This window comes from Zea mays, chromosome 2, assembly GCF_902167145.1.
Source record: "Zea mays cultivar B73 chromosome 2, Zm-B73-REFERENCE-NAM-5.0, whole genome shotgun sequence".
Classification (NCBI taxonomy): domain Eukaryota; kingdom Viridiplantae; phylum Streptophyta; class Magnoliopsida; order Poales; family Poaceae; genus Zea; species Zea mays.
This window is the reverse complement of record NC_050097.1, coordinates 41,649,443-41,721,531: the sequence shown is the minus strand read 5'-3', so window position 1 is coordinate 41,721,531 and position 72,089 is coordinate 41,649,443. Positions and strand designations below refer to the sequence as shown.

General features: G+C 44.6%; 2 protein-coding genes and 2 pseudogenes across 2 annotated transcripts in view; 1 reads left to right on the top strand and 3 right to left on the bottom strand.

Annotated features, from left to right (window-relative positions):
- Window positions 1-16,339: 16,339 nt before the first annotated feature.
- Window positions 16,340-23,423, top strand: LOC100381510 (Kinesin KP1). Its single transcript, NM_001361437.1, has 17 exons — window positions 16,340-16,580; window positions 17,121-17,284; window positions 17,386-17,529; window positions 17,893-18,219; window positions 18,341-18,409; window positions 19,002-19,193; window positions 19,531-19,612; window positions 19,694-19,783; window positions 19,872-20,051; window positions 20,166-20,272; window positions 20,497-20,675; window positions 21,065-21,229; window positions 21,513-21,766; window positions 21,846-22,009; window positions 22,094-22,273; window positions 22,432-23,015; window positions 23,127-23,423. The coding sequence occupies exons 1-17, from the start codon at window positions 16,517-16,519 to the stop codon at window positions 23,281-23,283; spliced, it is 3,102 nt and encodes a 1,033-aa protein (NP_001348366.1). The 5' UTR covers window positions 16,340-16,516; the 3' UTR covers window positions 23,284-23,423.
- Window positions 23,424-54,384: 30,961 nt separating this feature from the next.
- LOC103648581 (nuclear envelope-associated protein 2-like) lies at window positions 54,385-65,907 on the bottom strand (annotated as a pseudogene).
- A 3,245-nt stretch (window positions 65,908-69,152) lies between these two features.
- On the bottom strand, window positions 69,153-70,088 carry LOC103648580 (uncharacterized; annotated as a pseudogene).
- A 1,631-nt stretch (window positions 70,089-71,719) lies between these two features.
- LOC103646341 (uncharacterized) overlaps window positions 71,720-72,089 on the bottom strand; it is a 1,132-nt gene continuing 762 nt past the window's right edge. Inside the window, exon 2 of the mRNA XM_008671074.4 lies at window positions 71,720-72,089. This exon is cut by the window's right edge and continues 463 nt beyond it. Coding sequence (XP_008669296.1) covers window positions 72,088-72,089 — 2 coding nt within the window. The 3' untranslated portion in view covers window positions 71,720-72,087.

Sequence of the window (72,089 nt, the reverse complement as noted above, 5' to 3'; positions counted from 1 at the left end):
CACCCGGGCTACAATCAGGTCGCATGAGGGAACAACCAGGTCGGCCAAGGCATCACGAAAGGCATTAAGACCTCAGAGGAGTCAAACCACTCCTCCGAGGCCTCGGGGGCTACACCCGGCGGGTGCGCTCGCGCGCACCCACCGGAACAAAGTATAACCGAGAAAGGCCGATCCCCTCGCAAAAAGTGCGGCAAAGCCTCCAAGCGAATACCAACACCCCCTTTGAGGCTAGGGGGCTATGTCGGGTTCCGTAATTAGGGGTACCCCCAACACTCCTAAACACGACTTGTAACCACCATCAGCGCAAGCTGCAGAGACTGATGGGCGCGATTGAGGTCAAGGCTTCGTCTACCCAAGGGGCGCGATCTCGCCTCGCCTGAGCCCAGCCTCGGGCGGGAACTGTAGTCCCGGACGAAGTTACGTCTCGCCCGAGGGCCTCCTCAGACAATGGACGCACCCTCGACACGCCCGAGGCCCAACTCAGGCGAGCTTCGTCGAGAAGCAACCTTGGCCAAATCGCCTCTCCAACCGACAGTATCGCAGGCACATTCAATGCGAGGATCGCCTGACACCTTATCCTGACATGCGTGCCTCAGTCGGCAAGGTCGAAGTGACCGCAGTCACTTCACCCTTTCGCTGACCAACCTGACAGAAAACAGCGCTGCTCGCTCCGCTCCGACTGCTGTGCCACCCACCAGGGTGAGGCTGACAACAGCCAAGTTCAGCCTCAGGCGCAACAGGAAACTCTGCCTCGCCCGACCTTAGGCCTCGGTCTCGGGAGGAGGTCTCCGCCTCGCCCGACCCCAGGGCTCGGCCTCAACCTCGGCCTCGGAAGGTGGTCTCCGCCTCGCCCGACCCCAGGGCTCGACCTCAACCTCGGCCTCGGAAGGTGGTCTCCGCCTCGCCCGACCTCAGGGCTCGGCCTCAACCTCGGCCTCGGGAGGAATCGCGTCCTCGCCCGACCCCGGGCTCGGCCTCAGGAGAAGTCTCCGCCTCGCTCGACCATGGGCTCGGACCGACCGCGCCACAGGGGATACATCATTATCCTACCCCTAGCTAGCTCAGGCTACGAGGAAACAAGACCGGCGTCCCATCTGGCTCGCCCCGGTAACAAGTCATGATGGCTCCCCACGTGCGTCCATGACGATGGTGGTTCTCAGCCCCCTAAGGAAGCAAGGAGACGTCAGCAAGATCCCTGTAGCACCGACAGCTCTGCTTCTACAGGGCTCAGGCACTTCTCCGATGGCCACGTTACCGCGTATACAGGGCTTTAGCACCTCTCCGACAGTCCGACAGCCACGTTGGCATGTACACATGGCTCAGGCACCTCGCTGCCAGACACGTTAGGGCATTGCTACACCCCTTATTGTACACCTGGACCCTCTCCTTGCATCTATAAAAGGGAGGTCCAGGGCCTTCTTGTGAGAGGGAGGAAGGTCGCGTGGGGGAACGAGCTAACGAACAGGCTCACTCTCTCTCTCTCGCGAACGCTTGTAACCCCTACTACAAGCACACCCCCCTGGTGCGGGATAACACGAGCCGCGTTTTCCCCCTTGTGTTCCATCTTGTGCCAACCCATCTGGGCTGGGACGCGCAGCGACAAATTTACTCGTCGGTCCAGGGACCCCCCGGGGTCGAAACGCCGACAGTAATATCAACTTCAAATTTCTCTGCAAAAGAAATGTCCTCAATGACTTATTATAATCTTCGGTGACATCTGAGATGCATAAGCCAATGGTTTAATACCTTGAATGAATCAACAAGCTTCCAGGTGACAAAATAGATAGAAGACTTGTCTGGTATCACTCGAGATTGAATTCGATCGGTGTTAAAAGTTCAATAAAAATAGCGTACCAAGATTACGATTATTTATGCCGATGAGCTGTAGTACGCCATCAATCCCTAAAACCTAGCTGGCCCATTTCTCTTTCGTCATGGACCTTCAGTAACATAGTCCAGTTGCATCACTAACTCAAATGACTTAACAATCAAGACAAGAGAAAAAAGGGGTGGCTGTTGAATCAACGTAAAAAGATATCACCCTTAGTTCGAAATTATAGATCGTTACACAACTGCTATATATCGAGATATATGATATGTCTAGATAAATAATAAAAGTGGTGTATTTAGAAAAGTCAAAACAACTTATAACTCGAAACGGAGGGAGTATCCTCAAATTTTTTTTATAATGGAAACAAAAATGTTCCAACCTTTTACAGTCTCATGCATACAGCCTTATAATCTGGAAAATAACAAACATTCACAATAAAACAAAAGAAAACATCCTCATAGAGAACACATCGACGAGTCAAACACCCTCTAATCTAGTGCTGGATCTCCATTCATAGCTTACAAAAATATCCATAGTCACCACCTCTAAGGCTTGACATACTGCAAAAACCTCTTGCTGAGTGTTCCTATGAATTTCTTCCGAAAAAAACATGCATAATTGATTATTTTGATTTAAAAGTAAAGACACAATCATTGTGACAAAAGGCGTGGACCAAAATATTGCAGCCACTCCAATTAAGAGATTTTTTTGTCTATATGCGGTATTCTTGTTAGCAACACAATTGCCCTTTATATGATTAATATTGTTTGGTCTCTCTATATTTAGAGCAAAGTAAACAATTCTTCAGATATTTCTAGCAAGGCAACAATCAAATAAAAGATGTTGAACAGTCTCATTTTGATTACAAAAACTGTATTTCATACTACCTTTCCACCCGTAATTACCTAAGTTGTTTGCAGTGAAAATAACTCCCCTACACAAACATTACATGAAAACTTTAATTTTTAAAGGAAGTTTAAGTTTCCAAAGCAGCATATTACGAGTTGAAGGGGTATTGTTGGTGCCTTTTTTGGGGCGCCAATCACTCAATACGAACCGGCGGCGGTGCTCTCTGGTCAGGCGCGAACGGTCCGCGGCACAGGGCCAGACGGTCCGCGACCTGGCGCGAGGCTAGGGTTCCCTGCTTGACGGCCGGACAGTCCGCGCCCTAGGGCCGGACGGTTCGCGACCTGGCGACGGGGTCGTCTTTCTCCTCCTTGCTGGAATCTAGATCTCGTCCCCTTGGGGGAAAAGACCTTAAGGTGCTTTGGGTTGATAGGTCACCCGGGGCGTCCCCGGACGACGTGGAGCCGCCTAGGAATTAAGAGATCAATTCGAGGAAGAGGTCTTGGATGGACAACTAGATCTTGCCCCCCGGGAGGGGTGAGATCCTAGGGTTGTCTTGGGATCGGCAGGCCACCCAAGACGAATCTAGACGACGTAGAGTCGAATAGGGATGGAGGTGGATATGTGGAAGACTACAACTAGAACTATGCTACATCTACTCCTAGGGCAGGAAAAGTAAATAAGGTAATTGTTTCGATTGGAATGTGTTCGGGGGTTCTCAATCGGCCGTACCCCTTTATATTTATAGGGGAGGAGGTCTGGACCTTTTCCTAAGAGATAGCCAACAAACTCCCACGTGATTAGATGCATAACCACGCACGAGATAAGGATAAACATCCGAGTTAATTTAATCTCGGGACACACGGACCGTCCGGGCCCATGGGCCGGACCGTCCGCTCATTTTGGTGTCCAACATATGCCCCCCTGCCTTTTGGTGGAGGTTGGCGAACCAAAAGCATCAGCGAAAACTTCGGAAACAATTGACCTCATGAGGTTTTGTTCCCGAAGTAAGGACTCAGCTCGATGCAAGTCATCGGCTCTTGCGATCAGATAATATAAATACTTGATGGGACTTTAATGCACAGAGGCCGTTTCGGATCGCATCCTCTTCGGCCATGTCTACCTGATCAACCTGTCAATAGGTAAAAACTTGTGGTGCCCCCCAGCCCAAATAAGCAAACGAATTAGGCCAGTAGTACGAATTCATCGCCGTACCACCCCACACATGAGCAGGACAACACATCGGCGATGGATAGAACGGGACGCACCATGCTATCCCTGGAGGAGGATGACAAGGCGATCTTGGTTGTGCTACCCTTTGGGTCCGTTTAGTCGGCTTTTGCTTTCGCACAGGTCGCCCTTTTGACTTCGTTTGTTTTATTGGCCGGTTGTGTGGAACGGCCTTCTTCATATATTTGGCAAGCAACTGACCAAAAGTAGGGTCGACTCTACTGAGTCGTCCAGACGTCTTAGTAGTGTTTTGTTTCCTAACACTTGTGTTGGAACGTTGTGGTCCGATGGTCTGAAGTTGCTGCTTCTGACCATCTGCGGATCGTTCGACCATGATAGCCGGACTGTCCGCGCCTGTCTCGGACTGTTCGACCTTAGTACCCGGATCGTCCGACGTACGCAGGACAGGTGACCGTGATCGGGTGTCCGATCATGCTTGCCCCCCGGTGCCTCCGATCTTTCTTTTGTCCGGAGCCTTCAGAGTAACCATTATGCGTGACATATTTGGTGTGCGAGGATCACCAATGACGATATTTTTATTTTTACTTTTATCGGCCGCACAAGGCCGAATTATGGCCTTTTTGCTCGTTGGCTCTAATGTGGTGACTGAAACATGTGGCCTGTCAATTTTCACCTCTTTTTGAAACCTCAACCGGCCTTCGTTTATAGCCGATTGTATTTGCCGACGGAAGACAGCACAATCATTGATGTTATGGAGAAAGGAGCCATGCCATTTGCAATAAACACGCCCTTTTAATTGTTCAACCGGAGGAATTACATGTGACAATTTAATATTACCATGTTTAAGCAACTCATCAAATATTTTATCACATTTAGTAATATTAAATGTGAACTTAACCTTTTCCTTTTGTGTCGAGTGCGGGTGAGAGCGAACAGAAGGTTTGGCCTTAGTCGGCCAAACAAGCTTAGGGACGTGTGACTTTTTTTTTGTTCTTGGGGCTTGGGTGGCCGGTTATATTTATGCTGGCCTTCCGCACTAGGCGGATCACAGGTGACTTCTGGTGCTCCAGATGGTCCGACCTGCGCAGTCGGACGGTCTGTGGATGGATCGGATGGTCTGGTACTATCCTCGGACTGTCCGGTCACGTCAGGCAACACCTGTGACCCTGAAAGGGAAATGTGCCCTTGGGCCATTTCTAAGTATTTTGGTGATTGAGTGCAAACACAAGGGCCTAAATGTGAATTTATGTACATGGATGAACAAGGTGAAAATCATGAAGTAAAGGTATGTTTCTAAGCCTTAGTACATTGGTTTTAAGTACTAATATATTTGTCTAAGTGTTAGAAACAGAAAGAAGAAGAATAGAGAAAAGGAGAAGGGACTTGGCTGTGTGCTGCCAAGACCCAGCTCGGTCTGGAGCACCGGACTGTCCGGTGTGCACCGGACAGTGTCCGGTGCGCCAGGCTGGCGCGACTCGAACTGGCCGCTCTCGGGAAATTGGCCGGCGGCGTACGGCTAAAATTCACCGGACTGTCCGGTGTGCACCGGACTGTCCGGTGAGCCAACGGTCGGCCAGGGCCAACGGTCGGCCGCGCAATCCGCGCGGGACACGTGGCCGAGCCAACAGTCGGAAGACGGCACCGGACTGTCCGGTGTGCACCGGACATGTCCGGTGCGCCAACAGCGCCAGATCTGCCAACGGTCTGCAACGGTCGTCTTCGCCGTTTAAGGAAACAAATCGGGCACCGGACAGTGTCCGGTGTGCACCGGACTGTCCGGTGCCCCCGACGACAGAAGGCAAGGATGGCCTTCCGGATTTGCTCTCAACGGCTCCTAGCTGCCTTGGGGCTATAAAAGGAGCCCCTAGGCGCATGGAGGAGACACACAAGCAACCTTTGAGCATTCTTGATCATCCACACTAAGTCTCTGCGCATTCGTTTGTGTTTCTAAGTGATTCGAGCTCTGTTCTAAGTGAGAACTCTGAGATAGTCTTGTGAGCTCGATTCTTGGCCGTGTGTGTGCGCTTTTGCTGTGGATTTGTGTGTGTTGCTTCCCTCCCTTACTCTGTGTTTCATTTGTGATCATATACTTGTAAGGGCAAGAGACTCCAATTTGTGGAGATTCCTTGCAAACGGGATAGTGAAAGGAAAACAAAACACCATGGTATTCAAGTGGGTCTTTGGACCGCTTGAGAGGGGTTGATTGCAACCCTCGTCCGTTGGGACGCCACAACGTGGAGTAGGCAAGCGTTGGTCTTGGCCGAACCACGGGATAAAACCACTGTGTCACTCTGTGCTTGATTCTCTTGTGGTACTGTGTTTTGTTGAGACTGTTGAGACTTCACCTTAGCCACTTGGCAATAATCGTGCTAACACTTAACAAGTTTTTGTGGCTTAAGTTTGAAGTTTTTACAGGATCACCTATTCACCCCCCCCTCTAGGTGCTCTCAATTGGTATCAGAGCCGTTCTCTTCACAAAGGGACTAACCGCCCGAAGAGATGGATCCTAAGGGGAAGGGTATAGTGATCAACGACAAAGAGAAGGAATCCTTCGTCAACGAGCCGAAGGACGATAAGCCTACCGACTCCGGCTCGGGCCAAAGACGGAAGGAAGGGAAGAAGAAGAAGACCAGGCGCATCAAGGAGATCGTCTACTACGACAGCGACGAGTCTACTTCTTCCCAAAAGGACGAGGACCACAACGACTACGAGAGAAGAAAACCGGTTAATTCGAACTTTTCTTTTGATTACTCTCGTATTCCGCAAAGTTCACATTCTCATTTGCTCTCCATTCCACTCGGCAAGCCCCCACACTTTGATGGAGAGGACTACGGATTTTGGAGCCACAAAATGCGTAGTCACCTATTCTCTCTCCATCCTAGTATATGGGAGATTGTAGAGAGTGGAATGCATTTTGATAGTTCGGATAGTCCCATGTTCATTAATGAACAAATTCATAAGAATGCACAAGCTACTACTGTTCTTCTAGCTTCCTTGTGCAGGAATGAATACCATAAGGTGAGCGGCTTGGATAACGCCAAGCAAATCTGGGACACCCTCAAAATTTCTCATGAGGGGAACGACGTCACCTTACTCACCAAGATGGAGTTGGTGGAGGGCGAGCTTGGACGGTTCGCAATGATAAGGGGCGAGGAGCCAACGCAAACATACAATCGGCTCAAGACCCTTATCAACAAGATAAGAAGCTACGGGAGCACGCGATGGACGGACCACGACGTCGTCCGCCTAACGCTAAGGTCATTTACCGTTCTTGATCCTCACTTGGTGAACAATATACGTGAAAATCCCAGGTACACCAAGATGTCGCCCGAAGAAGTTCTTGGGAAATTTGTTAGCGGGCGAATGATGATCAAGGAGGCGAGATATGTGGACGACGCCTTGAATGGTCCGATCAACGAGCCGCAACCTCTCGCTCTCAAGGCAACACGAAGCAAGGAGGCGCTACCTAGCAAGGTGGCACAAATTGAGGCGGCCGGACTCAACGATGAAGAGATGGCTCTCATCATCAAGAGATTCAAGACGGCGCTAAATGGTCGCAAGGGGCAGCCAAGCAAGACCAAGACCAAGGGGAAGCGCTCATGCTTCAAATGCGGTAAGCTTGGTCATTTTATCGCTAACTGTCCCGATAATGAAAGTGACCAGGAAAAGGGGAACAAAAGAGAAAAGAAGAAGCAATACAAGAAGGCAAAGGGCGAGGCGCATCTAGGAAAGGAGTGGGACTCGGATTGCTCCTCCTCCGACTCCGACAACGAAGGACTCGCCGCCACTGCCTTCAACAAATCGGCTCTCTTCCCCAACGAGCGTCTCACATGTCTTATGGCAAGGGAGAAGAAGGTGAGTACTCAAGACTCCACTTATGCTTCTTCTAGTGATAGTGAGTCTAGTGATGATGACATAGATTATTCATGCTTGTTCAAGGGCTTAGATAGATCTAAGATAGATAAAATCAATGAATTGATTGATGCATTGAATGAAAAGGATAGGCTTTTAGAAAAGCAGGAGGATTTATTGTATGATGAACATGATAAATTTGTAGAGGCACAAAAATCCTATGCTTTAGAAGTTAAGAGAAATGAAATGCTTTCTTTTGAACTATCTACTTGTCATGAAACCATTTCTACTTTGAAAGGTGTCAACAATGATTTAAATGCTAAATTAGAAGTAGCAAACAAATCCAATTCTTGTGTAGAACATGTTGAAATTTGTACTAGGTGTAAAGACTTTGACATTAATGCTTGTAGTGAACACCTAGTTTCAATTTCCAAGCTTAATGATGAACTGGCTAGTCTTAATGCTCAACTTAAGACTAGCAAGAATGATTTCGATAAGCTAAAATTTGCAAGGGATGCCTACACAATTGGTAGACACCCCTCAATTAAGGATGGACTTGGCTTCAAGAGAGAAGCTAAGAACTTAACAAGCCATAAGGCTCCCATTCCCGCCAAGGAGAAAGGGAAGGCCCCTATGGCTACTAGTGCTAAAAGGAACCATGCATTTTTGTATCATGATAGAAGACAAACTAGAAATGTAAGTCATGATGCTTATGATTCATATGTTTATGATTCTCATACCATGTTTGCTCCTAGTTCCTCTTATGTGTATGATAGAAATGTTACTAGGAGAAATGTTGTTCCTAAAAGAAATGCTATTCATCATGTGCCTAGAAGGAATGTTATTCATGCTCCTAGGAAAATAGCAAATGAACCTTCCACAATTTATTATGCTTTAAATGCTTCCTTTGCTATTTGTAGAAAGGATAAGAAAATTGTTGCTAGGAAGTTAGGGGCAAAATGCAAGGGAGACAAAACTTGCATTTGGGTCCCTAAGGATATTTGCACTAACCTTGTAGGACCCAACATGAGTTGGGTACCTAAGACCCAAGCCTAAATTTGCCTTGCAGGTTTATGCATCCGGGGGTTCAAGCTGGATTATTGATAGCGGATGCACAAACCATATGACGGGGGAGAAGAAGATGTTCACCTCCTACGTCAAGAATAAGGATTCTCAAGATTCAATCATATTCGGTGATGGGAATCAAGGCAAGGTAAAAGGGTTAGGTAAAATTGCAATTTCTAATGAGCACTCTATCTCTAATGTGTTTTTAGTAGAGTCACTAGGATATAATTTACTATCTGTTAGTCAATTGTGCAATATGGGATATAACTGTCTGTTTACAAATATAGATGTGTCTGTCTTTAGAAGAAGTGATGGTTCACTAGCTTTTAAGGGTGTATTAGACGGCAAACTTTATTTAGTTGATTTTGCAAAAGAAGAGGCCGGTCTAGATGCATGCTTAATGGCTAAGACTTGCATGGGCTGGCTGTGGCATCGCCGCTTAGCACATGTGGGGATGAAGAACCTTCACAAGCTTCTAAAGGGAGAACACGTGATAGGTCTAACCAATGTTCAATTCGAAAAAGATAGACCTTGTGCAGCTTGTCAAGCAGGGAAACAGGTGGGAGGAGCACATCACAGCAAGAATGTGATGACCACTTCAAGACCCCTGGAGCTGCTGCATATGGACCTCTTCGGACCCGTCGCCTATCTAAGCATAGGGGGAAGTAAGTATGGTCTAGTTATTGTTGATGACTTTTCCCGCTTCACTTGGGTGTTCTTTTTGCAGGATAAGTCTGAAACCCAAGGGACCCTCAAGCGCTTCCTCAGGAGGGCTCAAAATGAGTTTGAGCTCAAAGTGAAGAAGATAAGGAGCGACAACGGGTCCGAATTCAAGAACCTTCAAGTGGAGGAGTTCCTTGAAGAAGAAGGGATCAAGCACGAGTTCTCCGCTCCCTACACACCACAGCAAAATGGTGTGGTAGAGAGGAAGAATAGGACGCTCATTGACATGGCGAGGACGATGCTAGGAGAATTCAAGACCCCCGAGTGCTTTTGGACGGAAGCCGTGAACACTGCTTGCCATGCCATCAACAGGGTCTACCTTCATCGCCTCCTCAAGAAGACGTCGTATGAGCTTCTAACCGGTAACAAACCCAATGTATCTTACTTTCGTGTATTTGGGAGCAAGTGCTACATTCTAGTGAAGAAAGGTAGAAATTCTAAGTTTGCTCCCAAAGCTGTAGAAGGGTTTTTGTTAGGTTATGACTCAAATACAAAGGCGTATAGAGTCTTCAACAAATCATCGGGTTTGGTTGAAGTCTCTAGCGACGTTGTATTTGATGAGACTAATGGCTCTCCAAGAGAGCAAGTTGTTGATTGTGATGATGTAGATGAAGAAGATGTTCCGACGGCCGCTATACGGACCATGGCGATTGGAGAAGTACGGCCACAGGAACAAGATGAACGAGATCAACCTTCTTCCTCAACTATGGTGCATCCCCCAACCAAAGATGACGAACAGGTACCTCAAGTGGAGGCGCTTGATCAAGGGGGAGCACAAGATAATCAAGTGATGGAGGAAGAAGTGCAACCGGCACCTCCAACCCAAGTTCGAGCGATGATTCAAAGGGATCATCCCGTCGACCAAATTCTGGGTGACATTAGCAAGGGAGTAACTACTCGATCTCGATTAGTTAATTTTTGTGAGCATTACTCCTTTGTCTCTTCTATTGAGCCTTTCAGGGTAGAAGAGGCCTTGCTAGATCCGGACTGGGTGTTGGCCATGCAAGAGGAGTTAAACAATTTCAAGCGCAATGAAGTTTGGACACTGGTGCCTCGTCCGAAGCAAAATGTTGTGGGAACCAAGTGGGTGTTCCGCAACAAACAGGACGAGCACGGGGTGGTGACGAGAAACAAGGCTCGACTTGTGGCAAAAGGTTATGCCCAAGTCGCAGGTTTGGATTTTGAGGAGACTTTTGCTCCTGTGGCTAGGCTAGAGTCAATTCGAATCTTGCTAGCATATGCCGCTCACCATTCTTTCAGGTTGTTCCAAATGGATGTGAAGAGCGCTTTCCTCAACGGGCCAATCAAGGAGGAGGTGTACGTGGAGCAACCCCCTGGCTTCGAGGATGAACGGTACCCCGACCATGTGTGTAAGCTCTCTAAGGCGCTCTATGGACTTAAGCAAGCCCCAAGAGCATGGTATGAATGCCTTAGAGACTTTTTACTTGCTAATGCTTTCAAGGTTGGGAAGGCCGATCCAACTCTTTTCACTAAGACATGTGATGGTGATTTGTTTGTGTGCCAAATTTATGTTGATGACATAATATTTGGTTCTACTAACCAAAAGTCTTGTGAAGAGTTTAGCAGGGTGATGACGCAGAAATTCGAGATGTCGATGATGGGCGAGTTGAACTACTTCCTTGGGTTCCAAGTGAAGCAACTCAAGGACGGCACCTTCATCTCCCAAACGAAGTACACGCAAGATCTGCTAAAGCGGTTTGGGATGAAGGACGCCAAGCCCGCAAAGACTCCGATGGGGACCGACGGACACACCGACCTCAACAAAGGAGGTAAGTCCGTTGATCAAAAAGCATACCGGTCAATGATAGGTTCTTTGCTTTACTTATGTGCTAGTAGACCGGATATTATGCTTAGCGTATGCATGTGTGCTAGATTTCAATCCGATCCTAAGGAGTGTCACTTAGTGGCGGTGAAGCGAATTCTTAGATATTTGGTTGCTACGCCTTGCTTCGGGCTCTGGTATCCAAAGGGGTCTACCTTTGACTTAGTTGGATACTCAGACTCCGACTATGCTGGATGTAAGGTCGATAGGAAGAGTACATCGGGGACGTGCCAATTCTTAGGAAGGTCCCTGGTGTCATGGAACTCTAAGAAACAAACTTCCGTTGCCCTATCCACCGCTGAGGCCGAGTATGTTGCCGCAGGACAGTGTTGCGCGCAACTACTTTGGATGAGGCAAACCCTCAGGGACTTTGGCTACAATCTGAGCAAAGTCCCACTCCTATGTGATAATGAGAGTGCTATCCGCATGGCGGAAAATTCTGTTGAACACAGCCGCACAAAGCACATAGACATCCGGCATCACTTTTTGAGAGACCACCAGCAAAAGGGAGATATCGAAGTGTTTCATGTTAGCACCGAGAACCAGCTAGCCGATATCTTCACTAAGCCTCTAGATGAGAAGACCTTTTGCAGGTTGCGTAGTGAGCTAAATGTCTTAGATTCGCGGAACCTGGATTGAATTGTAGCATACATGTAGTTATGCTTTTGATCATGTTCCTTTTTGCATTATGTTGCTTATTATGGTGCTCAAGTTGTACAAACACTCCCTGGACCTCACAAGTCCGTTGCAAAGTGATGCACATGTGTAGGGGGAGATGTGTTACAACTTGACCCTTTGAGACTAACCATGTGCTTGAGTTTGATAATTTAGTCTCGAAGGAGGATTGAAAGGGAAAAGGTGGACTTGGACCATGAAAGACTTCCACTGCACTCCGATGAGAGGGTAACTAATTCCAAGTTCATCTCATGAAATCTTATTGCCATTTGCTCTTAATTGAAGACTTTGGTGAGGCAATGAGGTTAAAAGGCCAAGATTGATCCCGTTTTGGTGCTTGATGCCAAAGGGGGAGAAAATAAAGGCCAAAGCGATAAATGGATCAGCTACCACTTGAGAGATTTTGAAAATAGTAGAATAGAGTTTTTGTTTTGTCAAAAGCTTTTATTGTCTCTTATTGTCTCTATTTTCAAAAGTTGGCTTCTTGTGGGGAGAAGTGTTGATTATGGGAAAAAGGGGGAGTTTTTGAAATCCGTGGTCAAATTCTTTTGAAATGACTCTCTTTATGCTTCAATATGTGTGTTTGACTTATAGATAGAGATTTGAGTTTGATTTGCAAAAACAAACCAAGTGGTGGCAAAGGATGATCCATATATGCCAAAATTGAATCAAAACCAATTTGAGTTTTTATTTGAAGTGATTTTGCACTTGTTCCACTTGCTTTATGTTGTGTTGGCATAAATCACCAAAAAGGGGGAGATTGAAAGGGAAATGTGCCCTTGGGCCATTTCTAAGTATTTTGGTGATTGAGTGCAAACACAAGGGCCTAAATGTGAATTTATGTACATGGATGAACAAGGTGAAAATCATGAAGTAAAGGTATGTTTCTAAGCCTTAGTACATTGGTTTTAAGTACTAATATATTTGTCTAAGTGTTAGAAACAGAAAGAAGAAGAATAGAGAAAAGGAGAAGGGACTTGGCTGTGTGCTGCCAAGACCCAGCTCGGTCTGGAGCACCGGACTGTCCGGTGTGCACCGGACAGTGTCCGGTGCGCCAGGCTGGCGCGACTCGAACTGGCCGCTCTCGGGAAATTGGCCGGCGGCGTACGGCTAAAATTCACCGGACTGTCCGGTGTGCACCGGACTGTCCGGTGAGCCAACGGTCGGCCAGGGCCAACGGTCGGCCGCGCAATCCGCGCGGGACACGTGGCCGAGCCAACAGTCGGAAGACGGCACCGGACTGTCCGGTGTGCACCGGACATGTCCGGTGCGCCAACAGCGCCAGATCTGCCAACGGTCTGCAACGGTCGTCTTCGCCGTTTAAGGAAACAAATCGGGCACCGGACAGTGTCCGGTGTGCACCGGACTGTCCGGTGCCCCCGACGACAGAAGGCAAGGATGGCCTTCCGGATTTGCTCTCAACGGCTCCTAGCTGCCTTGGGGCTATAAAAGGAGCCCCTAGGCGCATGGAGGAGACACACAAGCAACCTTTGAGCATTCTTGATCATCCACACTAAGTCTCTGCGCATTCGTTTGTGTTTCTAAGTGATTCGAGCTCTGTTCTAAGTGAGAACTCTGAGATAGTCTTGTGAGCTCGATTCTTGGCCGTGTGTGTGCGCTTTTGCTGTGGATTTGTGTGTGTTGCTTCCCTCCCTTACTCTGTGTTTCATTTGTGATCATATACTTGTAAGGGCAAGAGACTCCAATTTGTGGAGATTCCTTGCAAACGGGATAGTGAAAGGAAAACAAAACACCGTGGTATTCAAGTGGGTCTTTGGACCGCTTGAGAGGGGTTGATTGCAACCCTCGTCCGTTGGGACGCCACAACGTGGAGTAGGCAAGCGTTGGTCTTGGCCGAACCACGGGATAAAACCACTGTGTCACTCTGTGCTTGATTCTCTTGTGGTACTGTGTTTTGTTGAGACTGTTGAGACTTCACCTTAGCCACTTGGCAATAATCGTGCTAACACTTAACAAGTTTTTGTGGCTTAAGTTTGAAGTTTTTACAGGATCACCTATTCACCCCCCCCCTCTAGGTGCTCTCAGACCCTTGTGGTGGGCTCTGTGCAACTCGGGACTGTCCGGCGTAGGGTGCCGGACGGTCTGACGGAGGACCGGACGGTCCGCTATTGTGTGCGGACGGTCCGGCCGCGCTCAGAGTTGACTCACCATTTAGCGAAGATGGTGGTGACGGTCGTCCTGGATATGAGTCCATCGGCATACCAGAGTATGGCTGGGGAAACCCATTTGTTACCGATGTGTTTGACGCAATTGTTTTGGCGCCTAATTTATGTGATAAAAAACTAGGCATGTGAGTTTTTCCTAATGCATGCGCCATCCTTTCTATATCCTCTGTGATACTTTTAATCCGATTATCAAAAGAAATTTTAATAGATGGAATATCATCGACTGACCTGGCATCACCTATTGTGGGGAGCTGTTGCAGCACTGATGACATGTAATCGGCGTCTATTTCCCTTGCTTGGACGGTCTTCTGGTGGCAATCCACCCTGAAGTGCGAGAGGAACCATTTATCCGCCACCTTGAGCACCTGATCTTTTTGTCGTTGGACCTCCTCGTCTATTTTCTTCATGTCATCTTTTAATCTTTTATGCTCAGCGGCCGATAAATTAGTCAGCCTTGTGCTGTTGTTTGGAGAAGCCCTGTTGAGATCTTTAGAATCAACCATATAAGCCTGATTTTGTAGATCTTCAACCTCGTTCCCCAGCGGAGTCGTCAAAAAGTATGTTGGTACCTTTTGAGGGGCGCCAATCACTCAATACGAACCGGCGGCGGTGCTCTCTGGTCAGGCGCGGACGGTCCGCGGCACAGGGCCAGATGGTCCGCGATCTGGCGCGAGGCTAGGGTTCCCTGCCTGACGGCCGGACAGTCCGCGCCCTAGGGCCGGACGGTCCGCGACCTGGCGACAGGGTCGTCTTCCTCCTCCTTGCTGGAATCTAGATCCCGTCCCCTTGGGGGAAAAGACCTTAAGGTGCTCTGGGTCGATAGGTCACCCGGGGCGTCCCCAGACGACGTGGAGCCGCCTAGGAATTAAGAGATCAATTCGAGGAAGAGGTCTTGGATGAACAACTAGATCTTGCCCCCCGGGAGGGGTGAGATCCTAGGGTTGTCTTGGGATCGGCAGACCACCCAAGACGGATCTAGACGACGTAGAGCCGAATAGGGATGGAGGTGGATATGTGGAAGACTACAAATAGAACTATGCTACATCTACTCCTAGGGCAGGAAAAGTAAATAAGGTAATTGTTTCGATTGGAATGTGTTCGGGGGTTCTCAATCGGCCGCACCCCTTTATATTTATAGGGGAGGAGGTCTGGACCTTTTCCTAAGAGATAGCCAACAAACTCCCACGTGATTAGATGGATAACCACGCACGAGATAAGGATAAACATCCGAGTTAATTTAATCTCGGGACACGTGGACCGTCCGGGTCCATGGGCCGGACCGTCCGCTCATTTTGATGTCCAACGGGTATATTTGTAGCAAGGTAACAATTGCTGCGGACAGTCTAAACAGCAGCGGCCGTGAATGATAGCAGCTGACCACTGAAACCAAAACTGCTACCATGCGTTCTGGAATTTCAAAAAATGGACCAAAGACAGGCTTGAGGACTGGACCAGGCATACAATAACCCCATTTTATTTTTTTAGTCACCCCAACCTACCAAAACATAAAGGGAGTAATTTGAAAGCAGAACATGCATGTATGTACCACGAATACCCCTTCACTATTCGAGGTTGCACTGCCAGCGCCACTAATCAGCTGCCAGTTACTGTGCACGCATTCTCATCTGCTGTCTGCTGCACCTGCACTCATTAAAAAAAAACGAAAGCCATATGCTGCCCCTGCCACATGCCGGATCTAACGAGTCGACCGTTAAATCCCCCTCCAAGCCGGGCCATACGTAAAATGATACTCCAAACTCCAGGGAGAAAAAAAAGGGAACGGGAAGTTGCAGTGCGCTTCATGCTATCTCCAGCGTTTGAACTTTGAATCCACGGGGCATAAATTACTCCGGCCCGCACGCACGTGACCGCTCGCCCTCTCGGCCCAGAGCTGTGGCCCAGAGCTGCGCCGTGTTCGTCCGCCCGCAGCGGGCGCGCCTTTCTTTCAGAGCGGCAGTAGGCAGTAGCAGCACGGCTTCAACTAGTTAAACTCGGCTTGTAAAAAAAACAAAGGCAGTTAGTTAGCGTTACCCCCCTGCGAGTTTGAAAAATATTTCCAGGCGGCCCCTGGCGAGTTCCCGTTAACTTAAGAGACCCCCACCCCCACCCCCACCGCCCCTCTCCCTCGGGGTCGGAGCTTTTCAAACGCCCCTGGCTCTGTGGACCGCTCGTCCCTGCCGTTGCGAGCGCGAGCGCCCGAGCTAGTGAGCTGCGTCTGCGTGCGAGATCCGCGAGGGGCGGGCGAGGACGGCGGAGTCGCCGGCGCGAGCGAATAAGGCGACCGGCTTGCGCGCGACGAGGGCGATGGCCCGCCCGGCTGCCGGAGCGCACGACGTGGGGATGGCGCTGCGCAAGGCCGAGGAAGCCGGTGAGTCAGTCACTCACAGCGCTCCCCGTCACCGATCGCGCACGCACGCGGTGTTCCATTGCCATTTGCTTACTTCTATCGTTCTGCTGCCTCGCCGTGTCGTGTCGTGTCGTGTCGCCTCGTCTGTCCGCGCTCTCGCGGCGCTGCCTCGCCGAGAATGCTGCTGCTGCTGCGGCGGTGCTCGAGAAGTTCGGTCACGCCATTTCCACGGCAGCTGCTACCTGCTAGCAAGTGGGTTAGTACTGCACGGGAGTGTAATTACTGTGCTACGCTGCTGATCGTACGCCTCTGCAATCCAAACACACTGCCGAAGCATTAATGTGTTGCGTTTAGTTTAAGCTAGTTAGTATATATATATACACGCTGCATTCACTTAACGCGCGACATTAGATCTCGTCGATGTGATCCGGAGTGGGTTGTGACAATACAGTACATATTTGAAAATCCCCCTTACCGTTAGTCACCCGGCTACTCCTACTCCGTCACAAATGCCGGAACGCGCGACCTCTCTGTCTGTCTGATCCGTTGTTGACAATGCAGCTGCGCGGAGGTGCGAGGCGGCGCGATGGCTGCGGCAGATGGAGCCCGCCGCAGCAGAGTCCCTGCCGGAGAGGCCTTCCGAGGAGGACTTCTGCGCGGCACTGCGCAACGGCCTCGTCCTCTGCAAGGTTCTCAACCGCGTCAATCCTGGCGCCGTCCCCAAGGTGCGTGTCAACGAAATTGTGGAGAGAAAGAAAACGTCACTACTTTCTTTCCGTGTGACAGTAACGAGTTTTTCTTTTCTTCTTCTGCCTCCCCACCGAAGGTCGTGGAGAATCCTGTCATCACGGTCCAGACGTTCGATGGGCCGGCACAGTCTGCGATACAGTACTTCGAGAACATGAGGAACTTCCTTGTCGCAGTTAGTGCGATGAACCTGTTGACGTTTGAAACCTCTGATATAGAGAAGGTAAATAGCTGAGTTGCATTGATCCCGTTTGTTGCTATACATGTGTCATGAAAGTCTTGCGTTATTGTGGGCTGTTTGATTTGCTCAATTGTGAGGCTTATTAGGGGTTAGCTGAATTGTTTTGTCCATTTGGAAGAAAATAGGTGTCCGTTTCTCTCATGAAAACTGTAGCTATTCTATTTTTTCTTACCTGAGTATTAATGTATACAGTGAAGTCATATCTAGGTTGAATCATTCAATCAAGAAAATCCCCATGATGTCTTTTGCTAGTTCATAGTAGATGCAGAATCCTATCTTGGCATTTCACCTTTCTGTTTAGATCAAACTTATGGCTTACCTCACTGGTCACTACATTGCTTACAGGGAGGTTCGTCAATGAAAGTTGTCGACTGCATACTCTGCCTCAAGGGATACCACGAGTGGAAGATCTCAGGTGGCATTGGTATATGGCGGTATGGTGGCATCGTGAAAATTGCATCCTCCAGTAAAAGGCCTGCTTCACATTTAAACAGAGGTGGAGGCTCAGACCAACAAATGCTGGAATTTGTGCATCTTCTCTCTGAGGTCTCTCTTGAGGAATCAAGAGTTGAAGAAGCCCAGCATTCTCTTTTTCAGCGCTTTGTTCTTCAAGTTGTACGAGCATTCCTTCTGGAATGGGGTGAAGCTGAAGATTTGCCTCTTGATGATATGGTAGGTGAGTTCTGCCTATTGTTGTCTTGTTGTGTCCCTCTTATTAGATGTCAGGATGATGCCAAACCTTGACCACAATGAAATTTGGAATTGAACTTTCATATGGTGGTGAATATTGCAGGTCATCGAAACAGTACTCGAACAAGCTTGTAAAGAATTTACCATTTTGCTTGCTTCTCACAGAAATCAGGTACTGTGTGTAATGTTGATAAAAGATGGAATATTTAATTTCTATTGCTTTGCATGTCTTTGTTATGATGGTGCAGCCCCATATGCACGTAATATTGACACATATTTCTTTCTCGAGAAAAAAGAGCTGTTAGAGCAACTCCAATAGTTCTCTAAAAGACTTCCTAAATCAATAATTTAGGTAGTTAACATAAAAACTATTCTCCAACAGTTCTCTAAATGAACTTTCTAAATTTAACAACTTGTCATCTAACCTCATTTTCTCTCTACATTTGGCAACCATTTAACAACTCCCTAAACAAAAATATTGACTGCATTATATAGTTTTTGTGACTTATTTTTTATGTGGATAGATACAAAACAAAATTACAACCTATATTTAGAGAACTATTGGAGAACTCACATTTTTTTACTCCAAAAGCCATTTAGCAACTTCTTAAATCTATGATTTAGAGAGCTAAAATTTACATAACTATTGGAGTTGCTCTTACAAAATCTAAAAATAGTCTTGTTACTGGTAGGCGGTAGCCATATAAACTGAAATATCCATGACAACAAATTATTACTTACTTTAAGGCATCCATTTCTAACAGGTGAGGTCACTTCTAAGGAAGATGATGAAGGATGACAATGGAACTCTTTCTAAAATGGATTTGATCGAAACTATTACAAAATGTCTTAAGGAGAATGGTGAGTGCATGTCCTCTTCATTGCGATTGCCTCGTGGCAGCCATGGACACTTGGATGATGTGGGATTACTTGAAAACCAACAAGAAGGACTGGAGGTAAAGACCATGCCAAAATTATATGTGCCAGTGAGCTTGTTGCCTGGCAATATGTCCAATGCAGAATCAGAATTATTAATTGTTCCCTTGTAGCATTAACAGCGATCTGATCTGCTGTCAGCTGCATGCTTCATTTACTAAAATTAATTCAAAGCAATTTCAAGTTTTACTTGTCAGAACCCGTTTTCTACTTCTCTAATTAAATGACTTCTGTTTGTAACTGAAAACCTAACCTTTTTTAATGACACAATTACTCAAGATATGATACTACACTGATTGGAAAGCCATGCGTGCATTGCACGTTACTAATTTAGTTTATTGAAATTTGAAAATTCAGAAGTTAAAGATGTCATTCAATGAAATGAAGCTTCAAGTTGAATCGACTCGTGCTGAGTGGGAGGAAGACTTGAGGAGGCTAGGTCGGTACTAGATTTGCAATTGAACTTAACATTTTAACCTTTAGTTCTGTCATCTCTGAAACCTACATTTTAAAAATGTAGAAAGCTACTTTGAGGCTCAGAATCATAATGCTTACCAAAAGTTGCTGGAGGAAAATCGTAAGCTCTATAATCAAGTACAAGATCTTAAAGGTAACATGCAGATTCGATTTATTAATTTCTTTTCACTAGTAGCAAATATATTTGGTTACTGACTATTCCAGAAAGTACATATTGTCAGGTAGCATTAGAGTTTACTGCAGAGTGAAACCTTTCCCAAAGGCACAATCTGATCAAAGGTCTACTGTTGATCATATTGGGGAAAACGGAGAAATCCTGATTGCGAATCCTCAAAAGCAAGGGAAGGATGGACGGAAAATATTCACATTCAACAAAATATTTGGACCTAGTACTTCACAATGTAGATAACCACTCTCTCATAATTCTCGTTGTCCTTTACTTGTAGAAAGTGTATTTGTTGTGCCTACTTCCAGTCTGCTTCATGCCTCTGACTTACGATTTTTTTTTGTAACAGCTGAAGTTTTTGCTGATACCCAACCATTAATTAGATCTGTCATGGATGGATATAATGTATGCATATTTGCATATGGTCAAACGGGATCTGGGAAAACTTACACAATGGTAATTCTTCACAGGAAAAGATTCTTAGAACTTCATTAGTATTTTTTCTTCAAAGGATGACATTTGTGCGAAAAGTTCAAATCAGGGACACAACAGTGTAACAAGAGAGTAGTTATTTTTGGGTAGAGAACTACAACATCGTTTTCCTAGAAAAATATTTGTTTCCATTGCATACCATCAAGTTTATTAAATTTCGTAATAAGCTATTTTTTTGTCCTATTCAGAGTGGTCCAGATGTAACAGCAGAGGAAACCTGGGGTGTAAACTACAGGTCGTTGAATGATCTGTTTGAAATTTCTCAAACAAGAGCAGATTCCATTACATATGATGTTAAAGTTCAGATGATTGAAATATACAATGAGCAAGTGAGGGATTTATTAATGACTGATGGTGCAAACAAAAGATATCCTTTTTCATGTTAATTTATATTACTATTTTTGATTTTGAATAAATATAATAGTACGAATCAAGTTGGCGTAGTGAAAATAGTACTCCCTCTGTTCTAAAATAGTATTCGTTTTAGAGTGTTAATGGATTCATATAATATTTGATGTATGTGTATTATATATGTGTCTAGATTCATTGCTATTCACTTAAATATGGACACAAAAAGAAGAGGCTAACACAAACAATAAAATGGGACATAGGGAGTAACTGATATGTATTTCATTATGAAAATCTCCTTATATCTAACACATCATGAAATACATTAATTTGCTTAACCTTCTTTTTTATTTGCTCAAAAGTTTGTTTTCATGCGTTTTCTTCTTTATTTCCTTAACCATGAAACACATTAGAGATACGCAATAATTCTCATGTAAATGGACTCAACATCCCAGATGCCAATATTGTGCCAGTCAAGTGCGCACAAGATGTTTTGGATCTGATGAAAGTTGGCCAGAGAAACCGAGCAGTTGGATCAACTGCTCTTAATGAACGAAGTAGCCGCTCACACAGGTATTCTTGAACTCATGCACCATACTTTGGTTCGGAATAAGGTCATATAATCAGTAGTATTTTTAAACTTATCTGTCTTTGAGTTAGAGATGCTCTCTCTTGATTTATCTTTTTTGGACAATGGAATGTAGCATCCGGCATCAGAACCCAATTCTAGAAATAAAAGGTCATTCAAAGAACACAAACTGCATTACCGCATTCTACAGTTTATGCATTCTCTTTGTTTATCTCACTGGTACACTTAGGGTCACTGTACTGTGGGTAACTGTATTGCTTTTTTTAGTGTGTTGACAGTTCATGTACAAGGAAAGGAGGTAATTTCAGGCTCAACTCTAAGAGGGTGTCTTCATCTAGTGGATCTCGCGGGAAGTGAGAGGGTAGACAAATCTGAAGCGACTGGAGAAAGACTAACTGAAGCCAAGCACATAAACAAATCTCTGTCAGCACTTGGTGATGTTATATCTGCACTTGCCCAAAAGAGTTCCCATGTTCCATATAGAAATAGCAAGTTAACACAAGTGCTGCAGGATGCCTTAGGTATTGTTAAAAGCCCTTGTATTGTTGGAGATGCTGTTGTCAATATACTGTTCTAACCACTTGTTTCCCTGCAATACAGGTGGTCAAGCAAAAACATTGATGTTTGTGCATGTGAACCCTGAAACAGACTCTTTTAGTGAAACAATGAGCACTCTCAAATTCGCTGAGCGTGTAGCTACAATAGAACTTGGTGCCGCCCGTGCAAACAAGGAAGCAGGCCAGGTCAAAGACCTAAAGGAAGAGGTATGACGTTGTTTTATGATAATTACCAAAGGCCAGGTTAAACTTTGATCTCATAACTCATAGTATAAGAATTATATTTGTCAGATCGCCAAGCTTAAATTGGCATTAGATGAAAAGGAAAATGAAGTGGCACAGTTTAAAGATCTTGCTAACCGTGTGACTTCTGAGATGAGAAATGCAAGAACAAGATCACCTTTAACCGCCAGCATGTCCTTGAAACCTGAAGTCAGTCAAGAATCCAGTGTAGACACCTGTACAAGTGAGGTACTTTTGTTTCTCTGAAAATGTTTACGTTTTGTTTTTCACTATGGTACTCTTACAGTTTCCTTGGAGTTGCAACACGATTGCTCACATCTTAAAAAGATACATATATCTCATGTATGCATCATCCTAAAGATGTGTATAACTTGGCTCACTGACAGATAAGAAGTTCATCATCTGGCAAGCAAAGAAGGTTCCGTTCACCGTTGTCAGTGAGAGAGCTAGACGATAAGTCACCTGTCATCAGCAGGGAACTGTACCTGAGTGCGCGAAAGTACAAGACTCCCTCTCCTCCGGTTAGAAGCTCACTCTCTGTCGAGAGAGGCAGCTTTGCCAAAATCGTGGAGAACACTGGAAGCATCGACTGCACACCGATATCCAAGGTCGAAGTGCCTCCAAAAGTGTGGTCCAGCAACTCGAAGACCACACCTTCATCTGTCCTGACAGCTCAGAGCCTACGGAAATTCCGGGACTCCGAGGAGAACAGAACCAAAATTCCGCCCGCTGTCCGGCAGAGCATGGCGAAGAACAGGTCTGAGAGTACGCCAAAGACTCACAATGAAGAGAAACCGGCGAACAGGCACCACTCGGGTACCAAAGCGAGGTCAGAGGCCAGGAACACGAGGGACTCGTCCGAAATCGAGAACGAGTTTGCGGGCGATGAACCTACTTTCCACTTCAACCGAACTGCGAAGAAGTTACCGACAAAGGTGATGTCAAGACAGTCCCAGAACATAGATGTCAGGTAAGGTTCCGCGGCTATTTCTGTTTCCCTCGTAGTTTACTACATCTTTTCACTATACTCTGTGTGGTTACTGTGGTATACTTGACAGTCCCAAATGCTCTTTCCTTGCAGTGTCAGGGCCTCTGTCCGGGGGGAGATGGAGCCTCTGACCGAAGGAAGGCAACGCCGGAACTGGAGCAAGCCGCCGCACGCCGAGAGGACCAATATGCCGTTGCCGGACATCCGGCGCAGTGTCTCCCTGCCGCGCGGGAAGAACCCTCTTGTGTGAATCTAGCTCGTTTCGCCAACCAGGCATTCTTTCATTGGTTGTTTGTTTCTTTATCCTGCGGTTCGATCCGAATGTAGGCTCTACGGCTGTGTAGAACACTTCATCCGGATGCATAACACAAAGTCTGTCGAGTTGCTTCCACCAGGCTCCCATGAAAACGCAAAGTTCACGCTCTTATACGCGATGTAAAAATGTATGGGTTAATGTTGCACTGCAGGCTGCAGCATCTCGTTCCAGTGGTGATTCCGTACCAATTTTGTTCTTATATTATTATATAGACCAACAAATATATTATTAATACATCACAAAATATATTTGTGCGTTGCAATAGGAGAAGAAATATCAAATATTAATAAGAAATGATGATAGAAATGATATGTATAGTAAGGTTGTCTTCTAGCAGATAGTATATGCACTACCGGAATCGCGTTCTTTGCCGAGTGTCTAAAACACTCGGCAAAGGCTATTTTACACTCGGCAAAGGCTTTGCCGAGTGTAACACTCGGCAAAGAACACTCGGCAAAGATTTCATCGGCAAAGGGTTCTTTGCCGAGGAAAAACACTCGGCAAATTAAGAATCGAAAAAATTAAAAAAAAACAAACTCTCCAACCCTACCCTATTACCTTACCCGTTGCCCAATCATTTTTCACTATTATTTTGAATCAAACTTATATGTTTTGTATAAATGGTGAGATTCGAACTCGCAACCTCTCTCTCGCGCATACCCTCCTATACCACTACACTACTACACCAATTATGTTTATATTACGATTTCCATTCCCCATGTACTATAACAAATCGAGAGTAATTTGATTTTTTAAGGCACTAAATGAGTTCATTTGAAAATGTGACCAACTATAAAGTTGCATAACTTTTTGAGATCTAAAAGTTTTATTTTAATAGTTTCTACATCCGAGACCGTTTATAAAATTTGAATTTTAAATTTAAAAACTTCACACGAAATTTTCAATGATAAGATGATTTCAAATCAAAAAATTGTCAACTACAAAGTTTCATTACATTTCAAGACCTACAACTTTTATTTTGGTGGTTTTTCCATCCGAGACAGTTTGAAAAATTCAAATTTCAAAATTCAAACATAGTTTTGCATAACAAGATGATTTCAAACTAAAACATTGTCAACTACAAAGTTTCATAACTCTTCAATACCTACAACTTTCATGTTGGTGGTTTTTCCTTTCGAAGTCGTTTTCAAAATTCAAATTTTAAATTTTTTAAATTCAGACGTAGTTTTCGTTGACAATATGACTTCAAATAAAAAAGTTGTCAACTATAAACTTCTATAACTTCTCAAGATCTACAAAGTTTATTTTGGTTGTTTGGTAATTTGTTTATCTCAGATGATGGTTCTAACAATATGCACAAATTCTATACGTCTCTCTCGTAGTTTCATAAACTACGAGAGAGATATAGGTTTTATGAACAAATTTATTTTTATTTTGTCATATGAAGAAATGTTCAATATATAAATTGTACATCATGATGAGTTATACAAATTTGTAGTTGAAAACTATTTCATTTGAATTAATTTACTACTTTAAAATGTGATTTTTAAATTGTCTTTGCCTAGTGTTGGAGAAAAAACACTCGGCAAAGAGCTCTTTGCCGAGTGTTGTATTTGTGACACTCGGCAAAGAGTCCTTTGTCGAGTGTCAAAAAAAGACACTCGGCAAAGAAACTCTTTGCCGAGTGTCAAAAATAAAACACTCGACAAAGAGCTTCTTCGCCGAGTGTTTTATTTTACCGAGGGTTTTTTGCGTGGCACTCGGCAAAGAGCTCTTTGCCGAGTGCCCGAAATAAAACACTCGGCAAAGAATATGGCACTTGGCAAAGAGCCAAATTCCGGTAGTGATGTAGTTGTGCAAAACACTGTAGAGGTTAATGTGGTGTGCACGGAGACATTCGCTGTAGCACGTAAATGTTTTGTTTCGAGACAATTTCTTAATTAACAATAGTAAAGTTTCTGGCTTATTTTTTGTGATGGGAATGAGGAGAATTTAAAGATTGTAGTGTTTTTCTCGAACAAGACCAGAGTATTATTGTAATTGCATTTTTCATACCGATCATCAATAAGACTAGTAAAGTCATAACTGCTCCAGGCGACACTTGGTTGAGAAGAATTCAGCAGAGAAAAAAAAAGATATGGTGGTTCAGAATTTAACAGCGTGTTTGGTTTGATGAATGTGAGTCTACCATCTTATCACTCCTTACTTTTTTTGTTTGGTTTATAAAAAAGAATGAGTTGATTCATCACCATTTCATTTCTTATAAGCTTATAATTAGTAATAATATGATGAATGGGTTCATTACACCAGATTTATGAAATGAACTCATGAGCTCATCTAAAATGGATAGATTCTTCAAACCAAGCACTCCCTAATAAGGTGTTTAGTTTGAGGAATAAGCTAGTTCATTATCTTCACGATCCTTACTTTTTAATTGATTTGTAGAATGAAATGAATTGATCATCACCACCTCATTTCTAATAGTTAGTTAGTACTAACACGAGGAATTGAGTTATTCCTGTAGAATAGTGTAATGGATTGTTGTATTGATAAAAGATGGGATACAATATATATAGAGACTCAACCCTAACCCTAATGGACCGGCAACCCAACAGTGGTGTCGGCCCACACACACTCACACACACAGTCTAACATCCCCCCGCAGTCGCAATGGGACACCACACACGATGAGACTGGAGTAGAGGCCGAAGGTAGGAGCCGACGGGTTGAAATCCCCCCGCAGTCGCAGCGTCGTGATGGTGCGAATATTGCGGCTGGAGTAGAGAACGGTGTGTGCTCCAAGAAGATGATAGCACATAGATGCCGAGGTAGCCGAAGTCGAGGTGGTCGCGGTCCGGAGAAACACAGCAGATGCCTGTTCTTTGGGAGGGGTCGACGTTCGAGCGTCAACGATCGGTAGGGCGACACAACAAAAGAGCACTGGCAGGCCGACCTTCCTGCTTCTTCGATCGACCAGACGTCAAGGAGCCCCGCCAGGGAGGCCGACGGCAGCGCACGCGTCTGCGCTGGTCATGGTGTCCGCGCCCGCGGTAGAATAGGAGAACGACGGATCCGGCCGGGAAGGCCACGGCAGCGATAGATCCAGCCGGGAAAATGCGATCGGACCAAAGGGACGGTGGATCGACCCGGGAAGGTCGCAACAACGAGGATCCGACCAGGAAGGCCACGGCAGCGACGGATCCAGTGAAGGCGATGAAGGGGGGTGGGCGGCGGGGTGGGTCCAGTTGAAAGTCGTCTAGAGGGGGTGAATAGGCGTAATCTGAAATTTACAACTTAAAACACAAACTACAAGCTGAGGTTAGCGTTAGAATTAAAGTCAAGTCCGAAAGAGAGGGAAAACAAATCAACCAAAAAATAAAGCAAGTAAACACGGTGATTTGTTTTACCGATGTTCGGTTCTAAAGAACCTATTCCCCGTTGAGGTGGTCACAAAGACCGGGTCTCTTTCAACCCTTTCCCTCTCTCAAACGGTCACTTAGACCGAGTGAGCTTTCTCCTTAATCAAACAGGTCACTTAGACCTCGCAAGGACCACCACACACTTAGGTGTCTCTTGCTTTGATTACAAGTTGCTTAAGAACAAGAAAGAGAAAGAAAGAAGCAATCCAAGAGGCAAGAGCTCAAATGAACACAAAATCTCTCTCTCGCAAGTCACTAAGTATTTGAGATGGGTTTAGGACTTGGAGAGGCTTTGATATTTTGAATTGTCTTGGAGTGAATGCTAGAGCTCTTTTAATGAATGTGATGGTCAAAAATCTTGGATACTTGGAGTTGTGGTGGTTGGGGGGTATTTATAGCCCTCAACCACCAAATGGCTGTTGGGGATGGTTGCTGTCGATGGGCGCACCAGACTATCCGGTGCGCTGCCACGTCACCCAACCATTAGGGTTCGGGAGCAGTCGACTGTTGGCGCTGTTGACTTCTTGTGGCACCAGACAGTCCGGTGCCACACCGGACAGCTCCTATTCATTGTCGGGTGCGCCACTGACTCTGCGCTCTAACTCTGCCGCACACTGTTCATTTGTTCTTCAGCTTTTGCAGTCAACCGTTGCGCGGAGTAGTCGTTGCTCCGCTGGTGCACCGGACAGTCCGGTGAATTATAGCGGAGTGCGCCCGAAGAAACCCGAGAGTGGCTGGTTCAGTCCTGTACGGACCTGGTGCACCGGACGGACACTGTCCGGTGGCACACCGGACAGTCCGGTGCGCCAGACCACAGCACACTTGGTTTCTTTCGCTCCTTTGAATTGGATCCCTAACTTGAATATTTATTTGTTTGTGTTTAACCTTTATGCACTTGTAGAACATGTATTCTAGAGCAAACTAGTTAGTCCAGGGCATTCAACCACCAAAATTAAGTGTAGGAAAAGGTTAACCCTATTTCCCTTTCAATCTCCCCCTTTTTGGTGATTGATGCCAACACAAACCAAAGCAAATATATAAAGTGCAGAAATAAACTAGTTTACATATGAACTAGGTTACTTGGAATTAAACCAATTGAAAGTCTTATTACATATGAATAAGATTGAATGGATTGCTTTCTTCTATTTAACATTTTGGGCCACATTTGCACCACTTGTTTTGTTTTTGCAAATCCTTTTGCAAAATATTTTCAAAATCTTTTGCTAATAGTCAAAGGTATATGAATAAGATTGCAAGAAGTATTTTCAAGATTTGAAATTTCTCCCCCTGTTTCAAAATGATTTTCCTTTGACTAAATAGAAGCTCCCCCTGAATGAAAATCTCCTCTTAGCTTTCAAGAGGGTTTTTAAATGGATACCAATTTGAAATCTTATTTTCATAATCATAGATACCAATTGATATCAATTTAAAAACAATCATTTGTGAAAACCAATTAAATCTTTTCATTTTGAAAATTTTGAAATGGTGGTGGTGCGGTTCTTTTTGCTTTGGGCTTAATATTTTCTCCCCCTTTGGCATTAATAGTCAAAAACGGAGACCTTTGGAGCCCTCTTAAATTTTCTCCCCCATTGATAAAATGAATATGAGTGAAAGATTATACCAATTGGAGAGTTTGTGGAATACCGACAAAGGGTAAGTAATACCGATGGAGTTGAGTGGAAGCGTTGTCTTTGCCGAGTACACCATTTCCCTTTCAATCTAAGACTAAGGATAGAAATATACTTGAAAACACATTAGTCTTAGCCTTGGCACAAGAATAATAAGAAATATGTATATGTACCAAATGAAAGAGATATGATCAAAGGTATATAAATGAGCTATGTGTGCAGTGTTTCAATCAAAATTCCGAGAATCAAGAATATTTAGCTCATTCCTAAGTTTGCTAAAGGTTTTATCGTCTAAAGGCTTGGTAAAGATATTGGCTAATTGTTCTTTGGTGTTAATATAAGCTATTTCGATAACCCCCCTTTGTTGGTGATCCCTCAGAAAGTGATACCGAATGTCTATGTGCTTAGTGCGGCTGTGTTCAACGGGATTATCCGCCATGCGGATTGCACTCTCATTATCACATAGGAGAGGGTGAAAGGGAAATGTTCCCTTGGGCCATTTCTAAAGTGTTTTGGTGATTAAGTGCCCAACACATATTCTCTAAGTGTTAATTTGTGCCAAAGATTGAAGAAGTGCAAATCATGTAACAAGGTACGTTTCTAGACTTAGTACATTGATTTGGGTACTAATGTATTATGTCTAAGTGATAGAAATAGGAGAAAATAGATTGGAAAAGAGTTGGCTGTGTACAGCCAACTGCTGCTCGGTCTAGGTGCACCGGACAGTGTCCGATGCGCCAGACGAGTCCAAGGTGAACCGGCCGCTCTCGGGACTCGACGGCGGCGTACGGCTATAATTCACCGGACTGTCCGGTGATGCACCAGACTGTCCGGTGAGTCGTCCGCGGCGAAGTCGTCGCTCTCAGGAAAAGTTCAACGGCGTACGACTAAAATTCACCAGACTGTCCGGTGGCGCACCGGACTGTCCGGTGAGCCAACAGTCGGCCGCGCAATCTTCACGCGACGCATGGCAGCGCCAACGATTGGCAGGGGGCATCGAACTGTCCGGTGAGCACCGGACAGTGTCCGGTGCGCCAACTGCCACGAGTCTGCAACGGTCGGGTGCACTAGAAAAGGAAAGAGATCGCGCACCGGACAGCTACAGTGACTGTCCGGTGGCGCACTAGACTGTCCGGTGCGCCACCCGACAGAAGGCAAGATTAGCTTTCCAAGATTGCCTCCAACGGCTCCTAGCTGCCTTGGGGCTATAAAAGGGATCCCTAAGCGCATGGAGAAGTCACCTAAGCTTACAAGAACGATCCTAAGACTCCATTCTCACGCATTCGATTCTTTGAGATAGTGACTTGAGCTCCATTTGAGTTGAGAACTCCTTGCGTTGTGTTTTGAGCTCGAGTTGTGACTTGTGTGTGTGATTGTGCTCTCGTTTTGAGTCTTGTGTGTGTTGCTCTCCCCTCCCTTACTTCTGTGCTTCTTTGTGATCATCAATTGTAAGGGCGAGAGGCTCCAAGTTGTGGAGATTCCTCGCAAACGGGAGAAAGTCTAAGAAAGAAGAACACCGTGGTATTCAAGTTGATCATTGGATCACTTGAAAGGGGTTGAGTGCAACCCTCGTCCATTGGGACGCCACAACGTGGAAGTAGGCAAGTGTTACTTGGCCGAACCACGGGATAAACTCGCGTGTCTCTTGTGATTGCTTTTCTGTGATTACTTGTGTGTTCGCAAGAGCTCGCTACTTAGCCGTACTAACACTTAACCAAGTTTTGTGGCTATTAGTATTTGATTTTTATAGGATCACCTATTCACCCTCCTCTAGGTGCTCTCAGAGGGACTTTGCTCAATTTGAAGCCATAGTCCCTAAGGGTTTGCCTCATCCAAAGTAATTGCGCACAACAATGGCCTGCGGCAATATACTCGGCTTCGGCGGTAGAAAGAGCTACGGAGTTTTGTTTCTTTAAAGCCCAAGACACCATGGATCTTTCCAGAAACTGACAAGTCCCTGATGTGCTCTTCCTATCAATTTTACACCCTGCCCAATCGACATCAGAATATCCTATTAAATCAAATGTGGATCCCTTGGGGTACCAAAGCCCAAACTTAGGAGTGTAAACTAAATATCTCATGATTCTCTTCACGGCCCTAAGGTGAATTTCCTTAGGATCGGCCTGAAATCTTGCACACATGCATACGGAAAGCATAATATCCGGTCGAGATGCACATAAATAGAGTAAAGATCCTATCATCGACTGGTATACCTTTTGATCTACGGATTTACCTCCCATGTCGAGGTCGAGATGCCCATTTGTTCCCATAGGTGTCTTGATGGGCTTAGCATCCTTCATTCCAAACTTGTTAAGTATGTCTTGAATGTATTTTGTTTGGCTGATGAAGGTGCCATCCTGGAGTTGCTTGATTTGAAATCCTAAGAAATACTTCAACTCCCCCATCATAGACATCTCAAATTTTTGTATCATGATCCTACTAAACTCTTCACAAGTTGATTTGTTAGTAGACCCAAATATAATATCATCAACATAAATTTGGCATACAAACAAATCATTTGCAACAATTTTAGTAAAGAGAGTAGGATCGACTTTACCGACTTTGAAGACATTAGTGATAAGAAAGTCTCGCAGACATTCATACCATGCTCTTGGGGCTTGCTTGAGCCCATAAAGCGCCTTTGAGAGCTTATAAACATGGTTAGGATACTCACTATCTTCAAAGCTGGGAGGTTGCTCAACATAGACCTCTTCCTTGACTGGTCCATTGAGGAAGGCACTTTTCACGTCCATTTGATGGAGCTTAAAGCCATGGTAAGTAGCATAGGCAAGTAATATACGAATTGACTCAAGCCTAGATACGGGTGCATAAGTTTCATCGAAATCCAAACCTTCGATTTGTGAATAACCTTTGGCCACAAGTCTGGCTTTGTTCCTTACCACCACACCATGTTCATCTTGCTTGTTGCGGAATACCCATTTGGTATCTACAACATTTTGATTAGGACATGGAACCAAATGTCATACCTCATTTCTCGTGAAGTTGTTGAGCTCCTCTTGCATAGCCACCACCCAATCTGAATCTCTTAATGCATCCTCTACCCTGTAAGGCTAAATAGAGGAAACAAAAGAGTAATGTTCACAAAAATGTGCAACCCGAGATCTATGGTTACCCCCTTATGGATGTCACCGAGGATGGAGTTGACGGGGTGATCTCATTGAATTGATTGGTGGACTCTTGGGTGTGGTGGTCTTTGACCCTGAATTTCTAGCTCATCTTCCTTGTATTGATTATTTCATCTCCCCCTTGATCATTGACCTCTTCTTGGGATGGCTCATCCTCTTGATCTTCATTATCTTGAGCATGATCCTTTTCTTGAGTTGGTGGAGATGCTTGATTTGAAGATGATGGTTGATCTTGTGCTTGTGGAGGCTCTTCGGATTCCTTAGGACGCACATCCCTAATGGACATGTTCCTTAGCGCCACACACGAAGCCTCTTCATCGTCTAGCTCATCAAGATCAACTTGCTCCACTTGGGAGCCATTAGTCTCATCAAACACAATGTCACAAGAAACTTCAACTAGTCCAGTGGACTTGTTAAAGACACTATATGCCCTTGTGTTTGGGTCATAACCAAGTAAAAAGCCTTCTACAGCCTTAGGAGCAAATTTAGATTTTCTACCTCTTTTAATAAGAATAAAACATTTGCTTCCAAAGACTCTAAAATATGAAACATTGGGCTTTTCACTAGTGAGGAGTTCGTATGATGTCTTCTTGAGGATTCGGTGAAGATACAACCGGTTGATGGAGTAGCAAGCAGTGTTGATTGCTTCCACCCAAAACCGGTCCAGAGTCTTGTACTCATCAAGCATGGTTCTTGCCATGTCCACTAGAGTTCTATTCTTCCTCTCCACTACACCATTTTGTTGAGGTGTGTAGGGAGAAGAGAACTCATGCTTGATGCCCTCCTCAAGAAATCCTTCAATTTATGAATTCTTGAACTCCGTCCCATTGTCGCTTCTTATCTTTTTTTATCCTCAATCCAAACTCATTTTGAGCCCGTCTCAAGAATCCCTTTAAGGTCTCTTGGGTTTGTGATTTTTCCTACAAAAAGAACACCCAAGTGAAGCGAGAATAGTCATCCATAATAACTAGACAGTACTTACTCCCGTCAATGCTTATGTAAGCGATCGGGCCAAATAGGTCCATGTGGAGTAGCTCGAGCGGCCTGTCCGTAGTCATGATGTTCTTGTGTGGATGGTGAGTGCCAACTTGCTTTCCTGCTTGGCATGCGCTACAAACCCTTTCTCAAAATGAACATTGGTTAGTCCTAAAATGTGCTCTCCCTTTAGAAGCTTATGAAGATTCTTCATCCCAACATGGGAAAGTCGGCGATGCCAGAGCCAACCCATATTAGTCTTAGCAATTAAGCAAGTGTCAAGTTCAGCTTTGTTATCATGAAAATCAACTAAATATAGCTGACCCACTAACACTCCCTTAAATGTTATTGAATCATCACTTCTTCTAAAGACAGTAACACCTAACTCAGTAAAAAGACAGTTGTAACCCATTTTGCATAATTGAGAAACAGAAAGCAAGTTGTAATCTAAAGAATCTACAAGAAAAACATTGGAAATAGAATGGTCAAGAGATATAGCAATTTTACCAAATCCTTTGACCAAACCTTGATTTCCATCCCCGAATGTGATAGCTTGTTGGGGATCTTCGTTTTTCTCGTAGGAGGAGAACATTCTTTTCTCCCATGTCATGTGGTTTGTGCATCTGCTATCAATTATCCAGCTTGAGCCCTCGGATGCATAAACTTGCAAAACAATTTAGGCCTTGTTTTTAGGTACCCAAATAGTCTTGGGTCCTTTGACGTTAGATACAAGCACCTTGGGTACCCAAACACAAGTCTTTGAACCCTTGTGTTTGCCCCCAACATATTTGGCAACAACTTTGACTGATTTATTAGTTAAAACATAAGATGCATCAAAAGTTTTAAATGAAACATTATGCTCATTTGATGCAACAGGAGTTTTCTTTTTAGGCATTTTAACATGAGTAGAATGCTTAGAGCTAGAAGCCTCATTTTTATACATAAAAGCATGATGAGTAACAGTGTGAGGTTTTCTAGCATGATTTTCCTAATTTTGTGCTCAGAATAATTAGCAGGATATAAAATGTAGCCTTCATTATCCTGAACCATGGGTGCCTTGCCCTTTATAAAGTTAGACAATCTCTTGGGGGCATTAAGCTTGACATTGCTCCCCTGTTGGAAACCAATGCCATCCTTAATGCAGGGCGTCTCCCATTATAGAGCATGCTACGAGCAAATTTAAATTTTTTATTTTCTAGTTCATGCTCGGCAATTTTAGCATCTAATTTAGCTATATGATCATTTTATTGTTTAATCATTGCAATGTGATCATTAATAGCTTCTACATTTACATCTCTACATCTAGTGCAAATAGAAACATGCTCAACAGTAGATGTAGAGGGTTTGCATGAAGTTAATTCCTCAACCTTAGCATGTAAAATAGCATTCTCATTTTAAGACTGGAAATAGAGTCATTGCAAACATTTAAATCTTTAACCTTAGAAATTAAGCTAGCATTTTTGTTTCTAAGGCTAGAAATTGAATCATGACAATCATTTAATTTTTCAACCTTAACAATTAAGCTGGCATTCTCAGTTCTAAGGTTTGCAATAGAGTCAAGACAAATGCTAAGCTCCTTAGTTAAATTTCACATTTCTCTACTTCCTGAGCATAAGCATTTTATTATACTCCCGAGGTTTGCAATAGAGTCAAGACAAATGCTAAGCCACAACAAGGGATCTTAGAATAACCTTGACCATCTCATGGTCATCCCATTTGGTGCTCCCGAGGTTGCGTACTTGGTTCACCATTGTTTTGAGTCGGTTATACATTGCTTGTGGCTCTTCTCCTTTGTTGAGGACGAAACAACCGAGCTCCCCCTCAGTCGTCTCCCGCTTGGTGATCTTTGTCACTTCATCCCCTTCATGTGCCATCTTGAGGACGTCTCAAATTTCTTTGGTCGTCTTTAACCCTTGCACCTTATTATACTCCTCTCGACATAAGGAGGCGAGGAGTATAGTTGTGGCTTGGGAGTTAAAGTGCCTAATTTGGTCGGCCTCGTCCGAATCGTAGTCCTTGTCCCCCTTATTTGGTACCTGCGCTCCACACTCAATAATATCCCAAATACTTTTGTGGAGTGAGGTTAGATGATGCCTCATTTTATCACTCCACATGCAATAATCTTCACCATCAAAATACGGTGGTTTGCCTAAGGGAACGAAAAGTAGAGGAGCACGCTTAGAAATGCGGGGATAGCAAAGGGGCATCTTACTATACTTCTTGCGCTCATGGCGTGTTTAGAAGTAGTGGACGACGAGTCGGAGCCGGATGTGGAGGGCGACGAAGAGTCGGTCTCGTAGTAGACCACTTTCTTCATTTTCTTCTTCTTGTCGCCTCTCCTATGGGACTTGATGGAGCAAGAGGATTCCTTCTTGTGCTTGTTGCCGGACTCCCTTGAGAGAGTCCTCCTCGAGCTTGCGGGCTTATTGCCGGTCATGATCTCCCTCTTGGCGTGATCTCCCGATATCACTTCGAGTTGTTAGACTCTAATGAAGCACCGGGCTCTGATACCAATTGAAAGTCCCCTAGAGGGGGGTGAATAGGTGTAATCTAAAATTTACAACTTAAAACACAAACTACAAGCTGGGGTTAGCGTTAGAATTAAAGTCAAGTCCAAAAGAGAGGCAAAACAAATCAACCAAGAAATAAAGCAAGTGAACATGATGATTTGTTTTACCGAGGTTCGGTTCTAAAGAACCTAGTCCCCGTTGAGGTGGTCACAAAGGCCGTGTCTCTTTCAACCCTTTCCCTCTCTCAAACGGTCACTTAGACCGAGTGAGCTTTCTCCTTAATCAAACGGGTCACTTAGACCTCGCAAGGACCACCACACACTTAGGTGTCTCTTGCTTTGATTACAAGTTGCTTGAGAACAAGAAAGAGAAAGAAAGAAGGCAATCCAAGAGGCAAGAGCTAAAATGAACACAAAATCTCTCTCTTGCAAGTCACTAAGTATTTGAGATGGATTTAGGACTTGGAGAGGCTTTGATCTTTTGAATTGTGTCTTGGAGTGAATGCTAGAGCTTTTGTAATGAATGTGATGCTCAGAAATCTTGGATACTTGGAGTTGTGGTGGTTGGGGGGTATTTATAGCCCTCAACCACCAAATGGCCGTTGGGGATGGTTGCTGTCGATGGGCGCACTGGACAGTCCGGTGCGCCACCAGACAAGTCCTGTAGATTGTCCGGTACGCTGCCACGTCACCCAACCGTTAGGGTTCGGGAGCAGTCGACCGTTGGCGCTGTTGACTTCTTGTGGCACCGGACAGGTCCTGTTCATTGTCTGGTGCGCCATTGACTCTGCGCTCTAACTCTGCCGCGCACTGTTGCACACTGTTCATTTGTTCTTCAGCTTTTGCAGTCGGCTGGTAGTCGTTGCTCCACTGGTGCACCGGACAGTCCGGTGAATAATAGCGGAGTGCGCCCGAAGAAACCCGAGTGCGGCTGGTTTAGTCCTATACGGACCTAGTGCACCGGACACTGTCCGATGGCACACCGGACAGTCCGGTGCGCCAGACCACAGCACACTTGGTTTCTTTCGCTCCTTTGAATTGGATCCCTAACTTGAATATTTATTGGTTTGTGTTTAACCTTTATGCACCTGTAGAACATGTAATCTAGAGCAAACTAGTTATTCCATATATTTGTGTTGGGCATTCAACCACCAAAATTAAGTGTAGGAAAAGGTTAACCCTATTTCCCTTTCACCAGCCGGGCAGGGGCCTGCGTCGGACCTGGCAGGGGATGGGTGACGCCGGTGACAAGAGAAGCGTGAAGAGGAGGCACTGCTGGGCGTCGACACTGTTAGGGACGACGGCGGGGAAGGCCCTGGCAGGGTCAGGTCGGGGCATATTTGAGCCACCGAGGAAGGGAGGGGGTCGCGGCTGCGCCGCCGGAGCCGGAGGGGAGGGGCGCGTAGATCCGGAGCATGGGCATGCCTCACCGCCGAGCGGGGAGAAGCGTCGCGCCGCTGCCGATGACGGGCGCGGCGGATGGGGGCACCGGCGGCGGGCACAGCAGATGGGGGCCCCAGTGACGGGCGCGCCGGATGGGGGCGCACCACGGTCGCATCGAGGCAGAGTGCCGAGGCCGGGTTGAGCCGACGCAGCCGGGGGAGGAGAGGCGGCGGCGTGGGCGCCGAGAAGGGGAAGGAGGAGGTGGCGGCCGGAGCAGTAGCAGCCGTCAGCGAAAAATCCGGCGCGGGCGGCCCTGGCAGCTGGGCGGCCGACGCGGCGCCCAGGGAGGAAAAGGTTGGCGCGAGCGGCCCTGGCAGTAGGGCGGCGGCGCAGCGTGAGGTGCGCCAGGGAGGGGGGTTCGGCGCGGGCGTCGAGCAGTAGCAGTCGGCGGCTGGAGCAGTAGCAGAGTCGAGGCGGTGCGGGCGCGGCCGGGAGACGTGGCCGCCGGAGAAGGGGGAGAAGTGGGCCGGTGGCCGGGGCGCGCTTGAGCCCGAGCTCGCCGGCTGGGGGAGGAGGAAGACACTGGCTGGAGAAGGGGATGGATGTGGCTGGAGGGAGCCTGAGCCTGCCGGCTGGGGGGTGGTGGCAGCTAGAGACTGGCGGCCGGCTGAGGAGGGCCGCCCCGGGAGGGATGGGTGAGCCTCGTGAGGCGGCGGCGTGGAAGCCGGTGACGGCTGGACTTTGGCAGGGAGGAGGTGGCGGCTGTGGGGTGGGAGGAAGCCCTAAACCTAATCCTTTGATACCATGTAGAATAGTGTAATGGATTGTTGTATTGATAATAGATGGGATACTTTATATATAAAGACTCAACTCTAACCCTAATGGGTCGGCAGTCCAACAGTGGTGCCGGCCCACACACTTACACACAGTCTAACAATTCTATCAAATTTTAAAAATATACTGAGGATGCATCGCCTTATTTTGGATAGAGTTGTTTCGCAAACTAAACCCTTCTAATAGTTTAAGATGTGACTCGACATCACATACTTACGCAAAAAATAATCGCAAAGATTAGTGTTGGTGTCATGATCCCTAGATATGGGTTCGGTAGTCGTTCAGTAGTTGGCATTTCATCAACCACAAGCAGGTCCACACCACAAACCAAGGACAAACTTGTGTTCGGTTTAAGTACCACCGCGTGGGGACAAAATGGACTTGGTTGGAGCACAAAAGACCGTAGGATAGTCCTGTGTTCGGCGCAAGACCAACATTTCTCCGTCGTTAACTTTGGCTTCTTCCATCTGGCAGGGAAGCATGACCGGCCAGGTCCATTGTAATACTCAAAATGATATAAAAGCATTATATGGAGATTTCCTCATTTTATGTGCCTTATTTGCATCATGAACAGAGCATACATAAATTGAAGAGTGATTAAATCAAACCAAAGACACTAAAATAAAAGAAGTGCATCTCGTTGGAGTTTTGCTTGCTATGCATTTAAATATGAACAACCATCTCAACACTACTAATCAAGGCATAACAAGAGAGAAATGAAATTGAAACCCAAATGGTAATTAGGGTTTTGGAAATGAAAATGGGAAGAGGAAAGAATATAAATGTAAAGAAAATTAATATATATTTCCAAAATTTAATACTTTTAAAGTCACATTATAAATTAAGAATAAACTTGACACAAGTTTGAATTCGAGTTCGAAATTCAAATTGAATTTGAAAATAAGAAGGAAAATAGGAAATATATATAAAAAAAGAATAAAACCCTAATTGGGCCACCAGGCGCCAATTCGGCCCAAGTCTTCAGCCGCGCGCCCGCCTCACCTCACTGCCACACGGGCCCCGCATGCCAGCCCTTGTGCCGCGCACGCATCCGTTTCCTTTAGTCACCGTGCCGTGGGCCCCATTTGCCAGCCAGAGACCCGCTCGTCGTCCCCTTTCTTCGCCGCGCCGCTCGGACAAGCTCACCCCTAGCGCAAATCATGGAAATCCGTTGAGGGGCACCCGCAACCGACCTTCCCCTGGCGGCTACATATTGGTAACCCATCGACCCCCCTTCATGCTCGCCCCATCCGCCAGACCCGGTACCACCGTGTCGCGCCGCCATTAAAGCCTAGAATCGAAACTACGCGCCGCCGTCGGGGAACTCAGGCCTCGGGGTCACTCGGTGCTTTACAGACGGCCAGAAGACCCCGCCTGGATCCAGGGAGTAGTGCCGTGGCGTATTGAACCGGGGGAGCCAGCGTGGCCTAGCCAATTTCCTCGCCGAGGTTGCACCGCCGCCGCCTTGTGGAATCGCGTCGTCGCCGGGCCGTTGTGCCTCTTCTGCCGGGGTAAGAATTCTATTTTCGAGATCGCCATCCCCTGAATTTCATTTTGCACCCGAGTTTCATGGGGATCGTGCACCGATTGGGGCATCGGGCGTCTCAACCATGGCGTGCCACCGTGGGTGAACGCTTCGCCGTGGGCAGGGGTCTGGGCACTTCGTTGCGTGGACGTGGTTTAGCCATGTGATTCCTTGTGGTCGATCGATCGTGAAAGCCGAGTTGGGTGCGTGAATCGGCCGGAGTTCATCGTATGGCGCATTCGCCGGTGTGCCTCCGCCGCTCTGTGCGCGGCGCGCCGTGGGCCGAGCCCTGTGCTCGATGATGGTATAAATTGATAGGGGAAGCGAGTTTATAACGTCGTCAATTGGGCGTGGAGCGAAGGAATTAGAAAATGGAGGTCGGGATGGCCGGATTTTATCCTCGCCGGCGAGCCAGTCGCCGCGGGCGCCGTGCTCCGCCGCCTGAGCGCGCTCGGGTTGGGGGAGAAAATCGCGCGCCCCGCATCGGCCGTTGGATGGTGGGTAAACGGCTGGGAATTGAGCTGGGTCAGAGAGACTATGGGCCGTAGATCCGTTGATAGACGCGTGGGATTTAACGTACCGATTCGGTTCTGGGTCAGTCTAATCTGTACCGCTAGTTTCTAATCCAACGGCGCACGATCACTCATACCCCTTCGGCTTGTAGTTTTGTATAAGAGACCCTACTCTTTACATATATCAACCCGCCGTCCGTCACCTCTGTGCGCTGGGTCTCTGGAATCTTGCCCCGAGCCCCCTGTGCTTTCAAGGAAATGAGGCCCAGTCCAGAACATAATAAAATCAGGGAAATGAGTATTAAATAGATTTTTAATAGGAAAATAATTGCTAGAACTTCAATAATTCATAGAAAATTCATACTAACTCCAAATTAATCCATTCCAGTTCCTAAAATTTTGTATTTTTATTCTCTATCACCTAGAGCCTCTGTTATGTCATGAAAACAGTAAGAAAATTTATTTCACACTTAATCCTATTTTAAACACATAAAACCTTTGAAAATGCATAACTTAATTTCTATAACTCCAAAAATTATGATTCCTGTTCCTAGAATTTTATTTTAATATGTAGAATATCTCTGTGTATTTTGTTTATATGTTTGGTGTAATGTTAATTTTCCCCGTATCCTGTGCTTGTTTGTATTGTGGCGAGTAGAAGAACCCGTTGCTGAGGATCCTGGTGAGCAGCAGGTTGAAGTAGCTGAACAGGAGCTCATTGAAGGCAAGTTGTGCCCTTGACCACATTTTACCCAATAATGTTCTTTAATATCATTTATCCATGCATAGGTTAATTTTGATGGGACCCAATAGGTCACCCTAGATTGTTTATCTCATTACCTTGTTTACCCCTGAATCACTTGGGTAGTTTGCTATTGCTTTATATGGTTTTAGGATAATCATTTATTACCTCTATGTTCCAATTCTTTTTGTTATTCTATTTATGTTCATGTTGAGATCATTAATGTTAATTGGAACATAGAGCTTAACTTGAGAACCACGTGCCACCACAAGGGTTTAATGGGACGCCCTTGGCTGACTAATTAGGAAAGCTAGTGGAAGACTACCTTACCCGAAAGGGGCAAGGGCAGTAGGGGAGTGGTCAGTGTAGGGAGGTCCCTGGTTGATTTTGCTGCGATGGCGGTCAGCGAGGAACCCTGCATTGGAACTTCCTATAAACTGTAGCGGGTTTTCGGAAGCTAGTGGAACTTTGTAAAGGCCTCGTAGTGTTGCCCTGCCGCGCTTCCTAGGTAGAGGTGTATGGGATTCGCGACCCCTTGGCAGATGGGTAACATGACTTGTGGGTAAAGGGTACAACCTCTGCAGAGTGTAAAACTGGTATACTAGCCGAGCTCACGGTCATGAGCAGCTCAGGACTCTCTGATGATTAAATTATGGAACTTAAATTCAATTTTGTCATTTGCATATGCATGGGTTTATTATTAATTTTGTTCTATTATTTATTAAGGTTTTGGTATTTACTTACATCTAGTAATTGCTAATAAAAGTTTGACCAACATTAAAAGCAATGCTTAGCTTTAACCATTCTCTTTGATAAGCCTTACACTCCATGAGCTCCCACCTTTGGTGAGTTCATGTCACATTATTCCCCACAACTTGTTGAGCGATGATCATGTGTGAGCTCACCCTTGCTGTCTCACACCCCCCCCCCACAGGAGAAGAGCAGGTGGTTCAGGAGGAGCCACAAAGCGAGGAGTTTGATCTGATCTAGGTGGCGTTTCTCAGTTGACATTGGCGCCTACGATCCTTAGTTCGTTTTACTTTTATCTTTTATTTTGTAATAAGTCTTCCGCTATGTAATAAATACTATGATGTTTTATGACATTTATCTCTATACACTCTGTTATTATATATGTTGTCTTCTTGGCGCATGTATGAGATGCACCTGGCTTTGTTCCTTAAAGCCGGGTGTGACAGAAGTGGTATCAGAGGAAATGTTGACTGTAGGACGAAACCTAGATAGAAATGGACAAACCCTTACCTACTTATCTTACTCTGATTCATTCTACACTTATCTCCTCTTGATCTTGTCTCACCTTTTGCTATTCTACTCTGATTATTCTTATCTTTTCTACTCTAAGACATGATGGATTTCATATCTTGGAATCCTACATTTATGAACTTTTTAGAGATAGGAAACCCAAGACAAAATTAAAACTATTTTCTCTATTAAAAATGTTGGTTGATTGTTCTGATGATAAATGTCTGATTTGCTTCTTTGATTGATTGAAACATTATAGTTGGGCATCTTAGCATGTACCACCATAAGGTAATGTATTAGCTTTAGTAGGTGACACACTAATCTACTTAGCTAATAAATCCCCCGCAGTAACATGCCTCGTAATTACATGCCTTGTCTACAATCCTTCCTTTCTTACCCTATGTTTCTAATATAGATGGCTACCCCTATACTGTTAGAAGAGAGCAGTATAGACGTGATCCTTGGTATATCGTGGTTAAGAAAGGCAAATACAGTTTATACACTGTGCTAAGGGAACCGTAGAACTCACCAGTTCCAAAGGAGAAAGATTCGAAGTTGAGATTGCAGTAACTAGCACCATCAGACTAGCGGCATTCTTAGTAGATGGGAAGTTTGTTGGTGTCAATATCCGGGTGGTTAGAGATTTTTCAGATGTCTTCCTAGAAGGGTTACCAGGGATGCCACCAGATAGGGAAGTTGAGTTGGTCATTGATCTCTTACCTGGGACTGCTCCTATTTCTAAACGGTTATACAGGATGTCTGTAGAAGAGTTAAAGGGACTGAAGAAGCAGTTAACGGAATTACAAGAGGCTGGGTACATACGTCCAAGTTCCTCACCTTGGGGAGCGCCAGTTCTATTTGTACAGAAGAATGATGGATCACAAAGGATGTGTGTGGATTATAGATCCCTTAATGAAGCTACTGTGAAGAACAAGTATCCGTTACCCCGCGTTGAGGATTTATTTGATCAGATGAGAGGTGCTAGAGTATTCTTGAAGATTGACCTCCGATCGGAATACCATCAAATGAAGATTAGGTCATCAGATATTCCCAAGACAGATTTCTCGACTCGATATGGATTATATGAGTTCACCGTTATGTCATTTGGACTAACTAATGCACCAGCTATTTTATGGATCTAAAGAATAAGGTGTTCATGATTTGGACAGATTCGTCGTGGTTTTCATCGACGATATTCTTATCTATTCTAAGAGTGATAGCGATCATGAGGAACATCTGAGATTGGTGCTACAGAAGCTACGAGATAACCAGCTATATGCCAAGTTTAGCAAGTGCGAGTTTTGGATTGGCGAGGTGCCATTTCTGGGTCATATTATTTCTAATGGAGGAATTTCAGTGGATCCTGCTAAGGTTAAGGAGATAATGGAGTGGAGAGTACCCACTACAGTTACTGAGATTCGGAGTTTCTTAGGATTAGCAGGCTATTATCGGAGATTTATTGAAGGATTTTCTAAGATTGCTAAACCTATGACTTCGCTTTTGGATAAAGGAAGAGAATTTAAGTGGGACGAGAAGTGCCAGGATAGTTTTGATCAATTGAAGAAAAGATTGATGTCGCCACCAGTATTGGTTATGCCAGACCTACAGAAAGGATTTGATATCTATTGTGATGCATGTGGCCAAGGCTTAGGATGTGTGCTCATGCAAGAAGGACATGTGATTGCCTATGCTTCTCGTCAGTTACGCAAACATGAATTGAACTACCCCACTCATGACTTGGAATTGGAAGCCGTTGTGCATGCGCTTAAGATTTGGAGACATTATATCATGGGGACCAAGTGCCAAGTATATACGGATCATAAGAGTTTGAAGTATATATTCACTAAGAAGGATCTCAACCTTAGGCAACGCCGTTGGTTGGAGCTTATTAAGGATTATGATTTGGAGATTCACTATCACCCGGGAAAGGCAAATTTGGTTGCAGATGCCTTGAGTCGCAAGGAGCATGTTCATTCAGCTATTGTTGCCCAGCTACCCGATGAGATTGTTAAGGATTTCAGGAGACTTAACCTGGGGATAGTTGCTCATACGGAAGGAGTTACGATTGATGTGGAACCTACTTTGGAACAAGAGATCCGCAAAGGGCAAATTGGTGATGCTAAAATAAAAGAGATTAAAGATCTGATTACTGAAGGTCGAGTTCCGGAATTTACGGAAGATGAGCAAGGCACTATATGGTTCAAGGACAGGATGTGTGTTCCTGATATTAAAAGCCTTCGAGAGACTATTTTAAAGGAGGCCCATGATTCGGATTATTCTATTCATCCTGGTAGTACTAAGATGTATCAGGATTTGTAGCGGAAGTATTGGTGGTATGGATTGAAGAGAGATGTGGCTGCACATGTGGCTATGTGCGATGTATGTCAAAGAGTTAAGGCTGAACACCAGAGGCCAGCTGGATTGTTACATCCACTGAAGATACCCGAGTGGAAATGGGAAGAGATTGGTATGGATTTCACTACTGGATTGCCTCGCACCCAGAAAGGATATGATGCTATATGGGTGATTGTGGATAGATTGACTAAAGTGGCTCACTTTATTCCTGTGAAGACTACATATAAAGGTCCTCAGCTAGCAGAGTTATATATGGCTCGGATTGTGTGTTTACATGCAGTACCAAAGAAGATCGTGTCTGATCGAGGTTCGCAGTTTACCTCAAGATTTTGGAAAAGTCTTCATGAGAATATGGATGCGAAGTTGAATGTTAGTTCGACCTACCTCAGACTGATGAACAAACTAAAAGGACTAATCAAGTATTGGAAGACATGTTGAGAGCTTGTGCCCTTCAGCATGGTAGTGGTTGGGACAAGAGTCTACCTTATGCTAAGTTCTCATATAATGATAGTTACCAGGCCAGTCTGAAGAGGTCACTGTTCGAGACTTTATAGGGCAGGAAGTGCAGGACTCCTCTATATTGGGATCAGACTGGAGAGAGACAGTTCTTTGGGCCTGGACTGATTCAAGAAGCAGAAGAACAAGTCCGTGTAATTCGAGAGAATTTGAGGGTGGCTCAGACCAGGCAAAAGGGTTATGCTGATAATAGAAGGAGGCCACTGGAATTTGAAGAAGGAGATTATGTGTATCTCAAGGTGTCACCACTTCGTGGAATGAGGAGATTCAAAGTCAAGGGCAAATTGTCCCCTCGCTACATTGGACCATTCTTGATCTTTAGGAGAGTTGGAGAGATGGCATACCAACTTGAGTTACCGGATAGTCTATCGGATGTGCATAATGTGTTCCACGTATCTCAACTAAAGAAGTGTCTTCGTGTCCCTGAGGAACAGTTATCAATTGAAGAGCTTAGTGTTCAAGGTGATTTGACTTACACGGAGTACCCGATTAAGATTTTGGATACTTTGACTCGAGTTACAAGGAATAAGGTGATAAAGATGTGCAAAGTCCAATGTAGTCACCACGGCGAAGATGAAGCAACTTGGGAAAGAGAAGAAGAGCTTCGCATAGATTTTCCCCACCTTTTCCCTAGATCTTCTTAAATCTCGAGGACGAGATTATTTTTAAGGGGGGTAGGATTTGTAATACTCAAAATGATATAAAAGCATTATATGGAGATTTCCTCATTTTATGTGCCTTATTTGCATCATGAACAGAGCATACATAAATTGAAGAGTGATTAAATCAAACCAAAGACACTAAAATAAAAGAAGTGCATCTCGTTGGAGTTTTGCTTGCTATGCATTTAAATATGAACAACCATCTCAACACTACTAATCAAGGCATAACAAGAGAGAAATGAAATTGAAACCCAAATGGTAATTAGGGTTTTGGAAATGAAAATGGGAAGAGGAAAGAATATAAATGTAAAGAAAATTAATATATATTTCCAAAATTTAATACTTTTAAAGTCACATTATAAATTAAGAATAAACTTGACACAAGTTTGAATTCGAGTTCGAAATTCAAATTGAATTTGAAAATAAGAAGGAAAATAGGAAATATATATATAAAAAGAATAAAACCCTAATTGGGCCACCAGGCGCCAATTCGGCCCAAGTCTTCAGCCGCGCGCCCGCCTCACCTCACTGCCACACGGGCCCCGCATGCCAGCCCTTGTGCCGCGCACGCATCCGTTTCCTTTAGTCACCGTGCCGTGGGCCCCATTTGCCAGCCAGAGACCCGCTCGTCGTCCCCTTTCTTCGCCGCGCCGCTCGGACAAGCTCACCCCTAGCGCAAATCATGGAAATCCGTTGAGGGGCACCCGCAACCGACCTTCCCCTGGCGGCTACATATTGGTAACCCATCGACCCCCCTTCATGCTCGCCCCATCCGCCAGACCCGGTACCACCGTGTCGCGCCGCCATTAAAGCCTAGAATCGAAACTACGCGCCGCCGTCGGGGAACTCAGGCCTCGGGGTCGCTCGGTGCTTTACAGACGGCCAGAAGACCCCGCCTGGATCCAGGGAGTAGTGCCGTGGTGTATTGAACCGGGGGAGCCAGCGTGGCCTAGCCAATTTCCTCGCCGAGGTTGCACCGCCGCCGCCTTGTGGAATCGCGCCGTCGCCGGGCCGTTGTGCCTCTTCTGCCGGGGTAAGAATTCTATTTTCGAGATCGCCATCCCCTGAATTTCATTTTGCACCCGAGTTTCATGGGGATCGTGCACCGATTGGGGCATCGGGCGTCTCAACCATGGCGTGCCACCGTGGGTGAACGCTTCGCCGTGGGCAGGGGTCTGGGCACTTCGTTGCGTGGACGTGGTTTAGCCATGTGATTCCTTGTGGTCGATCGATCGTGAAAGCCGAGTTGGGTGCGTGAATCGGCCGGAGTTCATCGTATGGCGCATTCGCCGGTGTGCCTCCGCCGCTCTGTGCGCGGCGCGCCGTGGGCCGAGCCCTGTGCTCGATGATGGTATAAATTGATAGGGGAAGCGAGTTTATAACGTCGTCAATTGGGCGTGGAGCGAAGGAATTAGAAAATGGAGGTCGGGATGGCCGGATTTTATCCTCGCCGGCGAGCCAGTCGTCGCGGGCGCCGTGCTCCGCCGCCTGAGCGCGCTCGGGTTGGGGGAGAAAATCGCGCGCCCCGCATCGGCCGTTGGATGGTGGGTAAACGGCTGGGAATTGAGTTGGGTCAGAGAGACTATGGGCCGTAGATCCGTTGATAGACGCGTGGGATTTAACGTACCGATTCGGTTCTGGGTCAGTCTAATCTGTACCGCTAGTTTCTAATCCAACGGCGCACGATCACTCATACCCCTTCGGCTTGTAGTTTTGTATAAGAGACCCTACTCTTTACATATATCAACCCGCCGTCCGTCACCTCTGTGCGCTGGGTCTCTGGAATCTTGCCCCGAGCCCCCTGTGCTTTCAAGGAAATGAGGCCCAGTCCAGAACATAATAAAATCAGGGAAATGAGTATTAAATAGATTTTTAATAGGAAAATAATTGCTAGAACTTCAATAATTCATAGAAAATTCATACTAACTCCAAATTAATCCATTCCAGTTCCTAAAATTTTGTATTTTTATTCTCTATCACCTAGAGCCTCTGTTATGTCATGAAAACAGTAAGAAAATTTATTTCACACTTAATCCTATTTTAAACACATAAAACCTTTGAAAATGCATAACTTAATTTCTATAACTCCAAAAATTATGATTCCTGTTCCTAGAATTTTATTTTAATATGTAGAATATCTCTGTGTATTTTGTTTATATGTTTGGTGTAATGTTAATTTTCCCCGTATCCTGTGCTTGTTTGTATTGTGGCGAGTAGAAGAACCCGTTGCTGAGGATCCTGGTGAGCAGCAGGTTGAAGTAGCTGAACAGGAGCTCATTGAAGGCAAGTTGTGCCCTTGACCACATTTTACCCAATAATGTTCTTTAATATCATTTATCCATGCATAGGTTAATTTTGATGGGACCCAATAGGTCACCCTAGATTGTTTATCTCATTACCTTGTTTACCCCTGAATCACTTGGGTAGTTTGCTATTGCTTTATATGGTTTTGGGATAATCATTTATTACCTCTATGTTCCAATTCTTTTTGTTATTCTATTTATGTTCATGTTGAGATCATTAATGTTAATTGGAACATAGAGCTTAACTTGAGAACCACGTGCCACCACAAGGGTTTAATGGGACGCCCTTGGCTGACTAATTAGGAAAGCTAGTGGAAGACTACCTTACCCGAAAGGGGCAAGGGCAGTAGGGGAGTGGTCAGTGTAGGGAGGTCCCTGGTTGATTTTGCTGCGATGGCGGTCAGCGAGGAACCCTGCATTGGAACTTCCTATAAACTGTAGCGGGTTTTCGGAAGCTAGTGGAACTTTGTAAAGGCCTCGTAGTGTTGCCCTGCCGCGCTTCCTAGGTAGAGGTGTATGGGATTCGCGACCCCTTGGCAGATGGGTAACATGACTTGTGGGTAAAGGGTACAACCTCTGCAGAGTGTAAAACTGGTATACTAGCCGAGCTCACGGTCATGAGCAGCTCAGGACTCTCTGATGATTAAATTATGGAACTTAAATTCAATTTTGTCATTTGCATATGCATAGGTTTATTATTAATTTTGTTCTATTATTTATTAAGGTTTTGGTATTTACTTACATCTAGTAATTGCTAATAAAAGTTTGACCAACATTAAAAGCAATGCTTAGCTTTAACCATTCTCTTTGATAAGCCTTACACTCCATGAGCTCCCACCTTTGGTGAGTTCATGTCACATTATTCCCCACAACTTGTTGAGCGATGATCATGTGTGAGCTCACCCTTGCTGTCTCACACCCCCCCCACAGGAGAAGAGCAGGTGGTTCAGGAGGAGCCACAAAGCGAGGAGTTTGATCTGATCTAGGTGGCGTTTCTCAGTTGACATTGGCGCCTACGATCCTTAGTTCGTTTTACTTTTATCTTTTATTTTGTAATAAGTCTTCCGCTATGTAATAAATACTATGATGTTTTATGACATTTATCTCTATACACTCTGTTATTATATATGTTGTCTTCTTGGCGCATGTATGAGATGCACCTGGCTTTGTTCCTTAAAGCCGGGTGTGACATCCATCTGTCCACTGCTACTCGCCATGGCATGTTTGTTATTTATTACTCCATCTGTCCTCATGAGTTTATCTTTTATAGGTTTGTTCTAAGTTAAATTATTTAATCTTGAACAAACTATATATATATATATATAAGGTTAAAGTATTTTTAATTAAAAGAATTACGTATTATAATAGTTAAAGTCACGATGAATCTAGTTATTTTACTTTTATGTTGTAAACTCTTATGAAATATCTTATATAAACGGCCAAAGTTGATAGCGATTGACGTAGACCAAACTAAAAAAAATCATGTGGACCAAGGAAGTATCTCAGTTTGAATATGCGAGACAGGTCCGTTAATAAATGGGTCTGGCCTTTGTATATGTTTTCAGGAGAGGTCTATTTTCTGACAGTTTGGCTCTGCTCTTTGATTTTTTTTTGATGAAGTGATTATATTGGATTTTTAGGAGGAAGCAAGGTGAGGAGTTGATGAGGGTTAATTCTCTGCTATTCCTACCAAAATATTACGAATACATGGTTCATATGTGCCCACAATACAATGTTCAAGTGTAGTGAGTGACTGACAAGGAGGTAATCCGACCGTGTTGATCAAATTAGGCCTTGTTCGGTTATTTTAATTCCATGTGGATTGAAGTGGATTGGGCGGGATTGAGATGTATTTTGACTTGTTATGGATTTAAAACGACTCAATCTCACCCAATCCACATGATTTAGCATCAAAACGAACAAGCCCTTAAATGGAGGCACGGGGGACTCGGTGATCAGGCGATCAAGGACCGGTGGTGACACCTATCGTGATCATGAGTGGAGTGTATCATATACGTTACTCATGAGGGACTTAGTGGTTGGAGCCTCAAAACCATCCACGGTTTTTGAGTTTGTTCCTCAAAATGTGGATGAAGTTCCGGTGGAAACTAGAGGATAAGAGGAGGCATGTGGCGTCATTGTGAAGCTTGTCTCGATGCAAAGCAAAGTTGCGAAGAACTCATGGCTATCAAATCAACAGATCTTGGATTGTACCATAATATCTTAGGGGTTAAGTGGTTCGACTCTAGTTATCTAGGGACAAGTTGGAAACATGTTGTAATATCCATATAAATAAGGAGATGCTAATCCAATCAAACTTATTTCTCCCATGTTTTATTTTTTCCTTCTTCCAATTTGTTTTTTTCTCTTCCTAGTTTTTTTCTCCAATATTTCATTTGTGTAACTCTAGTAAAGTACCTGACCTTTGTGAAGGTTGAATTAAAGCGTCATTTCTCTATTTTTTTTTGAAATAAGTGGCAAAAGCTTTGCCACGCAAATATATTAGAAGAGGGAAAAAAATACAAACTCTGCATTACACAAGATAACAGCAAAGCCCCCAAAACCACTGCACCCCCTTATTTACAAAAACAAGCTACGACTAAAAGCAACCCCCATAAACTAACTCCACTCCCCTTGTCCTATTTAAATCCATTGATGCGTTCAGACCACTAGCCTTCAAATGAGTGCGGGAGAGATGCTCTGCTTTCAAACACTTCCTTGATTGAGAAGGCAACCTGCTCAATGTCTCTTTACTGCCCTTGGAACACTCGACGATTTCTCTCCAACCAAATGTGCCACCAAAAATATATCATAAGGCCATCAAAAAATTTCCTTGTATCTTTACTGCAGCGATTCCTCAGACTTTTCCACCATGTATATAGCGATCCTGAATTCTGAGTTCCTTGTAAGAATCAGAGGTTGGCCTAGTTCATTATCTTGTCCCACACTTTTTCTATGAAGGTGCAATCCTTGCACAGGTGAACCAAAGTCTCCGGTGACGAGTTGCATTAGCAGCAAATCGGGTTCGATGGCCATCCCCTTTTTTGAAGATTGTGAGCAGTCAACACCCTTTTGTGTAAAAGAGTCCACGCAAAGAAGCGACATTTCGGCTCAGCTTTTGCTTTCCAGATTGGACATATCTTCATTTTGCTAAAATTGGTTGCAAATTGAATCTGGTAGGCGCTACTTGTTGTATATTGCCCATCGGCCGTCCATCTCCATGAAATTGTATCGTCAGAATCATTGAGGCCATGCGTGTTGTTAATGGTTTGCCAAAGGGAAACGAATTCTGTTACCTCCTCCCCTTGATCAATGGGAGAACATAACCGTATCCGGCTACTATTTCTCAGAGCTTTGTATACCGTTATGTTTTTTCTTGTTGCTTTCTTGTATAAGCTTGGTGCGATGTTCCTCGGCGCCTGACCTTCAATCCAGCTAGATCTCTAGAAATCAGCCAGCTTCCCATCACCAATGGTCACAGTTGTGGAGGCATGAAAAAGGTCGACGTCTGTTCTATCACAAGGCAGTTGGAGACCAGTCCACGCTTTATCTTTGCATCTCCATCTAAACCAGAGCCATCTAAGCCTTAGAGCCCTCGCAAAACGCTCTAAATCTAGGATCCCGAGGCCCCCTTTATTCTTTGGCAAGCAAGTCACCGACCAATTGACCAAGCAATGTCCCCCACTGCAAAATTCCGGTTCTTCCCCTTTCCATAGAAAACTTCTTCTGATTTTATCAATATGTCGAAGCAACCATTTTTTGGCTGGAAAAACAGTCAGATGATATATCGGTTGAGCAGACAGAACCGACTTAACCAAGGTTTCTCTCCCCGCTTTGGAGAGCAGCCTACCTTTCCAAGGTTTCTCTAAAATTTATGGCCTATGTGCTTGCTTTGGTTTTGAACTTGTCTTTTTTCCATGCATTTCCCCTCCCCTTCTCTGTTTTGATGGGTTTTGATCTTTGCATTTCAAGCAAATTTTTGGTGGTCACCTTCCCTGTGGGAGTCGTGTATATATGGTTTAGATTTTTATGATATTTGGACATCGCTCGTTAGGTTTTCGAGATTTCCTCTCAAGACTGCTTGGGCTGAAAGTCGTTGGGTTGACTTCTTTGTACCATAGGTTTAATATGAATACGGAGGATCCAGTACCGCGCTGTTCATTTTACTTCCAGTAGCCATCAGTTGACGTGTGCAGTTGGTGTGGATTTTTTTTTTTGGTGCATGTGATCGCCGGGGCATCGGTTCGGAAAGCGAGCCAATATTTATCTCTTGAATTCGAGAAAATTTGTTGGCTCTCATTTATTTCTTCTTCGGTCGACTACTCTCGGTCCTTCGAGGCTTCGAATATACCAGAGCGACTAGCATCGGACAGTGTCTGGTGAGCCAACGGAGCAACGATCGAATACGCCAAACGTTCGATTGCATGAATAGTAAAAATGCACAGTGCAGAAGTCAGAAATCAGAACAGCGAAGTCAATATTTTTTTTTCAGTTTACAAGCTTCTAGTTTAAATAGAGAAACGAATTCTCTATCTAAATTAGTTGATATTTTAAAGGCTTGACTAGTTCAAAAATAACTCTCTTTAAACAAAAGCAAACTCTTCCAAAGGAGGACGCGGATGCATGCATGACCACGCCACCACAGTTTATACGCGTAGTGCTGTAGTGCAGAGGTGCAGGGCAAATGAAAATATTATTTACTTGTACAGCTGTACTAGCTAGCAGAGAAAGGTAGGGTCAGGATGTTTGGTTTTTATGCTTCGGTTCAAGGAAACAGGACACGGTTTTGGGTGCTTGAAAGAAAAGAATTGACTTGTAAACCTCTGGTTAGTTCTGCTAACTACTCTGCTGTGTGTTGACGTAGAGTAAGACAAGTGGCCAGAAAACTATTCTGCGGGGGACACGAAAGGCGGCATTACATACCTAGTGGATGCTGTGGCTCCCGGAGCGCATGGCAATGAAAATCTTGCATACGAAGGACATGGTAACGACTAATGCATGATGGAGACCATATATAGATCAAACATGAGCTAGCTATTGCAATAGTCAGCTATTGCAAGCGCTTGGAAAGACAGGAAACAGCCGAGACTTGCTGTATTTTTTAGTGAAATCCAATTTTGGGTTGCTATCTATCTATCCTAAGCGATGTATATTTGTATTTATTATCTTTACTGATGTACTAGTACTACTCCATTGATTCTAACACTCTTATCTATAAACTAGGTGTGTGCCCGTGCGTTGCCATGACCCACGGGAGTTAAAATTAGTATAAAACATATATATGAAACAACAAACATCACTTTGATATATAAAATCTGTGTGACAAAATATCACCGTAACTAATATTATATTGACGATATAAATATGTAACATTATTATAGATATGCCGACTCAAATTGAATGAAGATATCGAACAAACATTATAAGAAGTCGAACAACCATGTCAAAACATTTATTCATGAGTACCACCAAATACAATTTAAGGAACGAATAATAATTTCTTCTCTTGAAATGAAATTTAAAAAGGGTAACACATAGAGACCTGTCCGGACTTCAGAAGCTGCTCCAGCTTAAACCAACAATAGAACTCCCCACCTCTCATCGTGTTGATCATCAGTAATTGCCCTATCAAATGCACATCTGTGAAACCTGTTACTATGACCCTGCAAACTAAACATGTACACTATTAGCCAATTGCCTGTACCTACACTCTTCATATAGACATCTCCACTCCTAGAGTATAGTCATGTTTCAACGGTCATTTGTGGTCACATGCGTTCTGGTTGAACATTGCATGCCTCTGGGTTGCAATGTACAAAGTCTCAGCTCCGGTACCTAGTCATATTTAATAAAAAATGGAATTGCAAATCATTACCTCTTCAGTCCAAAAATATATAGATGTTTAAAGTAGCATCTAAACTGGGGTATAGAATCATGCTAAACAGTAACTCAAGTTACTGGAAATCCTATAACAAAATACACTTCTAAAAATCTAAGCAACAATTTTCAAAATGAGAATTTCCCTTGCCATAAATTTCACGCTCTCAGGTTTCAAATTATCAAATCACACTTTCTTCAAAGAAACAATCTTCTCATTTTCAAGATCACGGGCTTTGTAAACATTATTATATGTACGACCAATCTGAATAAACCAAAGAATAATTCTTGAAAACAATTTCCAAGGCAATAAAATTTACATGTGGCAATATTCACAATGAGTTAGTTCCATCGGAAGTACCCCTCACAACACTCATGAACACGTCTGAGCACATAATCTCAATAATTCAGTCCAAACCAAATTCTAGAAATGGTTTGAAATATATCAGCCAAATAACAATCCTCGCCTTTCATAGTTCAATGTCTAGACTTAAAGCATGAATCCAGAACAAAACAAACAGAACAATACTCTTTGTTATATTGCCGCCTTATTTCTAGAAATCCAGGAAAACTGAGCAGTCTTTGCCACTCTTAGCAAAAATATTCTACTATTTCTAATTAAACAACATTTGCAGGAAAAGTCAAAAGGAATACGAAAAGCAGTAGTCTACAGTTTAATTTCATTCCTTGTAAAAGACCAAACTTTGAAACATTCTTAATTAAACAACATCGTCGCCTTGACTGCACCACCATCGTCAGCCTAGGCCAGGGCCTGGGCCTCCGAGTCGAGCAGGAGCAGGATCGTGGGCTCCTCCTATAGCACCTCGCCCGATGGCGAGGGGGATTCGTGTGGTGGCAAGTTGGGTCTTGCTTGTCTGCCAGAGCCTCTCTTAATTCAGATATTTGTTATTCAAATTGTTCAACCTAAAAGAAAAGGTGCAAATATGTAATGGTGTCCACCTTGATATAGAGTAAGATAAGCAGTACACACAAAAAGTTAGTTTTCTTAACTAAAATTATGCTTCAAACAAGAATTTAGTTTCAGCTATGCATATGCTTCAGTTTAAAAGATTAGTTTCTCCTCCATCCATCACAAATTATAAGTGGTTTTGGCAGATCGTATTGAACATTTTTCGCTAAGCTTAGCCAGTTAGCTTGTTTAGTGTAGTATATAAATAAGTTTACCATGAAACTCAACCATCTTTTATTGGGAAGGTCTGAAAGTTTATAAGAGGTACTATTGGATCTAAGGTGTCATCCCACGACACTTCCCAATGCTGAATTAGTGCAGGTAGCCTTTTCCAAGAACTGGACGTAGAGAAACAAATGAGCTACCGTGGGTGCCCCTCCACGCCATGCCCCCAGGTTCATGTTCTCAATTGTTGTGACAAGAGCGCATAATAATATCTAGTGAGTATTATCATTAGCATGTGTTCGGATTGTAGCCCTCACCTAGAGCGTAAAAGTTGAGCATCTTATTAGCATGGTACCTGTCAGAAGATGCTGAAACCCCGCCAAGAATCAGGACAAGAAAGAGTTGTTAGATAAAATAGGAGTATGTTCCAGGCATCATGGTGGTTCTAGACCCGCCTAAATTCTGGCATAGGTTCAAGATCCACGATGCTTTATCCCAGTCACAGCAAGAGAAGAGCAAGGGAGCTAGTAACAGTGGTAGGTGCGATGGCGAACGCACCAGGGGATGACAGGATCGGAGACAAAATTCAAGCTTCAGAACCCTCTTCTTCAGCTCCTGATCAGTTCTCTTGTGCTTTTTTAACTGATCAAAAATCAATAAATCTCATGTAAATATACTTCAGTTCAACGTTATAGGAAACAAAGCATTTGTAACCAAGTTATGGGGGCCTCTTATGAACAAATAAAAGAAATATAGCATACCTGTGATTTAAGGTTCTTGGTTTTGTTCATCCAGTGAGTAGACAATATTCTAATTTCCCCTCTCAACGTCGCAATTTCAAAAGCTTTGGCAACTTCATCCATGATGTCGGTCTCGATCCTTATAACTATATCTTTAAGTTGCATTTGTGAGACCTCCCTTGCTTGTACATCCTTCTGGAGAAGATCAAGCTGCTCACCTAGATTGTTCACACGAAGTCTATGGTCTTTGAATGAGCTGTCCTTCTCATTCAGCTCAGCTATGACATGCACTACATCTGAGCTAACTTAGCTGATGCAACACCTACTTCTCCTGTAGCTTGAGTAAATGGCAGATGTGTTCTAAGATCATCCAACTCATGATGGTACTGTATATAATTAGAAAACATATTATTAAGGAACTGCATTTGGCTTGCGTGACAATGTAAGTCAAGCTAAAATTTATTTCCTGACACACACGGTAGGAATTTAGTAGTCATGAACATTCGATCAAGTTGATTAATAAAGAAGCGAACCAAGAAAACAATGTAAGTCAAGCTAAAATTTATTTCCTGACCACAAGTTTTTTTATAACCAAAGACATCAATTCTGCAAGAAAAAATATTGACTCCAAATTATTGTTGTTGTATTATAGTCAACCTTTTGGGGGCTCTATACATAGTATCCAAATTTTACCATAAGGAAATTAAAGTAAACAAAAAAGTTCAATTTAATGCCATAACTCCAATAAATTGCAAGAAGTGGTGTATTTTGCTGTGAAAGCTCTTTACCTGTTCCGTGCTACTTGTGGATGAACGTAGTTGCTCATCCTTGTCCTGTAAGCATTTCTGCAGCTTGATTACTTCCTCTTCTATGCTCCTTGTTTTTGTCTCCGCAAGCTGCTATTTTTTTCATTGTCAGCACAAACCCCACCAACAACCTCGAAGGTACCAGTTACATACTAAAAGGGAATTAGGCTTACACCTAGTTCCTAAGTAATTTTGGTGGTTGAATTGCCCAACACAAATAATTAGACTAACTAGTTTGCTCTAGTGTATAAGTTATACAGGTGCCAAAGGTTCACAACAAGCCAATTAAAAAGACCAATGTTGGGTTCAAAATAGAGAGCTAAAGGCATCCTGAAAGGCTCCACTGGTCTGGCGCACCGGACTGTCCGGTGTGCCACCGGACAGTGTCCGGTGCACCAGGGGACCTCGCGCAGAACTCCTCAGCCTCGGGAATTTTCAGAGCCGACACGCTATAATTCACCGGACATGTCCGGTGTACACCGGACAGTGTCCGGTGCTCCAGGAGGACGCGGCTCTGGAACTTGGCAGCCTCGGGAATTCGCAACCGCTGCTCCGCTATAATTCACCGGACATGTCCGGTGTAACAACGGGGCAACGGCTACTTCGCGCCAACGGTCGCCTGCAACAGCAATTAATGCGCGCCAGAGCGCGCAGAAGTCAGGCACGCCCATGCTGGCGCACCGGACACTCTACAGTACATGTCCGGTGCGCCACCGGACATCCAGGCGGGGCCCAGAAGTCAGAGCTCCAACGGTCAGAACCCAACGGCTTTGGTGACGTGGCTAGCGCACCGGACTGTCCGGTGCACCATACGACAGACAGCCTCCACCAACGGTCATGTTTGGTGGTTGGGGCTATAAATACCCCAACCACCCCACCATTCATTGTATCCAAGTTTTCCACTTCTCAACCACTTACAAAAGCTAGGCATTCAATTCTAGACACACCAAAGAGATCAAATCCTCTCTAACTTCACTCAAGGCTTTAGTGATTAGCGAGAGAGATTTGTCGTGTTCTTTTGAGCTCTTGCGCTTGGATTGCTTCTTTTCTTTCTCACTTGTTCTTGTGATCAAAACTCCATTGTAATCAAGGCAAGAGGCACCAATTGTGTGGTGGCCCTTGCGGGGAAGTTTTGTTCCCGGTTTTGATTTGAGAAGAGAAGCTCACTCGGTCCGAGGGACCGTTTGAGAGAGGGTAAGGGTTGAAAGAGACCCGGCCTTTGTGGCCTCCTCAACGGGGAGTAGGTTTGCGAGAACCGAACCTCGGTAAAACAAATCCGCGTGTCACACTCTTCATTTGCTTGCGATTTGTTTTGCGCCCTCTCTCTCGGACTCGTTATTATTTCTAACGCTAACCCGGCTTGTAGTTGTGATTAATTTTGTAAATTTCAGTTTCGCCCTATTCACCCCCCCTCTAGGCGACTATCAATTGGTATCGGAGCCCGGTGCTTCATTAGAGCCTAACCGCTCGAAGTGATGTCGGAAGATCACGCCAAGAAGGAGATGGAGACCGGCGAAAAGCCCACTACAAGCCACGGGAGCACTTCATCGGAAGAGTCCCGCACCAAGAGGAAGGAGAAGAAGAAGGACTCCTCCAAAGGGAAGGAGAAGAAATCTTCTTCACGCAAAGAGAAGAAGGAGAAATCCTCTTCCCACAAGCCGCATCGGAGTGGGGACAAGAAAAAGAGGATGAGGAAGGTGGTCTACTACGAGACCGATTCTTCATCGGCATCCACCTCCGGCTCCGACGCGGCGTCCGTCACTTCTAAGCGCCAAGAGCGTAAGAAGTATAGTAAGATTCCCCTACGCTACCCTCGCATTTCTAAACATACACCTTTACTTTCCGTCCCATTAGGCAAAACACCAACATTTGATGGTGAAGATTATGCTAGGTGGAGTGATTTAATGCGATTTCATCTAACCTCACTCCACAAAAGTATATGGGATGTTGTTGAGTTTGGTGCACAGGTACCATCCGTAGGGGATGAAAACTATGATGAGGATGAAGTGGCCCAAATCGAGCACTTCAACTCCCAAGCCACAACCATACTCCTCGCCTCTCTAAGTAGAGAGGAATATAACAAGGTGCAAGGGTTGAAGAATGCGAAGGAGATTTGGGATCTACTCAAGACCGTGCACGAGGGTGATGAACTCACCAAGATCACCAAGCGGGAAATGATCGAGGGGGAGCTCGGTCGCTTCCGTCTTCGCCAAGGGGGGGAGCCACAAGATATGTACAACCGGCTCAAAACCTTGGTGAACCAAGTGCGCAACCTCGGGAGCAAGAAATGGGATGACCACGAAGTGGTTAAGGTTATTCTTAGATCACTCATCTTCCTTAACCCCACTCAAGTTCAATTAATTCGTGGTAATCCTAGATACACACTAATGACTCCCGAGGAAGTTATCGGGAATTTTGTGAGCTTTGAATGTATGATCAAGGGCTCAAAGAAGATCAACGAGCTTGATGATCCCTCCACATCCGAAGCACAACCGGTGGCTTTCAAGGCGACGGAGGAGAAGAAGGAGGAGTCTACACCAAGTAGACAACCAATCGACGCTTCAAAGCTCGACAATGAGGAGATGGCTTTAATCATCAAAAGCTTTCGCCAAATCCTCAAGCAACGGAAGGGGAAGGATTACAAATCCCGTTCCAAGAAGGTTTGCTACAAGTGTGGTAAGCCCGGTCACTTTATTGCTAAATGTCCATTATCAAGTGACAGTGACAGGGATAACGACAAGAAGGGCAAGACGAGAGAAAAGAAGAGGTACCACAAGAAGAGGGGCGGCAATGCCCACGTATGCCGCGAGTGGGACTCCGACGAGAGCTCCACCGACTCCTCTGACGACGAGGACGCCGCCAACATCGCCGTCACCAAGGGACTCCTCTTCCCCAACGTCGGCCACAAGTGCCTCATGGCAAAGGACGGCAAAAAGAAGAAGGTTAAATCTAAATCCTCCACTAAATATGAGTCTTCTAGTGATGATAATGCTAGTGATGAGGAGGATAATTTGCGTACTCTTTTTGCCAACCTTAACATGGAACAAAAGGAAAAATTAAATGAATTAATTAGTGCTATTCATGAAAATTAAGGAAAATAAGAAACATATTAAGGTTAAAAATGCTTATGCTCTAGAAATGGAAAAATGTGAGAAATTATCTAGTGAGCTAAGCACATGCCATGACACTATTACCAACCTTAGAAATGAAAATGCCAAATTAATTGCTAAGGTTGATTCTCATGTTTGTAATGTTTCAACTTCCAATCCTAGAGATGATAATGTTGATTTACTTGCTAGGATTGATGAGTTAAATATTTCTATTGCTAGCCTTAGGATTGAAAATGAGAAATTGCTTGCTAAGGATAAAGATTTTGATGTTTGCAATGCTACTATTTCCGACCTTAGAACTAAGAATGATATATTGCATGCTAAGGTTGTAGAATTAAAATCTTACAAAACCTCTACATCTACCGTTGAGCACACTTCTATTTGTACTAGATGTAGAGATGTTGATGTTAATGCTATTCATGATCACATGGCTTTAATTAAACAACAAAATGATCATATAGCAAAATTAGATGCTAAAATTGCCGAGCATAACTTAGAAAATGAAAAATTTAAATTTGCTAGAAGTATGCTCTATAGTGGGAGACGCCCTGGCATTAAGGATGGCATCGGCTTCCAAAGGGGAGACAATGTCAAAATTAATGCCCCTCCTAAGAAATTGTCAAACTTTGTTAAGGGCAAGGCTCCCATGCCTCAGGATAACGAGGGTTACATTTTATACCCTGCCGGTTATCCCGAGAGCAAAATTAGGAGAATTCATTATAGGAAGTCTCACTCTGGCCCTAATCATGCATTTATGTATAAGGGTGAGACATCTAGCTCTAGGCAACCAACCCGTGCTAAGTTGCCTAAAAGGAGAACTCCTAATGCATCAAATGATCATGACATTTCATTCAAAACTTTTGATGCATCATATGTTTTAACTAACAAATCCGGCAAGGTAGTTGTCAAGTATGTTGGGGGCAAACACAAGAACTCGAAAACTTGTGTTTGGGTTCCCAAAGTTCTTGTTTCTAATGCCAAAGGACCCAAAACCGTTTGGGTACCTAAAGTCAAGAACTAAACTTGTTTTGTAGGTTTATGCATCCGGGGGCTCAAGTTGGATCATCGATAGCGGGTGCACAAACCACATGACTGGGGAGAAGAAAATGTTCTCCTCCTACGAGAAAAACCAAGATCCCCAACGAGCTATCACATTCGGGGATGGAAATCAAGGTTCGGTCAAAGGTTTGGGTAAAATTGCTATATCTCCTGACCATTCTATTTCCAATGTTTTTCTCGTAGATTCATTAGATTACAATTTGCTCTCTGTATCTCAATTATGCAAAATGGGTTACAACTGTCTCTTTACTGATGTAGGTGTCACTGTCTTTAGAAGAAGTGATGATTCAATAACATTTAAGGGTGTGTTAGAGGGTCAGCTATACTTAGTAGATTTTGATAGAGCTGAACTCGACACATGCTTAATTGCTAAGACTAACATGGGTTGGCTCTGGCACCGCCGACTAGCCCATGTTGGGATGAAGAATCTTCATAAGCTTCTAAAGGGAGAGCACATTTTAGGACTAACCAATGTTCATTTTGAGAAAGACAGGGTTTGTAGCGCATGCCAAGCAGGAAAGCAAGTTGGTGCCCATCATCCACACAAGAACATCATGATGACCGACAGGCCGCTTGAGCTACTCCACATGGATCTATTCGGCCCGATTGCTTACATAAGCATCGGCGGGAGTAAGTATTGTCTTGTAATAGTGGATGATTATTCTCGCTTCACTTGGATATTCTTTTTACAGGAAAAATCGCAAACCCAAGAGACCTTAAAGGGATTCTTGAGACGGGCTCAAAATGAGTTCGCCTTAAGGATCGAGAAAATTAGAAGCGACAACGGGACGGAGTTCAAGAACTCTCAAATCGAAGGCTTCCTTGAGGAGGAGGGCATCAAGCATGAGTTCTCTTCTCCCTACACACCACAACAAAATGGTGTAGTGGAGAGGAAGAATCGAACTCTATTGGACATGGCAAGAACCATGCTTGATGAGTACAAGACTTCGGATCGGTTTTGGGCCGAGGCGGTCAACACCGCCTGCTACGCCATCAACCGGTTATATCTACACCGAATCCTCAAGAAGACATCTTATGAACTCCTAACCGGTAAAAAGCCCAATATTTCATATTTTAGAGTCTTTGGTAGCAAATGTTTTATTCTTGTTAAAAGAGGTAGAAAATCTAAATTTGCTCCTAAGACTGTAGAAGGCTTTTTACTAGGATATGATTCAAACACAAGGGCATATAGAGTCTTTAACAAGTCCACTGGACAAGTTGAAGTTTCTTGTGACGTTGTGTTTGATGAGACTAATGGCTCTCAAGTAGAGCAAGTTGATCTTGATGAGATAGGTAATGAAGAGGCTCCATGCATCGCACTAAGGAACATGTCCGTTGGGGATGTGTGTCCTAAAGAATCCGAAGAGCCTCCAAATGCACAAGATCAACCGTCCTCCTCCACGCAAGCATCTCCACCAACTCAAAATAAGGATGAAGCTCAAGTTGATGAAATAGAAGATCAAGCAAATGAGCCACCTCAAGATGACGGCAATAATCAAGGGGGAGATGCCAATGATCAAGACAAGGAGGATGAAGAACAAAGACCACCACACCCAAGAGTCCACCAAGCAATCCAACGAGATCACCCCGTCGACACCATCCTCGGCGACATTCATAAGGGGGTAACCACTCGATCTCGTGTTGCACATTTTTGTGAGCATTACTCTTTTGTTGCCTCTATTGAGCCCCACAGGGTAGAGGAAGCACTCCAAGATTAGGATTGGGTGGTGGCGATGCAAGAGGAGCTCAACAACTTCACTAGGAATAAGGTATGGCACTTAGTTCCACGTCCTAATCAAAATGTTGTAGGAACCAAATGGGTCTTCCGCAACAAGCAAGATGAGCATGGTGTGGTGACAAGGAACAAAGCTCGACTTGTGGCCAATGGATACTCCCAAGTCGAAGGTTTGGATTTCGGTGAAACCTATGCACCCGTAGCTAGGCTTGAGTCAATTCGTATATTATTGGCCTATGCTACTTACCATGGCTTTAAGCTTTATCAAATGGACGTGAAAAGTGCCTTCCTCAATGGACCAATCAAGGAAGAGGTCTATGTTGAGCAACCTCCCGGCTTTGAAGATAGTGAGTACCCTAACCATGTCTATAGACTCTCTAAGGCGCTTTATGGGCTCAAGCAAGCCCCAAGAGCATGGTATGAATGCCTAAGAGATTTCCTTATAGCTAATGGCTTCAAAGTCGGCAAGGCCGATCCTACTTTATTCACTAAAACTCTTAACAATGATTTGTTTGTATGCCAAATTTATGTTGATGATATTATATTTGGGTCTACTAACGAATCTACATGTGAAGAATTTAGTAGGATCATGACACAAAAATTCGAGATGTCGATGATGGGGGAGTTGCAGTATTTTCTAGGATTTCAAGTCAAGCAACTTCAAGAAGGCACCTTCATTAGCCAAACGAAGTATACTCAAGACGTTCTAACCAAGTTTGGAATGAAGGATGCTAAGCCCATCAAGACACCCATGGGAACCAATGGGCATCTCGACCTCGACACGGGAGGTAAATCCGTCAATCAAAAGGTATATCGGTCGATGATAGGTTCTTTACTCTATTTATGTGCATCTCGACCGGACATTATGCTTTCCGTTTGCATGTGTGCAAGATTCCAATCCGACCCTAAGGAATCTCACCTTACGTCCGTAAAACGAATCTTGAGATATTTGGCTTATACTCCTAAGTTTGGGCTTTGGTACCCTCGGGGATCCACATTTGATTTGATTGGTTATTCGGATGCCGACTGGGCGGGGTGTAAGATTAATAGAAAGAGCACATCAGGGACTTGCCAGTTCTTGGGAAGGTCCTTGGTGTCTTGGGCTTCAAAGAAGCAAAATTCGGTCGCTCTTTCTACCGCCGAAGCCGAGTACATTGCCGTAGGCCATTGTTGCGCGCAATTGCTTTGGATGAGGCAAACCCTGCGGGACTACGGTTACAAATTAACCAAAGTCCCTTTGCTATGTGATAATGAGAGTGCAATCAAGATGGCGGATAATCCCGTCGAGCATAGCCGCACTAAACACATAGCCATTCGGTATCATTTTCTTAGGGATCACCAACAAAAGGGAGATATCGAGATTTCTTACATTAACACTAAAGATCAATTAGCCGATATCTTTACCAAGCCTCTTGATGAACAAACTTTTAACAAACTTAGGCATGAGCTCAATATTCTTGATTCGCGCAATTTCTTTTGCTAAATTGCACACATAGCTCATTTGTATACCTTTGATCATGTCTCTTTCATATGCTATGACTAATGTGTTTTCAAGTCTATTTCAAACCAAGTCATAGGTGTATTGAAAGGGAATTGGAGTCTTCGGCAAAGACAAAGGCTTCCACTCCGTAACTCATCCTTTGCCGTCACTCCAAGCAACTCTCCATTTCCGGGGGAGAAAGCATGAGCACCAAGCAAAAGGACTTCGTCTTTGGTATAATCTTCACTCATTTATTTTTTACCAAAGGAGGAGAGAGTAATTCTTAGGGCTCTAATGATTCCGTTTTTGGCGATTCATGCCAAAGGGGGAGAAAGTAAGAGCCCAAAGCAAAAGGACCGCACCACCACCTAATTTTAAAACTAATGATTTTCAAATTGGTATCTCATTGTGTTCAAAAAGGGGGAGAAAGTAGTATTTTCAAAATTAATATCAAAACCCTCTTGAACACTAAGAGGAGGATTTCATCAAGGGGGAGTTTTGTATAGTCAAAGGAAAAGCATTTGAAACAAGGGGAGAAAATTTCAAATCTTGAAAATGCTTTGCAAAATCTTATTCATTTACCTTTGACTATTTGCAAAAGAACTTTAAAATGGATTTACAAAAGAATTTGCAAAAACAAAATCAGTGGTGCAAGCGTGGTCCAAAATGATAAAAATGAAGAAACAATCCATGCATATCTTGTAAGTATTTATATTGGCTCAATTCCAAGCAACCTTTGCACTTACATTATGCAAACTAGTTCAATTATGCGCTTCCATATTTGCTTTGGTTTGTGTTGGCATCAATCACCAAAAAGGGGGAGATTGAAAGGGAATTAGGCTTACACCTAGTTCCTAAGTAATTTTGGTGGTTGAATTGCCCAACACAAATAATTGGACTAACTAGTTTGCTCTAGTGTATAAGTTATACAGGTGCCAAAGGTTCACAACAAGCCAATTAAAAAGACCAATGTTGGGTTCAAAATAGAGAGCTAAAGGCATCCTGAAAGGCTCCACTGGTCTGGCGCACCGGACAGTGTCCGGTGCACCAGGGGACCTCGCGCAGAACTCCTCAGCCTCAGGAATTTTCAGAGCCGGCGCGCTATAATTCACCGGACATGTCCGGTGTACACCGGACAGTGTCCGGTGCTCCAGGAGGACGCGGCTCTGGAACTTGGCAGCCTCGGGAATTCGCAACCGCTGCTCCGCTATAATTCACCGGACATGTCCGGTGTACACCGGACTGTCCGGTGTAACAACGGGGCAACGACTACTTCGCGCCAATGGTCGCCTGCAACAGCAATTAATGCGCGCCAGAGCGCGTAGAAGTCAGGCACGCCCATGCTGGCGCACCGGACATTCTACAGTACATGTCCGGTGCGCCACCGGACATCCAGGCGGGGCCCAGAAGTCAGAGCTCCAATGGTCAGAACCCAACGGCTTTGGTGACGTGGCTAGCGCACCGGACATGTCCGGTGTGCACCGGACTGTCCGGTGCACCATACGACAGACAGCCTCCACCAACGGTCATGTTTGGTGGTTGGGGCTATAAATACCCCAACCACCCCACCATTCATTGTATCCAAGTTTTCCACTTCTCAACCACTTACAAGAGCTAGGCATTCAATTCTAGACACACCAAAGAGATCAAATCCTCTCCAACTTCACTCAAGGCTTTAGTGATTAGCGAGAGAGATTTGTCGTGTTCTTTTGAGCTCTTGCGCTTGGATTGCTTCTTTTCTTTCTCACTTGTTCTTGTGATCAAAACTCCATTGTAATCAAGGCAAGAGGCACCAATTGTGTGGTGGCCCTTGCGGGGAAGTTTTGTTCCCGGTTTTGATTTAAGAAGAGAAGCTCACTCGGTCCGAGGGACCGTTTGAGAGAGGGTAAGGGTTGAAAGAGACCCGGCCTTTGTGGCCTCCTCAACGGGGAGTAGGTTTGCGAGAACCGAACCTCGGTAAAACAAATCCGCGTGTCACACTCTTCATTTGCTTGCGATTTGTTTTGCGCCCTCTCTCTCGGACTCGTTATTATTTCTAACGCTAACCCGGCTTGTAGTTGTGATTAATTTTGTAAATTTCAGTTTCGCCCTATTCACCCCCCCTCTAGGCGACTATCACATACTAACCTTTCTAGTTTGAGATTCCCTTACAAACAGCTGCTCCTAGGAAGCAAGCTTGCTCCTCACACCCTTGAGCTCATATGACAATGACACCACCTTCCTCTTAAAGCTCAACTTCTTCTTTGTAAGATCCATCAGCAACGGATCCAAATTCGACGACGAAGAAACTGATGATGGTGGCACCACCTTCTCCGAGACAAATAGCAGACCACAAGACAACACGTTGAGGAAGCAAGGGAGGGGAATGGACTTGGCTTGACTCACGTCGGGTACGGTCATCAGTGTAGGTGTGACCAGACTTGGGTTGACTCATGTCGCGTTGTCTTGGACTGTGGGGCTGGTGGAGACCACTGGCGAGGAGACGGCGAAGGCGACGTCAACCATCCCCAGGTGTTGAGGAAGCAGTGGATCAGAGCCACGGAGGCCGCCAGCGAGGAGACGGCCAAGTGCGGCTGCGGCAGGAGGCGATGCGTGGGCGAGGGGCCCTTGGCCGCCATGCCGAGCAACCCCATCCCCTGGATCTGGAGACGACGGTGTCCTAACTGGACGGCGTGTTCACAATCCGACCTCCACCACGACGAATGCACCCAGCGACGAGTCTAGGCAGCGTGACTCCAGGTCTCCACGTGGTTCTCCCCTGCCCTAAGCGGAGCTCCAACCCGCTTGCCGCTGTTGCAAAGACCCGGACGAGTCAGCCGGACCTCCGTCGTCGTTGTCGCCTTCGGTGGGGGGATCCGCGGCGTGACTGTAGGTGTTTATGGCGGCGTGCAGAGGGGAGGAGGGTGGGGGATCCGCGGCGCTATGCGACGCGTGCGCGTTGATGGCGGAGAGCAGAGGCGGAGGAGGGTGGGCTCTGGTTTACGGATGGAAGATTCTACCATGGATGGAAGTGGGCGACACGGTTTCTGGGGCGGAGGGAGCACAGAGGGAGCGCACTGGCGATGGCAGGCGGGCGCAGCGCGTGGGGAAGACGACATCAATGGAAAGAAGCGCGGCGTGCGGGAGGGATGCGGAACCGGCAGAACCGTGCACTACTGGCCAATGTGGACGCCTACGATAGACATTTAAGTAGCAGTAGAGATTTAGTTAGGTATAAAATAATTTGATCTAGACCTATTACAAAGAATAGCAGTAGTAACTTTCCGCGGAAACTAAAAAAAAGGAGGGATCGGTTTATGGGGGGCACTGCGGGTGATAAGGGTTTATTTAGGGTAGCTTAACTAACTCATTCACAAAAACAGTTTTATTCCACAAAAAAATAGTGAAACCGTTCTGGATCCATAAAATTCAGATGCACCAAAAATTTGGCGGGTCGTCTATGGGCCAGATCCACCATTTTGGGAAACCTCCCCCAACTGTGCTCCACCAACCGAAGTTCTGCGGGGTTGGTAAACATTACCATTGGTAAACACTCACTAGAAAAGGTAGCGCCCTATCGGGCGCTATACTTGCCGCCTCCCTCTCGTGTTTCAGGCAATTCTTAAGCAAACAAAACAAAGTATTTTATCCAATAACAAGAAACCATCACATCTGTATGGAACAAACATAGTAAGCACAAAACCGCAACATACACCTCGATGCAGGTATCTGCTACAAAGGTTGTGGATTCCTAGAATTGAGCTATATTCCCCTAACATAAAAGTAAGGAAATGCAGAACTAAGAAAAATGTGTCTCTCAGAGTGTTGTAGAAGGTGTTTCTGTTTTTGAAGTGAGCACGAAGTGCGGTGCTCACTGGTCGTATTCGTGATAAACTGCTCCTGCAACTGAAAATTGTGGGTAAATCCAGACATCCAGTTCAATAGCACGCACATGATCCCATTCAAAACAACAAACCAAAGAGAAACAAAATCAAACAGCTTGAAATAAATTACAAAATATTATGTCATCGTATATGTGCAAATGGCTAATTTGATCAACAATAATGATACTCGATTTTAAAGATATCTCCCAGCACCCGATCCTCAGGGAGTCGGAGTGAAGGGAGGAGATGAGAGAGTTTTTTTACCAACCTCTAGGAGTTCCAAAAAAAACTTACCGCCTCTGGGATATGGTTCCATGAACCTGAGAAGAGCAATAAGCAGTCTAAAAATGGCCAACCTTTCTATGAATTGCACATGAGCATTTTTTGGCATGAAGCTCCTGTGACTCACCAGCTTAAGCCAAGCAAAGCTACATAATACAGAAGCAACTCACTATATTGGCACAACATCATACCTTTGCTTAATAATGTATATAGTGCACAAGTAAATTGTCTTCCTAATAAAGCAACGGTCTTATGCGTACATGTCTAACAACATCATCATTCCTGGGCAAATATTATATTATGTTTGACTGCATAAGAAACAAGCACCGAGTGTCCCACATACATCAATGTCCTTGACCTTTACATTCTTAGTTTTCACCAGGCTTGGATTCTCAATCTCGATCTGACTTGCTATGCCTTTGTGTTTCTAACAATGATAATGAAAGTAGTTTATCATATGATCGAACAACAATGAAGACTATGGAATCTGTATATTTCAAAATGATATAACGTCATACTGGTTTCGTAAAATCTTTTGATTATTCTTCTGGTCCCCCTTTCCCTCTTCTATTGTAGACATCCTTCTCATCATGCTATATTTTGATTACAGAAAACAAGTCAACCACCAAAATAGGCAGGAGGTACAGTTACTAAACAGAGCTCGGTATTGTTGCTGATATGTTAAGCAGATTTGTTGAGCAGAACACTGCCAAACTTAAATAGATGCAGAACCAATGTAGAGGGAAACACGCATTTTAACTGTAGACTGCAGTGGTGCTTACCGCTTGGAGCCTACACTGAGGGTTCTTACAGTAAAAAAAATATCTAGATGTTATATTAGCAGCATAATATGGAGGATAGCTTCCATCACGACACGATAGGGGCCCTCTGCATAGGAACAAAAGAAGCTGATCAAAATGCATCAACAAGGCTTATCTGTAAGTGTAGATAATAATAACAGGAATAGGACAACAAAGCAATCTAGACACCGAAAGGTGGCCTCATTAACAACTTGGTTCTCGAGTCGAGGGCGAACCTTGTTACGACAATGTTGGCCCCAAAGTGGTTCTAAAATATATTCCATGATAAAATCAATCCCATCAGCACTGAATACAAATTGTATTTTCTAAAATATATTTTCAGAGAAGAAAGCATGACAATCCACAAGTTGAAACTAATTCTTGTGAAAAGCCAACATAAACATTAGTTTGCAATCAACGTTTAGGAAGCTTTACTTTTTCTCAATATTTTTAGTGTTGTAAGGTGATCTTATGACATGATCATATAAGAGTGCCCAATAATGACGCCTTAAATGATACTTGATGATGCAAATGGTGGCTGTTCTTTCTTCAATCGGTTCCTTCAATAAAGCAGAAAACAAAATATATAGTCTTCAAAATCAATTCAATATTACATTATATACCCACTAAATACTATAGAATTCATGGTTTCATTCGGTAATGCATGAAATAACTTTCTGACTGGAATAGTCTGAATGCTAACATCCTGGTTTGACAGAACAAAACATGGTAAACAGAACACATATACTTTAGCTAAAAGTTAAAGGAATACTGCTTCAACTAATGACACATGGTACTCATACAGGATGGAGGTAGCTCATATGCCTTTGTTTCTTACAGTTGAATAAAAAGTGTTCAGGAAAGTCATTAGCAAATCTTAGTAGGGATGATGTTATGCAAACATGAACAAATTACTGCTATACCAATTAGTGTTGATACCTTGTTGAGCTCGCTCTGCCGTGGCTCTCTGGTTCGCAGCAAGCGGAAGCTCGGGATCCACCCCGAAGTCCTGAACGCTTGGGCGTAGGTGGTCTATGGGCAAAAACACTGCGTGACGGTAAAAGCTTTGGGGATAAAAGTAGGGTACAAATAGAAAAAAAACAAGGTGCCTTTCTCTTAGTATGCAGAAAACAACAGCTTCGGTGATGGTGAGTGTACCCTAAAGATCACAAAGCGTATCAAACTTTCACTCCTCTTTCTTTACAGCAACAAAGAATTGTTTGATACCCTACAAACATGACACTAAAAAACTTAGTAGCCAAAAAGGCACCAAAATAGTTCAAAGCATAACTCTCAACGGTATTTTACCTCTAGGGTGAGCTCATCACAATTCACAAAGTTGGTAAAGTACAGGTAAAAAACCTAAGAAACCAGCTAATAAAAGGTAAAAAAGCTGCTAAGATGACTGCCAAACCCTAGTTTTACAGGTAGCAACAGTAACCCCTGACAACGTCCCCAAAGCTCCCAGCACAAGAATCTCTGCTTTATCCTTGGCACTCAAAAAGGTTTATGCTTCGTCCCGAACCAATTCCCAAATCGAGTGAAGTGAAACTACGAAGACTTGCCGATCCAGTACTTCAGAACCTGAGCCCTTTGTCTCCACAGCAACAGTGACGATTTAGACAGGAAAACAAAGCTCACCTTCACAGCACAAATCATCACTGAGCTACACATATAAATATATAGTCGATCAGATACACAAGGAACTCCATCAACCACGTAACAAGATCCCCATTTTTATCACCCAAAGGCAGGTGGGGAACGAAATTCCCCAACCCTATTAGACCAAGCCGTGACAAGGCAACTCCACGCACCTCGACGCGCGCCAGATCCACCGTGGCGCACTCCCGTGGGAACACGCAGACGTGCCTCGGCGCCCCCTCCTACCCTGTCGAGATCCGCCTCTCCGGCGCGACCTTCAGCCGGTCGACCGCGTGGCGGATCCCGGGGCTCTCCAAGAGCGCCGCCACGAGCTCCCTCCCGCCGTCGCTCTGCAGAAAAAAAACGATGTCGTAGAATCAGAGACAGGAGCCAGCACCCACGAGCTCGTCAAGTTGAATAACCGACGCACCGTGCAAGAGGCGGCGCCGGCGCCGGCGCCTCCGGAGGAGGAGAGGAGCATGCCGCCGGCAGTCTGAGTCTCTGTCGGAGGAGAGCTGGAAAGTGTGTTTCAGACTCGAAAAGTGGTGCAGAGGGAACCAACTTCCAAGCTTCGTTGCGCACCACCTGGTTTCAAGATTATTATTTTTTTCAGAAGGTCTGTTGCTTTTGTGTGTACAGAAGCACCGGGCGCCAGGAGAGAGAGACGGGAACACAGGTAAGATGAATAAAGATTTCAGGTTCGTAGGAAACAGTCCCGCGAGTCTGTAGTCCGTATACAGAGGAACAAGGCCGACGCTGGTGCAGTGGGCTGCCACACGTTGACAGGCAGATGGCCTCGAGTCCGTGAAGCAAGGAGAGGGCTCCAAAACCGGTCAGGTTTTAATAGTTTAGATTACACAACGTGCCCATCCGGACCTTGTTTGGATCGTATTCGTCTCAATCTATGTATATATTAGAGTGAATTTGAGGTGTAATTTAAACTAAATTACGCCCCAATCTATTCTAATGCATATGGATCGAAGTGAATATGAATAAAGAGACATCGTTATTTTCTTCCCCATTTTCCCGCCGCTTCTTCGTTCGTCTCGCTTCTTTTTTCTTCCCCACGTCCGTCCCAGCTATAGCCACCGACCATGCCTGCCTGTCTCTTTTTCTTCTTAGGAAGTGTTTGGTTAGAAGAACTAAAGATTAGTATCTAGTTTTTAGTCTCATTTAGTCCCTTTTTTTTGCCAAACACTAGGACTAAAATATGGACTAAAATGATTTAGTCTCTAATCTTTCACCTAGGTGCTAAAAGAGACTAAATGCCCATATAATTATTATGTTGCCCAAACCTATCTCTAGTCTCTCTCGCACAGTTGCATGCAGTCTTCTAGTGTTTCAAGGGCATTTGAGTCTTTAGACAGCTACTATTATGACTTTAAAATCCGTTTAGTCTCTACAACCAAATAGGTAGGGATTAGAGTTTAGTCCTAAGACTAAAATTTAGTCTAAGGCCATGTTTGGTTTCTTTAGTCTAGGGACTAAAGTTTAGTTAGGAGACTAAAGTTTAGTCCCTAACATGTTTGGTTATAGGGGCTAAAAATAGTAAGAATATACTAAATGACTCATAAAAAGACTAAAATGACCTTTAACATTCTCCTACTATTAGTACAATTAAACTAAATGAGGGGTAAATATGGAATTAGTATGGTTTAGTTCCTTTTAGCACATATGTGAAGTACTAAAGACTAAATCATTTTAGTCCTAGTGTTTGGCAAAAAAAGACTAAATGAGACTAAAAACTAGAGACTAATCTTTAGTCCCTCTAACCAAACACCCCATAAGATTAATTGAAACCAAACGTGGCCTTGCTTCGGGCCAGCGACCTATCCCCATCTTCCCCTGGCGGCCTGGCCGGTAGAACCTGTGCTCAGTCTGGTCCAGCCGAGGTCCGTCCACAATAACAAAGCTAAACAATATTATTACATCTATAATATATAGTTGTTTAGCTTTGCTCCTATATATGCTAGAGGTTGCACTGGACAATCAATTTTTGTTTTTTTTGTTTTGTTTTGAGAAAGCATTTTTCGTGAACAGGGACAAATAGTGTTACAAAGTGACCGGAAGCAAATGGCCGCGTTCTTCCTTGTTTAGCTTTGCTCCTATATATATGCTAGAGGTTACACTGGACAATCAATTTTTGTTTTTTTTTGGTTTTGAGAAAGCATTTTTCGTGAACAGGACGGGACAAATAGTGTTACAAAGTGACCGGAAGCAAATGACCGCGTTCTTCCTTGAATTACGTCGTCCCAGTCAAGCAGTAAAGCTTGCACTTGGCACGTAGTATGTAGGAAGCTTTACACCATGGAGTATATACATGTTGACACAGAATCACAGATTGACGCAGAGCCCACGTACGTACGGATATGCACACTGCACTGCAGGTAGCTGCTATATAGGCGGTGGTAGTGGCGTGCACACTCTCGTGATCTCGTCCCTCCCCCACTCCCAGATCACAGGAGACAACACCAGCGGCATC

Bases quoted from the DNA above. Each gene is read 5' to 3' on its own strand.
- LOC100381510 (NM_001361437.1), top strand. From the start codon at position 16,517: ATGGCCCGCCCGGCTGCCGGAGCGCACGACGTGGGGATGGCGCTGCGC. The intron at 20,052-20,165 runs GTAGATAACCAC...TTTTTGTAACAG, and splicing joins TGGACCTAGTACTTCACAAT to CTGAAGTTTTTGCTGATACC. The intron at 20,273-20,496 runs GTAATTCTTCAC...TGTCCTATTCAG, and splicing joins CTGGGAAAACTTACACAATG to AGTGGTCCAGATGTAACAGC.